The following is a 72,089-nucleotide window of genomic DNA, read 5'->3' as shown; positions in this document are numbered from 1 at the left end:
AAGGCTGACAATAATAATCCAGCCAGGATATTATGAGAGCCTGTACCAGTAAGATAGCCATTTGGGCGGAGAGGAAAGGGCGGATCTTGGCAATATTAAAAAGGTGAGACCGGCAGATCTTGGTGACTGATTGGAAGTATGGGGTGAATGAGAGAGCTGAGTCAAGGATGACACCAAGGTTGTAGGCTTGAGAGGGGAAGGATGGTCGTACCATCCACAGGAGATACGAGCCTGAAGGGAGGGGGAGAGGACAGGGGCAGAGATGTAGATCTGTGTGTCACCTGCATAGAGATGATAGTTGAAGCCGTGAGAGCGAATGAGTTCATCAAGGCAGTGATTGTAGATGGAGAACAGAAGAGGGCCAAGAACTGACCCTTGAGGAACTCCTACAGTTAAGGGATAGGAGGGGGAGGAGGAGCCTGCAAAGGAGACCGAGAATGACCGGCCAGAAAGTTAAGAGGAGAACCAGAAGAGGACGGAGTCTGTGAAGCCAAGATGAGATTAGGTGTGGAGGAGAAGGGGATGGTCAACAGTGGCAAAGGAAGCTGAGAGGTCAAGGAGGATTAGGATAGAGTAGGAGCCATTGGATTTGGCAAGAAGGAGGTCATGGGTGACCTTTGAGAGAGCAGTGTCAGTAGAGTGGAGGGGACGGAAGCCAGATTGGAGGGGGTCCAGGAGAGAATTGGAGTTAAGGAATTCTAGGCAGCGAGTGTAGACGACTCATTCTAGGAGCTTGGAAAGGAAGGGTAGTAGGGAGATAGGGAGATAACTGGAAGGGGAAGTGGGGTCGAGAGAGGGTTTTTTTAGGATGGGGGAGACATGGGCATCTTTGAAGGCAGAGGGGAAGAGGCCATTGGAGAGTGAGCAGTTAAAGATAGAAGTTAAGGAGGGGAGGAGGGAAGGGGGCTATGGTTTTTAAAGGTGAGCGTCAATGGGGTCCGAAGAACAGGTGGAGGGGGTGGCACTTGCGAGGAGGGAGGAGATCTCCTCTGAGGATACTGCAGGGAAAGATGGGAAAGTAGGGGAGAGGGTTCGGGGGGGAGGCAAAAGGGGGAGGGGTGACTTTGGGGAGCTCAGACCTGATTGTGTTAATTTTCGTGATGAAGTAGGTGGCCAGATCGTTGGGGGTGAGAGATGGGGGAGGGGGAGGAATAGGAGGCCTGAGGAGAGAATTAAAGGTCCAGAACAATTGGCGGGGGTGAAGGGCATGGGTGTCAATGAGGGAAGAAAAGAAGTTTTGCCTAGCGGAGGAGAGGGCAGAGTTAAGGCAGGAAAGGATAAATTTACAATGGATAAGGTTGGCTTGGTGCTTGGACCTTCGCCTGCAGTGCTCGGCAGCTTGCGCATAAGAGCGTAAGAGGTGGACAGAGGCAGTGACTCAGGGCCATGGGTTAGTGGAGTGAGAGCGGCGGAGGGAAAGGGGGGCAAGTGAGTTGAGATGAGTAGAGAGGGTGGAGTTAAGAGCGGTAACCTGATCATCGAGAGTGGGAAGAGAGGACAGGGAGGCAAGGTGGGGAAAGATGCTTTTGGAGAGATGGATGGGATCAAGAGAGCGGAGGTCTCTGTGGGGGAATAGTACAGATTTCCAGAGGGAGAAAATGTTAGAGAGGAGGCAGGTGAGAAGGTTATGGTCTGAGAGAGGGATTTCAGAGTTGGTGAGGGAGGAGATAGTGCAGCGGTAGGAGATGATGAGATCGAGAGTGTGACCAAGTTGGTGAGTGGGCGAGGTGTGGTGGAGCAGGAGGTTGGCAGAGTCGAGGAGCGATAGCAGGTGGGCGGCAGAGGATATCTGCCTGTTGAGTGCCTGCCACCCAAACTCATCTAATTGGTCTCCCTTGTTAGTGACACTTGGGGCAGAGGGCTTAATAAAATGGGTAAATTATTTAGTTTTATTTATGTCTGTCATCTCCTCTAGACTGTAAAGCTCACTGTGAGTAGATCACGTTTCTGCCAACTCTGTTGCATGGTACTTTCCCAAGCTCTTGATACTGTGCTTGGCACATAATAAATGCTTGATAAATACCGTTTATGATGATGATGATGTTGATTATAATAATGGTGATGAGGAAAGGTGTGGCGGATTGTGGGGAGGGTGGGGTGAGAAGCAGCATGGCTTAGTGGAAAGAGTCCGGTCTTGGGAGTTAGAGGTTGTGGGTTCTAATCCCGACTCCGCCTCTTGTCTGCTGTGTGACCTTGGGCAAGTCACTTAACTTCTCAGGGCCTCAGTTACCTCATCTGTAAAAATGGGGATTAAAAAATGTGAGCCCCACATGGGACAATCTGATTACCCTGTAATAATAATAATAATAATAATAATAATGTTGGTATTTGTTAAGCACTTACTATGTGCAGAGCACTGTTATAAGCACTGGAGTAGACACAGGGGAATCAGGTTGTCCCACGTGGGGCTCACAGTCTTAATCCCCATTTTACAGATGAGGTAACTGAGGCACAGAGAAGTTAAGTGACTTGCCCACAGTCACACAGCTGACAAGTGGCAGAGCCAGGGTTCGAACCCATGATCTCTGACTCCAAAGCCCGTGTTCTTTCCACTGAGCCATGCTGCTTCTCAAATGCCTCAGAGCCTCAGATGCTCTGAGGAGATGGGCCCTGTTTCTTGGCAGCTTTTCCCCACTTCCCCATGAATAACTTTGCAAATGTTGGAGTGGCTGGATGGTTTCCTGCAGCTTTCTTCCTTGAGGGGAGCAGATAGGAGAGAAGGTGTGGGAGGTCTCCATCTTGGGAAAATTGTCAAACAGGAGGAGCACCGTTCATAAAGTGGGATCAGCATCACAGTACCATACAGCAGCAGGACTAAGGGAAAAGGTGGAAAAACCCAGGCATGGTCGGTTTCGTTTTAGGAAAGCAAGGGTTTCTCTGACACATGGATCCTGTTCCTAGAGCCCAGTGGCTAAGAGACAGGTGAGTGTTCTGGGGATGAGGCAGTTTCCTAATACAAAGAGACAGTTCGTACAGTTGTGATGCTGAAATGCAGGCCAAGGACACCATCCCCTTATGATACATTGATATAGCTGTTGTCACTTGGGCTGATTGTGGTAACAGCAGTGATAGAGGACCAACAATGCAGCAGACGAGTATCTTCTATTTTTCTCTCCCCTTTTACCTCCATTTTCCTCATCTTCTTTCCCCTCTATTTCTTCACCATCCCATCTCAATCAATTAATAATATTTATTAAACATCTACTGGATACAGAGCACTGAACTGAGTGCTTGGGAAAATACAATGAAGAGACACAATCCCTGCCCTGAATGAACTGACAGTCTCCAAATCCCCTCTGCTTCTCCCTCTCTTCTTTCTACTTCTCCCTCCCCTTCTTCCAGTCCCCTTTACTTCCTAATTTTACATGCCCCAAGCTTCCTAAAACCTTAATTCATCTCTAGTTGTGGGACTGAGTTATGAAGGGTTTCTAGGCCATAGCCAGAGCAAAGAGAACCTGGGAGTGCCTCTGCTGCTGTACATGGGAAAGGAGAGGGGAGAAGCTTTTCTTTTTATGGCTGGGGAAATCCTAGCCATAAAGAATCAAGGACATAATTCTTTCTTAGTTAAAGCATTCTCTCCTGGCTTAATTCCTGGCCTTTTGAACCGACTTAAAGGATCTGTTGAATCTACTTCCTGATCTCAAAAGTTCATTTGTTTTCCTTCAAAAAGGAACATCTTTTTCATAGCATAATCTTCTATTAATGAAAATACACAGAAAGAGACCTTCAAAATCCCCAAACAAGTAACCTAAAAATTGAAGCATCAAGATCTTACATTTGTCACTACACTATATTTAATAACCCCAAGGACATGTACTTTTTCAAGAAAACAAATTATTATGGACAAGAAATGGTTTATGTAGACTAATTGATTAAAGCAAATGACTTTGCCTTTCTTAAAATAGCAAATTCCAATTCCTGTGAGAGGAGAAAGTTTCATACAACATTTTGTTATTTTCACATTTTGGGAAAGTTCTCAAATATATTAAAGTAGGTTTAGGAGAAGCAGCATGGCATAGTGGATAGAGCATGGGCCTGGGAGTCAGAAGGTCATGAGTTCTAATCCTGGCTCTTCCACTTGTCTGCTGTGTGGCCTTGGGTAAGTCACTTAACTTCTCTGTGCTTCAGTTGCCTCATCCGTAAAATAGGGATTAAGATTGTGAGCCCCAAGTGGGACAAGGACTCTGTCCAACCTGATTTGCTTGTATCCACTCCAGTGCTTAGTATAGTACTTGGCACATAGTAAGCGCTTAACAAATACCACAGTTATTATTATTATTATTATTATTATTAATGGAGCCATTGTGTTATTTCTTCACATTATCTTCCATTATGTTGAAAAACTTGAAAATTCACTGTCAGAAATAATAATAATGGGTAGTTTATCATTGAGACTTACGCAAAATCACTCTATTCTGCTTTTTTTTTTACCACTTTTGCTCTATACAGTAACATCTATACCTGAACACTGATCAAAATATGGGAGAAACGAGTCTGTTTCAGCAATACTGGAAAGCACTGGATAACTGGACCTGAGTTTAGGTTCAGATCTTCAGGTGAGATATCTCTCATTTAACAAAGTGAGATATCATTTTTCCCAGGTATTTATTAGGAGCAAAATGATAACTGAGGCGTCTCCTATATATGAACCTTAATTCCCATGCATTTCAGTCTATCATCTTTATGGTGCTCTATCCATATATAGGGAATAGGTTTGACATTGATACCATCTGCTACTTATTGAAGATTCCACAATATACTAAATGATCCAAGTAAAATATATATCCTCCTAATTCTGGAAGAACTGCCCCTGTTGAGAAGGATTTGAAAGGAGTGGGGTGAGACCCAGTGGGAACCCTTTGAGCTTAATCTCTGCTGAAATACTTCTGTTGTCATTTAGGAGAGATCAGCTACCTGTAAAAGTCCACTAGGTCTTAAACCACTCCAAGTTTTTGCCTCCCCAGGAATGGGCAAGATCGGGTCTCCCTGCCTAGGTAACCCCATTCCTGTAACCCTTTGGCTGCCATCAGTGCCCTTTGTCTGTCAAACAAGGTATCCTCTCTTCCAAGGGTGAGAGAAAGGACTCTCACTCTCCCTCCCTCAGCTTCCCAGGCAAATGTGTCTCCCTCACAGGAACTGCCCTAGCCAAAGTGGGATATATCCTTTGTATATCCTTTGTCCTCAAAGATACCACCGATGGTGAAACTCACCTATGAGTACATGTGTGACTGAAAAGGTCAATATGGCATCTGCAGTCCCAGCCTCATTGGTCACATATGAATACATTAATTAGATATCAAATAGAAAAGAAATTTTTTATCCAAAACAGCTTTTCCTTTCCCATAATCTTGTTATCCTTTCCCCAGTACCCTTTCTACTTTCCTGGAGTACCCTGGTGCACACGGGTTTTTTTTCTGGTTCTTTCCACTCTTATCTCAGTGTGTCACTTACAACCCCTCTGAATCCTTCCCTTAAGATAATTGTTTGCTAGAGTAGATCTGCTGCTGATCCAAATGATCATTTCCCCTCTTCTGGGATAAGAGCCTTGCTTTTCTGGGATCCTAGACTCTGGATCCCAGGATGGAGACTCTTCTCTCTCCTTGACCTGTGTCCCTCCAGGCTTGTATCCCAAAACCTTTGTCATGGCCTGAACTTTCAGGATCACATCTCAAAGCCTTTTGCTCCCAAATGACTGAGTGGCTTCTACCTATAAATAGCACTTGTTCTCCTTTTCCAATCCTCCTCCTCCTGAGAACCTAATCCACTTAGTTTTCCCTTAAGAAAGAGATCCTCGAGAGTGAGTTTCCTTCTCTTCTAGCAACTTCAGGTTTCTCCTTCCCACTTCCTCTGAATGAGGGGCTAAGTGACTGACCCATACACCACCATATAGGAGAATGCTTAAGATGCTGATAAAGGGCATACGTGTTAAAGTAGCCAACGTAAAGAGTTATCACATATCCCAAGTGAATTATAAGGGTGAATTTAAGGGTGAATTATGACCTGATTACTTTGAGGTGCCTTCTAGTAAGTTCTTTAAGGGCAGGGATCATGTCTACTTACTCGGTTGTACTCTTGTCTACTTAAATTTTTTATCATCTCCTTGACTCAATTATTTCAGCATTTGAAGTTCACACCATCTTCCTCTACTATTCCTAGTTGATACTGTTGATAGAGAAGCAGCATGGTGCAGTGGAAAGAGTTTGGGCTTTGGAGTCAGAGGTCATGGGTTCGAATTCTGCTCTGCCACTTGTCAGCTGTGTGACTGTGGGCAAGTCACTTCACTTCTCTGTGCCTCAGTTACCTCATCTGGAAAATGGGGATTAAGACTGTGTGCCCCACGTGGGACAACCTGATTCTCCTGTGTCTACCCCAGCGCTTAGAACAGTGCTCTGCACATAGTAAGTGCTTAACAAATACCAACATCATTATTACTCTGTTGTATTCTCCCAAGAGCTTAGTACGTGCTCCACAGATAATAAGAACCCAATAAGTACCATTCATTAATTGATTGAATTGTAAGTTTGAAGCATGACCTGATTACTTAGAGGTGTAAAATTGGCACCTTAGATAATCTGGATCCCAAACTTTTGTTTTCTTTAAAGGCAGTAAATGTGACAATGCAAGACCTATCTCCTAAGTAGTTTACAAACTAATCCTCCCAAAATGAGAATTCTGAAAGTAAAATTTCTACAAGTAATGCCAAATAGTATGTAGAAAGAAGAGGTTAGCTTGTGGGGGGCGGGGGTTGCCTCTATTCATAAAACAACATCAGAAGCATCCCTGGAGAATTCTGGGGCTACAGATAGCCTTAATTTCTTATACAAAAAGTCTCATCTCCCATTCTGCTAGGCATCCATAAGGCACATACTTTTAGTTTATGGCTTGCTGTACAATACTCACCCACAACACAAACTGGAATTTAACTGGATATGTTCACTTATTTTTTTCAAAATGCTCTTGACTAAATAGGAAAAGGAGAGGTAAATCGCTTGGTGATTCAAATTCCATTGCTAAACATCAAGAAAGCTGTCAAGAGATGACACCATTATTTTCAAGAATATAAATAGGATATGATCTTAATCCCTTGAAAGAGCTGAGCCAAATGACTGTCAAAGTAATAAAGTAAAATATGAACCGTGAATGCCCTCCAACGCTATATATCATTTGCATCATGTCTTTTGGTTTTTATTGAAAACAAAAATGCTATCCTCTGAGGAGCTTGTGAATTTAAATGATATGTTCAGAATGAAATCTTGCTTATCTCATGTGCTCTTGTTTTCACAAAAGGCCTTTACATGTAAAGTTCCAGAAAAGAGGGAGAGATTGGAGTTCCAGGGAATAATTTTCAGCAGCATCCACCCAGTGATAGTTAAGATGTCTGAGCTGGGACCAAGAGTTATGGAAAGAAGTAGGACAGAAAAGCAACTGGGAAAAAGAGTGCAGCCTCTAGAGAATCTGTTTTGTGACCAGCATCACTATTATTGTTATTACTATACTTTCACGAACAAAGCGGGCAGATGCATAAGAGTTTCTGTCCATAGAGTCACTATGGGTTGGAGTCAACTCAGCAGCATAAGACAAGACAAGATAAGAGTTAGGAAGAAACTTTCATGAAAGTGCAGGAATCTGTGTCAGGTAGCCATAAATGAGATTGGCACTACCACTCTTGTTGAGTCCTTTAGTTGATTCAAGAAGCTTAGTACCACCTTCTTATCTTCGAGTATGTGTGAGTGGGTACATGTGTTTACACGTAAGTTATAACGTACATTTGTAGATGTATATACATATGTTATACACACATATATATATATATATATATATATATATAAAATACTTGTGACCTTAGTTAAGTGCTTACCTCTGTATTAAACACTGAGGTAGATGCAACATAATCAGGTTGGATACAAACCATCCCTACCCTGAACTCAGGGATGTATTTCTGCTCTGTATTAACTATGCAAATCTACTGCTATCTGTAGGCTGTCAGATGACTTCAGATATCCTCATTCTCATTGTGAAACCACAGTACTCTATTAACTTTGAAAATCTGTTCAAAATTTCTGGGCCAGTCATCGTATGTGTATTTTCATGGTACAGTCATCACTGTACAGAAGCTCCTGGATGACTGTCTCAACTTTTAATTATTTAGTTAGCCAAATTGAAAATGATGCTCAGAGGATGAAAAATAGTTTAACATCAAATTTTTTGTTGCATCAATGTCGACAGTATTCACTCATTCAATCGTATTTATTGAGCGCTTACTGCATGCAGTGCACTGTACTAAGCGCTTCCCTTTAGTTCCTTCTCTCTGTAGACTGGAAGCTTCTTGTGGGGACAAGTTATATCTACCAATTCTGTTGTACTTTCCCAGGTGCTTAGTACAGTGCTCTGCACAGATTAAGCACTCAAAAAATACCATTAATTAATTGATGGATTCTGCAGAGCATTGTCTCACATGCTGATGGCTTACATTTTCAAGGACAACTGCATATAAGAGATTGAAGGAAATGACTTACTAGGTGATCTCACTTCACTTCATCCATGGTAGGAAATGGATTAGGTAGGACACTATCCACTCAGATAAAATCAAAAATGACCTTTTTAGGTCAAAGATTTGGTCATAAGACATCAGAGTCCAAGTTTACCAATGATGCCAAACTCTTTTGTAAAATAGATGAACAAGGTTCAGGATTAGAATCATTCTACATGTCTCTTACACCTTTTGCACTGCATTTATCGAGCACCCACTTGGGGCAGTGCATCGTAAATGGCATTTGTGAAATAGAGAATATAGAAGTGACATTCCTTGACCTTGTGTACCTTACTATCTAACAGGGGATAGTAACCTAAAGATGTTTACAACTAGAGTGGTCAAAATAAATGATTTAGAACATATATACATAAATGTTGATGAGGATGTACATAGGTTCATAAGTGTGAGAATTGAGTGAATGGGTGATATGGCACAGGGTGCTAGGAAATTCATAGATACAAGTTTGTTGAAGGAGGTGGGATTTTAGGAGGGATTTGAATGTGAGCAAAACCGTGGTCTCTGATTTGTCGAAGGAGGGAGTTCCAGGCTGGAGGAACAGCATGAGTAAGGGGACAGAGGTTGGAGAATAGAGACTTGGGTACAACTATAAGGGTAGCGTGGGAGGAAAAAAAACAGTGAGTTGGGGTGAAGGGATCAGAGAGGTAAGATCAGGCCAGACAGTCAAGAGCTTTCAAGCTGATTGTGAAGAATCATGCAGAAAACACAGGGTCGCAGTGGAGGGTTTTGAGTAGAGGAGAGATTTGGGACAAGTGATGCTTTAGGAAGATGATCCAGGCAGAATAGATTGAGAGGTGGGGAGAAGCTGGAGTGTAGGAGATGAGGGAAGAGACAAATGCAATAGTCTATCTCTGACCAGACCAGAACTTATAGGGTGATAGCAGTTTGGATGGAGGAGACCTTGATTTGGGTCTTGAATTCATTCAATAGTATTTATTGAGCGCTTACTATGTGCAGAGCACTGTACTAAGTGCTTGGAATGTACAAATCGGTAACAGATAGAGACAGTCCCTGCCCTTTGACGGGCTTACAGTCTAGTCGGGGGAGACAGACAGACAAGAACAATGGCAATAAATAGAATCAAGGGGAAGAATACCTCATTAAAACAATAGCAAATAAATAGAATCAGGGTGATGTACATCTCATTAACAAAATAAATAGGATAATGAAGATATATACAGTTGAGCGGACGAGTCCAGTGCTGAGGGGATGGGACAGGAGAGGGGGAGGAGCAGAGGGAAAGGGGGGAGAAGAGGGTTTAGCTGTGGAGAGGTGAAGGCGGGGGTAGAGGGAGCAGAGGGAAAAGGGGAGCTCAGTCTGGGGAGGCCTCTTGGAGGAGGTGAGCTTTAAGTAGGATTTTGAAGGGGGAAGAGAATTAGTTTGGCGGAGGTGAGGAGGGAGGGCATTCCAGGACCTCGGGATGACTTGGCCCAGGGGTCGACGGCGGGATAGGTGAGAACAGGGGACGGTGAGGAGGTGGGTGGCAGAGGAGCGGAGCGTTTGGGCTGGGCAGTAGAAAGAGAGAAGGGAGGAGAGGTAGCAAGGTGATGGAGAGCCTTGAAGTCTAGAGTGAGAGGTTTTTGTTTTGTGCGAAGGTTGATAGGCAACCACTGGAGGTTTTTAAGAAGGGGCGTGACATGCCCAGAGCGTTTCTGCAGGAAGATGAGCTGGGCAGCGGAGTGAAGAATAGACTGGAGCGGGGAGAGAGAGGAGGAAGGGAGATCAGAGAGAAGGCTGACACAGTAGTCTAGCCGGGATATTACGAGAGCCTGTAGCAGTAAGGTAGATGCCAATAAAGAGTCGAGGATGACATCAAAATTTTAGTTTTCTGCGACGGGGAAGATGCTGAGGTTATCAAATGAGATAGGAAAATTAGGGAGACCTTAGGGTTTAGGGGAAAAGATGAATAGTTCGATTTCAGACATACTGAGTTTGAGGTACTTGAGAAACTGACTGTCCACTATCGTCTCACCCGCCACTGACCCCTTGCTCATGCCCTCTCTGTAGCTCCCTCCCTCTACATATCCGATAAGCCAGCAATCTCCCCATCTTCAAAGCCCCACTGAAATATCTCCTCCAGAAAACCTTCCCAAACTAATCTCTCATTCCTCACTATAGCCTCTGCTATGCATTTAGTCCAACCACAAAACACTGAGGTATTTTGATGGTATTGATGCCTGTCTACTTGTTTTGTTGTCTATCTCCCCCTTCTAGACTGTTGCATTGTTGGGTAGGGATTGTCTCTAAGTGTTGCCGAACTGTACTATCCAAGCACTTAGTACAGTGCTCTGCACACAGTAAGCGCTCAATAATTACGATTAAATGGATGGATGAATGAGGTATCTATCCTTGTACTCAGTTGCTTCCCTTATCTGTAAATTATTTTGATGTCTGTCTCACCCATTAGAATGTAAGTTCCTTGAGGGCAAGGGTCATGTCTAGCAATTGTATGGTACTTTCCCAAGTACTTAGCACAGTGTTCTGCACAAAGTAAACACTTAATAGATGCCATTGATGAATGGATTGATTGATTCTAAGTGGAGATGTGGAACTGAAGGTCAAATGAGAGGTCAGGTTTAAAGAGAGATATTTGAGTCATCCCCATAGAGGAGTTAGGTGAAGCCATGGGAGTAGATGAGCTTCTTGAGAGTTTAAAGCGTGAAAAGTAGAGGATCCAAAACAGAGAGACAAGAGATGCCCTCAGTGAGAGGATAAAAGGAAGCAGAGGATGGAGTAAATGAAATTGAAAAGGAACAACTAAGAAGTAGGAAGAGAATCCGGATGGTATTGTCAGCAAAACTAAGGTTTCATAGTGTTCCAAGGAGGAGGAGGTGGTCTACTGTTGTTAATTGTAGCAAAGAGATAAAGGGGGATCATGATGGAGTGTGTTCTTCTTGGTATGACTATAAGGAAGTAATTGGTGACCAGGGTGAGTGCCATCTTGGTGGAATGAAGGTGTCGATAGCTAGACTGCAGAGGGTAAAGAAGAGAGTTGGTGGAGAAGAAGTTAACATAGGTGAAAACAACCTGAAAAGATCATGTTCATGGTCCACATAGTCACCTAAAGTGCTCCTGTAATTCCAGGAGCTATCTATTTGACTTTTTTGCACTGTGGCTAATCCAAAAGGAGACTGGCAGGATCCTGTCATTAGCAAGATTCTAGGATAGTCAGTCAGTCAATTGTATTTATTGAGCACTTACTATCAGAAGAGCACTGTACTAAGCACTTGGGAGAGTACAGTACAACAATAAACAGACATTACCTGCCCACAACAGCTTGCAGTCTAGAGGGGGTGGTCTACAGTCTAGAGGGGGATATTTTTGCAGTCACTGCTTTTCATTTCTTCTTGAAGGTGTTAATGATCTTTGCAGTTCTGTGGCATCTCTTTTTTTTAAATAAACAAAAGGTATATTTTAAGTGCTTACTATATGCCAAACAAGATAATAAGCACTGGGGTAGATACAAGATAATCAGGTTGGACACAGTCCCTGTCCCAAATGGGGATCACAATCTAAATTGCAGGGAGAAGGATTCAATCCCTATTTTACAGATGAGGTAACTGAGGCACAAAAAAGTTATGACTTGGCCAAGATCACAGAGCTGGGATTAGAACCCAATTCCTTTGAGTCTCATCCCCGTGTTATTTCCATTAGGTCATGTTGCTTCCCCCACCAGTCTATATTGTGAGGAAAAAGCAATGCTAACATTAAGTAGTGATCTTCCGGGATGGAAAATATCTGCTACTCTCCATCACTTTTAGAAGCTCTGACTGAAGTCCTGACTTTCAAAGGTTGTAATGGAGTCCATTTTTAGGGTTCTTTTTTTTTGAAAGGATGTTCACTAGTCTGATAGTCTGGAATAGTTTACATCTTGCACTGTAGTTTTTGTTAGCCTTGCTGATGTTATTTTAGTGCTTACTGTGTTCTGCATAGTCTGTTTCCCCATTTAATTATCTCAATTCATCTTCCTTATAGACTTCATGTTGGTGACTGGTTTACCACACTACCCTTTCAAGTCCAAATATTTTACAGAGCAGCATGTGTACCTCCTGTATTTTGTCAGTCTAGCCTGCTCTTCCCCAACCAGTGCACTGTTTCCCAAAGATTCTTTGTGGTCTTTATTTCTCTGTGCTAGACAGTGTTTCAAAATGGAAATAAAAAGAGGCTAGTTGGCCTCTTGGAAAATGTTTGCTATCAATGAAAGGCTATCTCTGACTGAATATTTTTTTGTAGATTGGAAAAAAACCTGGAAAAAAAGGAAGGTCTTTGAAGAATGTAATAATAAAGTCATAGAAGTCAGCATTTCTGACTGCTGTCATGTTCTAGTTCTCTGATCACACAAGCATCCAACCCTGGAAGCTTTCTCAAGTTTCAGATTTCCCATTGTTGATATGCAGATAGCACCCAGAAAAAAATATCCTTGAAATATATGGAGAAGGGAAATAAGTTCTAACATTATCCTCTTGATTTAGGTACCAAAAATTACCTGTCAGACTGCTATGTGAATTATTATTGATATGGTATGAATCCTATTTAAATAATGTTTCTCTCCTGATTTCCCTCTCGCAGGAACAAGTCTTGGAAATGAGGTGTTGATATTAAAAAAATTTTGGACAATGACATTGAAAATATCTGTCCTGAACTTGTGACTCCCATCTAAGTTCAAAGATGCAACTAGCAATTGTACTCCCATGATTTTTTTTTTACTTTTAGATGTATTTTTGCATTTTTTTTTACTGTTGATTAAAGTCAGATCTCATAAATCTGCTAGTTTCTGAACATCAGTGGCTTTCTGAATATCAGTCCTTGTATTTCAATTTAAATCGAAAGGGACCGAACTTATTACTTCTATTCTGAAAGGTCATTTTTCATCAAGATTGTATTAGAAAATAAATCATTTAAAACCATCCTTTGGAAGGTCCCTTGCATGAACGTCTTAGAAGAACCTAAAATAAGAGCTTGTCTGCAAGGCAAAGCCGATTTATTAATCCAAATTGGTCTAAAGCTGCCATCTTCTGGTAGTTCAGTGCTACTCTTAACAGGTTTTTTTGAAAAATAGCTCCACTTAATTAAGACAGTCTTTATGCAATACTTTCTCATATTTCAAGGAGGGATCCGTCAAGAGTTCACTGGGAAAATTCCAAATTTCTATTATTTCCCTTTCTATAAAAGAGACAAAAAATATCATTAACAGAATGTGATCTCTGCAACAGTATCTTTCCCGCATATCTCTACAAGTGTAGAACCTCAGTCCTAATATGGATGAGAATGAGAATGGGGTTCAAATATGTTTTATGTAATCCAAATATTTTGTAGTTGTTGAATTCTATCTGTAATAGATGAATGGCCCGAAAGAGGAATAATAATTTGGTGATGTAGTCTTTTTTTTGAAGAAGTTCCAGTGGAGTGGTAGAGATCAGGATTAGCCGTTGAAGAGCATTTTTCAGTCAATTACAGCAAAGGAGGTGTATACTAATCCCTGGATTGGTCAGAAAGAAATTAATGCTTGTGGGAAGGAAATGTGTCTACCAACTCCGTTGTATTGTACTCTCTCAAATGCTTAGTACAGTGCTCTGTGCACAGTAATCAATAAATACCATTGATTGATTCAGATGACTCAGGTACAAGAGAGCTCTTTGCCTGAATAATCCAGGTAATTGTGCAATGCATTATGTGACTGTCTATCCAGTTTTATGGATACTAATTTTGTTTAATAGTTCCAAAAAGAGAAACATGAATTTATCTTTGTCAAGCCCTGTTTAAATGTGATGTCTACCAAACTGATGTGTATAGTGAGTCTGATTCGCAGGTCACCCACTTCTGATAGCACAGACAGCCTCCCACTATTGCCAAGACGGGCTTCCTGTCCTCTCCCCAATCTGCTTTTGAGATGACCCCTACTGGAAGTACCTATGCTTTACTAGCAGAATCACTATGTGGGCTGTAGGATGACATACTCTCTTCTGCCCAAACTCTCCAGCTCCTATCAATCAATCGTATTTCTTGAGCACTTACTGTGTGTAGAGCACTGAACTAAGTGCTTGGAAGATCAATCCATCATTCACTTGGATTTACTGAGTGTTGTGTGCAGAGCACTGTACTATGTGCTTGAGAGAGTACAATATAACAGAATTGGTATACAGATTCCCTGCCCACAGTGAGTTTATAGTCTAGAGGGGGAGACAGACATTAATATAAATAAATTATACACATCTACATAAGTGCAGTGGGGTTGAGAGATGGGTGAATAAAGGATGCAAATCTAAGTGCAAGGGTGATGCAGAAGGGAGTGGGAGAAAAAGAAATGAGGGATTATTGGGGGAAGACCTCTTGGAGGAGATGTGCTTTTAAGCCAAGCACTTAGTACAGTGCTCTACACACAGTAAGCACTCAATAAATACAATTGAATGTATATGAGTGAGGCTTCAAAAGTGCCAGCATCAGCAATGGTAAGTAGCTGCAGTCCCTATAACCCAGTTCCACCTGCAAAAACCCACTGAACACATCAATCAGCTGTATTTGTAGAGCACTTACTGTGCTTGGGAGTGTAAATTCTGACAGATTTGATAGACACAGTTCCTGCCCACAGCGAAGTTATAGTCTATGACCATCAAGGCTGTGAGTCCAGAGTAAATCAGACTCTTTAATATCCGTCTCCTACTGCGGATTGCAAGCTCCTTGAGGGCAGTGATTGAAATCAATCAAAGGCATTTATTGAGTGCTTACTGGGTGCAGAGAACTGTACTAATCATTTTGGAGAGTACAATATAGCAGAGTTAGTAGACAACCAGCTCACAATAAGCATACAATCTAGAGGGAGAGAGTGAAGAACCACCCATATGCCCCTTTGCACCTTCAGTCTTCTTGTTGATGGTCTGCAGGACCCTAACTGCCAGTGATGCCTGAGTACCTCAAGTGTCAAGCCCTGCCATGGAACACAGGGTGGCCTATGGAATCTTCTTCAAATGGCACTCACACTCAGGGCAACTTGGAGTGCAGTCACCTAACCAACAAGGCTCATAGTGACACAACTCCACTTAGCCTAAAACAGGACTCCATGGAGTAGTGGATAGAGCAAGGGCCTGGGAGTCAGTAGGTCGTGGGTTCAAATTCCGACTCTGCTCCTTGTCTGCTGTGACCTTGGATAAGCCACTTCACTTCTCTATGCCTCAGTTACTTCATCTGTAAAAGGGGGATTGAAACTGTGAGCCCCATGTGGGACAGGAGCTTGTATCCACCCCAGCACTCAGTACAGTGCCTGGAACACAGTAGGCACTTAAATATGATAATTATTAATTAGCATTATTAACTCCTCATATTCACACCCAAACCCTGTTCTCCCCTTGACTTTCTCTTTACTGTAGATGGTTTCACAGTCCTTCCTGTCTCACAAGCCCGCAATCTTAGGTTTACCCCTGACTCCTTTCTTTCATTCAACCCACATATTCAATCCACCACTAAATCCTGTCAGTTTGACCTTTGCAACATCACTAAAATATGCCTTTTACTCTCCATCTAAAGTGCTACCACATTAATCCAAGCACTTATCCTATCCCACCTTGATTAGTGTATCAGCCTCCTTGCTGACCTCCCAGCCTCCTGCCTCTCCCCATTCCAGGCCATAGATCACTTTGCTGCCCGGATCATTTGTCTAAAAAATGATCAGGCCATGTTTCCCCACTCCTCAAGCACCTCCATCAAATAGAAACTCCTTACCATCAGCTTTAAAGCATTCATTCAATCATATTTATTGAGTGCTTACTGTGTGCAGAGAACTGTACTAAACACTTGGAAAATATAATTCAGCAATTCAGCAAAAGCACTCAACTACCTTGCCACATCCTATCCCACTTCACTACTCTCCTACCATGACCCAGCCCACACACTTCATTCCTCTAATGCCAACCTTCTCAATGTACCTTGATCTCATTTATCTCACTGCTGACCTCTCGCCCACATCCTGCCTCTGGTCTGGAATGCCCTCCCTCATCATAACTGACAGACAATCACTTTCCCCACCTTCAAAGCCGCACTGAAGACACATCTCCTCCAAGAGGCCTTTCCTGACTAACCTTCCTTTCCTTTGCTTTCGCTCACTTCTGCATCACCCTGATTTGTTCCCTTTATTCACCTCCCTCCCAGCCCCACAGCACTTATGTAGATATCTTTAACTTCATTTATTCATTTTAATGTCTGTCTGTCCCTCTAGACTGTAAGCTGCTTGCGGGCAGGGAATGTGCAAGTTTACTGTTATATTGTACTCTCCCAAGGGCTTACTACAGTGCTTTGTACACAGTAAGTGCTCAATAAATATGATTGAAAGAATGAATGTTGTTATATTGTTCTCTCCCAAGAGCTTAGAATGGTAAGAGCTCAGTAAATGATTGACTGACTGATACATGACAAGAATGGACAATGACGGGATTCCCAAACATCAGTTGCATGGCAGACTGAAAGAGGCAAACACAAGGAGGGCACTGTTGTAAAAACTGTGACATGAATAATAAACTAGAGGGAAACTCCCACACGACACAGACCTATTTGGTATGCAGCAACTAGGAGAGAACCTGCTGTTTTTATGCATAAACTCTGGGAAAAGTATAAGATACCAGTACTTCTGGTCAACTTTCCCAAGGTCTTAGTAGTACATTACACTTGGTGGGTGCTCAATAAATACCATTGCAACTTCTACTCTCAAAAACAACTATCAAGGCAAACAGCAAATGCATCAGTGCAGCAAGTCACTTCAGTGTGAATGTAATGTAAAATGGCGTATCTGTGGCACACAGGTTTTCTCGAGCATACCCGAACATGTGGATAAGAACTCATTGTCAGAAAAGTCATCTTTAAAAACAAATGACAGCTCTCTTTATGAATACGTGAATGTACATAAATCATTTCCACATACTAAGCACTTAGTACAGTGTTCTGCACATAGTATGATTATAATAATGAAAATGCTTGCAGCATTTGTTAGGCATTTACTATGTGCCAGGCACTGTACTAAGCACTGGGGCAGATATAAGAGAATTGAGTTGGAAACAATCCCTGTCCCACATAGGGCTCCCAGTCTCAATCCCCATTTTACAGATGAGGTAACTGAGGCACAGAGAAGCAAAGAGACTTGCCCAAGGTCACACAGAAGACAAGCGGCAGAGCTGGGATTAGAACCCAGGTCCTTCTGACTCCCAGGCCAATGTTCTATTCACTAGGCAACACTGCTTCTCAATGAATGCACTCAATAAATAGCATTGATGGATTGATTATCATCCCAACTAGAGGGAAGGTGAAGCCTGAAAAGTATCTTGACACTTTAAGGGGAAAAGAGATTAAACTGCCTGGATTATTTAATTTATTTAATCAAAATAAGATTTTCGCTTGGATGATCTAGAAAATTGAAACTGTATAAAACCTTAGAGAACATTTTGGAAATCTTCAAACTCAGTTTTTCCAATAAAACTAAAAATAACTTTGAAGAGCGTATAAGAGGGGAAAGGGTTTTCTTTGGCTAGATTAATCACACCCAACAATTTTTCAGAGATGCCTGCATCTGTTCATTTTTTAAATTCTATCTTTCCTCTTTCAATGAATAAATATGTGCTTATTTAGTGTTTAAATGATCAATTATTTGATATTAACATCAGGAATTCATATTTTGGGTTTCTGAGTGAGATAAAAGAATTACCTGAAATCTGCCAAATTAGACATCGAATCATGTACTTGAGTCATTGATTTCTCTTTTTCATTCTTACAAAGTTTGCCATTTTACAAACAGGAGAAGAAAATGGGGAATCATTAGTATTACTGGAGACAAAGCCTAAGGTGAATTAAGATGAGTGGAGTCATCAAACTGAAAATAGCTTTTCATATCATGACAGAGAGGAAGTTGTTCCCTGATTACCTGGTGTCTTTAATGGGTAGTTCAATTTTATTACTGCCTAGTATATGACTAGAGACATTCTGTAAAGAAACTTTTATTTAGATTTAAAATCAGTGGTGGCAGTAAATGGTATTTATTGTGTGTCCTCATGTGCAGAGGCAGAGTCATAATCACGTAATCTCAAGCCCGCAAGCTAAAGGACAGTCTGTAAGTATGCCTAGAGGTTGTCAACTCAATAACCTTTTGAATTCCAGAAATGTACTCCAAATCAAGAAAGATCTTGTGTCTTTGGATCACCTGAGAGCAAGGAGGCTAGCAGCGGCTTCACTACTGATTTGTGTAAATCGGACAATGAACATTGCATGTTAAAGTCCATAAATTAATAATTATGTTATTTGTAAATAATTATGGAGTTAAGCACTTATCATGTGCCAGGCACTATACTAAGTGCTGGAGTGAATACAAGCAAATCGGATTGGAGACAGGCCCTGTCCCATGTGGGGCTCACAGTCCCAATCCCATTTTACAGATGAGATAACTGAGGTACAGAGAAATTAAGTGACTTGTCCAAAGTCATACAGCAGATTAGTGGCAGTCAGAATTAGAACCCATAACCTCCTGAATCTCAGGCATGTGCTCTATCTACTATGCCAAACAACAAACTCATCAAACACTGAAGCCCAGAAATTGCTTTCATTATAATTTCCAGAGCCTCTGGGTAAAATCAAAGAGGTAGCAACCATGGCAAGTATGATATCTGTCACACCTCATTTTTTGAACTATACATAAGTAGGGTTAACAGCCACGGTGCCATCAAGAAATACATTTCTCTCCCTTTACCCCATTTTCTCACTCACTTCCACCTCCATCCTCTCACTCACACTGTTTTCTCCCACAAAATATCCAACAAACTATCACCCTCCTCACATTCAATGCCCTCCTAAAATCCTCTCTCCTCCAACAAGCCTTCTTCAATTAATTCCTAGCACCCCAAATTGAATAAATCCTTCAATCACCTTGAGCACTTCGATCTTTAGCCTCATCCTCATCACTTATTCGTATCTGTTTATTCAGTTGAACATTCAATTATTTATTTTGATTACTCTATTTGTAAATATTTTATCCCTATGTTTCTTGTTACAGTATAACTTCTTTGTGGGTAGAGACCGTGTCATTTGTTTTGTACTTCCCTAGTGCTTACTGTGCTCAATACATACCTTTACTATATTACTCTTACTACTATCTCTACCTATATTGCCCTCTCTCTCTCTCCCCAAATTCATTTGTGGTGTAGTTATCATAAAAATATATCACTAATATATATTAGAGAAGCAGTGTGGATTAGTGGAAAGAGTTCAGGCTTGGGAGTCAGAGGTTGTGGGTTCTAATCCCTGCTCTGCCACTTATCAGCTGTGTGACTTTGGGCAAGTCACTTCACTTCTCTGTGCCTCAGTTACCTCATCTGTAAAATGGGGATTAAGACTGCGAGCCCCATGAGGGACAACCTGATTACCTTGTATCTACCCCAGTGCTTAGAACATTGCTTGGCACATAGTAAGCACTTAACAAATACCATCATCATAATATATATGATGGTATGGTAGTATTTGGTAAGTGCTTACTATAAAAAGATATCACCAACATAGATTTTATTGAACACCTGCTGCTGAAGATAATTTTTCTAGGTGCTTGGGAATAAAATAAAAGTAACAGGCATGGTCGCTGACTTTAAATAGCTTATAATATATAGCACATACATTAGACTGGCATAATATTATGATTATATATTATTACAAAGTGAAGTTGTATTCCTTCCTAAGACATTCATTGCAGTGATTGCTAAGGAGATAGTCAAATTTCACTGGTCATAAGGGTACTGAGAAGCAGGATGGCATAGTAGATAGAGCACAGCCCTAGGAGTCAGAAGGTTATGGGTTCTAATCCTGGCTCCGCCATTTGTCTGCTCTGTGACCTTGGACAAGTCTCTTTACTTCTCTTCGCCTCAGTTACCTCATCTGTAAAATAGGGATGGGGACTGTGCCTGGCACATAGTAAGTGCTTAACAAATATCACAATTATGAATTATTATAGTGAAAACCATAGCAATCTAAATAGATAACTTTACTAATAAGCCTCAACAGAAATTTAAAGAAAATCATGCTAATCTATTCTAAACTCAACTTTAATAAACCAATTCTGGCCAAACTTTATAAAACAAAAAATAAAATAACTCTTGCATGTGGAGGCTACTTGATATTTCTTCAAATCTGACAGTACAATAAAGAGTCTGAGTCTCAGGAAAGAATCAGAGTGGTTTTGCTTCTTTCCCTTTCTCAGAGAACCTCATTAACTTCTGTTATTCACAGGTTTGAAGATGTTTGGCTGTAATATGAAGAAAATATTGAAGTCTATTTTACAGCATAAACTGCCTTCAAATTGCAATTACTTCTTTGAAAAGGAAACATTGTGATGTTGAGGATAGAGTATTGTCTTTTCTAGTCTTATGCTGGCAAGTCATCTCGACCCACAGCGACTCCATGAACACATCTCTCCCAAAACACCCCACCTCCATCTGCAATCGTTCTGGTAGAGTTTCCTCAGAAAACTATGCAAGTGGTTTACCATTGCCTTCTTCCCCGCAGTAAACTTGAGTCTCTGTCCTGAACTCACACCCAGGCCAACTGCTGCCCAGCGCAGGTGAGTTTTGACTTGTAGCAGATTTCCTTCACTCATTAGCCACTGTCCAAGCTAGGAAATGAATGAGTAAGGCTCTGCTTGACTCTCCCTCCTGTAGCCAAGTCTGGTAGAGTACTGGAAACTCTTCAGGTGTGATCCTGAGAGGGGAAAAGTATTGTAGTGAATCTCAAAATAACAAATGTTTTTTCTTCCAGTTTGACCTCTAATCTTGGTCAAGAAGCAGTCCCCGTTTTCCTACTTCCCATCTTCCTCACTCAACTAAACCTGGGGAGAATTAAAACAGTGAGTCAGGTTTTCCCAAGGACTGGCTTACCATTTTCAAAGTACTTGAGGTTAGTTGTAAGAAAAACTAAATATGAATGACAAATATATTTTTATTAGTAATATGCAGCACTTGCCAAGACATTATGATGTACAGTACTTGGAAAAGATACATGGACCCCATATGTTCTGTTTGTTCATAACTTTAGTATTTGGCCTGCCTGGACAGTTCTGAAATATGCCAGGCAATCACCCAAATGTAGTCATGTAATTAGAAACTTCTGGAAATTCATTCTAAATCAGAATTTCTCCAAGTCAGATCTGGAACCTTGAAAATTCTGCTCAGATTTCTGTGTTGTTTTAGGGCCCCCAGTTTTAAGGGAATGAGAAGGGATTGGGAGGAATCAGTGACTGAGGTGTATAAGAGGATGATAAGATCTGAAGGGATGTTTGAAGGTAAAATGATATTGGAAAAATGGAGTGAAAGCTTGGGGAAAAAGTAGTATTTGAAGATAATGAAGAATTACCCACAAGGAAGTGTGAGGCAAATGAGGTGAGAAACTTTGTTATATAAAATAAGGTGGAACTGATTCCCCACAGTTACACATAGTTATCAATCAATCTTATTTAGTGAGTGCTTACTGTGTTTCGAGCACTGTACTAAAAGTTATCTTATAACGCGAGGGCTGTGGCCTGGCAAAACCTTGTGTTAAGGAAAACACACTCCAGTACTCACCGTTTCTGAAACTGCACGCATGTGCACGAACTATTTCCCCCAACATTACAGCATGATGGATGGCCTAAAGGAGAGCACACAGGCCTTTAAACAGAGGATCTGGGTTCTAGCCCAGCTCTGACATCTGTCTGCTGTGGGACCCTGGGCAAGTCACTTCATTTCTCTGTGTCTCAGTTTTCTCATCTGTAAAATGGGGATTCCAAATCTATTGTCTGACCTTATAATTTCATTACTCCAGGGCTTACTACAAAGCTTTGCACGTAGTAAACACTTAATAAATAGCACAATAAGTATTAAATAGGCTCATGTTGCCATAAAACACTCCCTAATTCCCTAACAATGTTCTAGCCAAAAAACAAAGTGAAAATATGTTATGGCATATCTAAACCCTACAACACAGTGGTAGTAGCCACCACAGAGTCAAAAATTTTGAAACAGGTGTAAAAACATTAATCAATTAATGTTATTTATTGAGTGATTACTGTATGCAGAGCATTGTACTAAGCATCTGGAGAGTTTAGTAGAGTTAGTAGATACAATCACTCCTCTCAAGGATTTTATAATCCAATGTGGGATGGGTCAGGCTAACTAAAAAACAGATGAATAGCCATTCTTCTCAGACATGAAGAGAAAGATCAAGTGGTTTATTCCTCGAAGGAAGTTCATAACTATGTACTTAGCTGAAGCCAGAATTCCTTTATTTAGTCATGTCGAAATTTAGCTAAAATTTCCAATTAGTTCAGTCTAAAAGTTTTATTTATTTTTTTTAGTCTCAAAGTGTTTAGTATCAATTTTGTAGTTAATATGCTCGTGTAGAAGTAACCTAAGTTTCTGTTAGCACTGGCAGGATGAAATTTTAAAAATAGCCTATTATGCTATGGGAAAGAGGGAGGTAAAACACCACCAGAATTTCTTGAAAAGATTCTTATCTGTTAAAAAAAAAAGTCTGTGACCCATTCCACCCATTCCATGTTAAACTCATTGTCTTTAATCTTCCATATAGAAGTATGTGACACAAATCATTTGTGGCAATTTTGTTTAAAATGCCACAGATAAGTTATTTAGCATCATAGAAGCCATGATTTGAGAAATAGAAGGAAAATATACAAGAAAGAAATGGTAAAAGACAAAGATAGTTTGGGTTCAGGAACATCATTATGCTACTAGCTCCAAACCAGGAAATCATGCTTTTCTTAAATAAAGTTGGCCGTTGAAAGTTCCACTTCAGTCCCAGTGCTTCACAGGACACCCCGAGGTCTGTGCTTAACTAACAGTGGCAAGAGTTGGATCACCTGTATGCAATAAGGGTTAGCAGAGGTCCCAAACACCAACTCCACGTTTGAACCTGTCCCCAAAACATTTTCCTGATGGACAGAGAACACCTCGAGCTTTTCTAGTCCACTGTATCCCAATCTCATTCCTTCTCTCCCTTACCTGTGTAGTTTAAGGAATATCCCCAAAGTCCAGATGTCTAGAAGCAGTGGCTTTTGTGATTCCGATATATATTTGTGGTATAGCTTGTAAGGCAGGGAAGGGGTAAGTGGTGACACTAGTAGCAAGGCAAGTTTTGTGTTGTTTTGTTTCTTTTTAAAGCTGCATAGAATGGGTCTAATTACTGGCACCAGGAAAGTTTAGTTGGAGGTAAAGGGTATTTGGAGCTGCAGGGATGGAGGGAGGATTGGAGACACAGGGGCAAGGAGACCACGCCTAGGGAATGCAAGTTTCAAAGAATCACATGGAGGCTGGAGTAGACTTGACATTTGGCTACAATGGAGGGTCCTTGCTTGGCAATGGAAGAGATATTTACTGCTTCTCATCAGAGTGACTTGTCTCCACCCCTGGGAGGCCCAGGATGGCTCCCAAGAATTTGAATTAATTGTAAGAAAAACATATGAAAGTAAGAATTCCAAATTTTAAATCCTTCACATGTCTTGTAAATCAACATGAGAAATGAAAGAATGAAATGTAAACTATTAAGGCTAGGGCTACATAGCACAGAGTCAATCATTTGATTCAATCAATAGCATTTATTAAGTGCTTACTGTGTGCTGGGTAATGTACCAGGGGCTTGGAAAAGAACAATAAAATTAGGAGACCTAGTCCCTGCCCTCCAGGAGCATACGTTCTAATAGAAGTCAAGGGAAGAGTTGTCCGTGATGACTGTGATACTCAGCCAATTTGGGGAAAAAAAAATTCACTGTCTCATTTAAATCAAAGATGGCCCCAAATTACAATTTTGGCTTTTCTACATTCATTATTTGATTTATGGACTATCCAGAATATTTTATTTTTATCCTTCTTTGGCTCCCTGTACTTTCACCATTCATTATCCAAGAGCTCTTCAGAAGGTAGGCAAGGAAAATTAGAGGAATTGAAAGTAAATAAGCTTGCTTCTTATTACAAGCACTGGGAAAAGGAAAAGGTTTAATAGAGGTGGAGATGGCAAAATCAATTGGCCAAAGTGAGAATTTGAATTTTCCATGTCAATCATGTCCCTTCATGTGTAATTTACAATGGGTTGCCTGCAGTTTGGCTGCCCAGGCAGACAATTTACCTGCTACCCATTTTGTTCTATTCTCAGTAACCTGGATGTAAGACTGATCATCCAATATTATTTGTTTCAAAAATTAGATAAACTTCATAATCAGTAGCAAATTAATGGTAAAATATTTTTTCAAAGACTTTTCAAAAATATAAGGTCAAGCTGTATTTCTCTTGCAATTATTCCTTCACAAATTTTCCCTGGTTTGCTAGTGGGATTCTGTGAAAATACCTCCTGCTTTAATAGGAATTATTTAATTATTTCCATAGTACAAAACATAAATCGAATCCTCTCAACTTGAATTGCAAGTTGAGAATAGGAAAGTCTTGAAAGGAATGTGAGGATCCCAGCTCGAACTATGAATAATTCAAAGAATGTGCTTGTTGGCCTCAATAATTAGCTATTTTGAATCAGATAGCAAATGCAAAAACTATTTCGATAGTTGCCACATATTAAAGCTTAAATGATTATGAACATATGACATCTTGAAATGGGTTTGGGTTTTGGGTTTTTTTTTTTGCACTGGGGGTGATGACCCCTGTGCAAGTTGCTCTATTTATTTTGTCTAATTTATTGTTCTATTTCATTCCCAGCATTTTAGGGCTACTCAGTCAATGCAAGTTCATTGGGCCTTTTTCCTTTAAAGGGACTGAAATCCCTAAGCCCCTCAACTAAGGAGACAATTTCCAGCTATTGTATCAACCCAGCACCTTGTACAATGTTTGGCACAAACTAAGTGCTTCACAAATGCCTCAATTATCATTATTATTAGAACGGAAAGATGTTTCCCCTGTTTGAATGAGGCAGGGCAGGCAGTCAGAACAGCTTAAGACCAGCACCACTTGAAGACACTAGCCTGGTACCAGAGTGCCCAGGTCTCTGGATCTCCCAAAGGCAGGGCATCAGGGTTGTGGCCTCTTGGTATTTGTTGTTCACTATCTCAACTTGGCCGAGGGTCCCAAGACAGAATGCCTGTTGCTAATTGCTCCTGCCCTCCTTTCTCCTGTTGTCTCTTTCTCCCATCCCCCCAGCAGCAATGGGCTGCATGAAGCCAGTGCCTTTGTGCCATCTGTCACGGCTCTTAGTAGTTTGCAGCTGTGGTGCTGTACAAGCTGGAGAAACCACATACTGTGACATGTTTGGAAGGGGCTTCTCCATAGCCTGCTTGAGTTCTCTAGCGGGCTATAAGCACTGCCTGGAGTAGAATCTAGGCCTCCTAATCCCCAGACATAGAATCTATCCAATGTGCCTCTCATGATCATCCTTAACCTTCCACTCAAAGAGAGTGACTCTTTTTTGATTGCAGCAGTCCAGGTTGGTCTGGGATTCGTGATCTATTAGGAGATGATAATTCCAATCAAGCACTTGTTTATTTGTTCCTCTTCTGAGATTTCCTTTTCATTCTCTTGCCAAACCACTGAACTGGCTGACATTAACTAAAACAGCAAAGTGAATAAACTAGTGGAAACTTTATTTGTCTGTGCATGGATCGCTTACAACAGTAAACTCCTAAAGAGGATTCTTTGTTTTCTAGGTAAGTGGTCACCAGAAATCTCTTAATAACATCTGTGTGACCCTAACTTCCCCAGGCTGGAGAGTTATGGGAGGAGTGAGCATTGTCAAACACAGGTCTGCTGCTGAGGTTCAGTTGAAGAATTTAAACACTCTTCCTCCTGAATCAAGTCAAATGGATTTGGGATGCAGTAAAAGGCATTTTGGTCCAAATGACAAGCTGTGCTTCCTTATAATGCACACTAACTTAGTGACAGCTAATATCAATAATAAAAGGGATGCAAACTTGAAAATTGTAAGCATGTAGATTCAATGTGGCAGCCATTTTTTCCATAAAGAGTAATGAAATGATATTTAAAGGAAAATGAGCCTGCCTCCTACAAGCTTATTCTAGAACTAGATCTTTGCATGCCACTAGGAAACAAGGTGACCTCATCTAAAATGAAGGTTTTCAGTTCTCCATTGTCCTTCTAGCTGCTCAATGTTCTTGGACCACTGATTTAGCTCCAAACTTAATTTTGTGCCCAGTTTTATTCTTTCTCTGTCATTCAATTTTGGTTCAAATATTATGTTCTGAACTGGACACTTTTCACAAGAGTGATTGATAAGATGACAGACTATGTGATTTGGTGACCAGAACAGATAAGGACATTTCACAGTTCTGATCCCATGGAAAATTTTTGGCACAATGACCTCGTGAACAAGCTACTTTAACTCATTTTTTAGCTTTTCTGAATCTAATGCACCTTCCTATATGCTTTTCAACTTTTCTCTGAAAAACATTAAATTGCGGGGGGGGGGGGGGGGCAGGGGAGGAAGCCACTTGAATGTCATAAAGGACAAATAAGTATCTATTCCAGAAGGTCCAAGGTCTGTGTCTGAATACAGTCAAGTCAAAACCCTCCTCAGTAGTCTACCCCCAGTGTTTAAATCACCTTGAGAATCAGGTACTTCTTTACTTACAACAAAATATCTTCTACCTTGTTGGTAAAGATGCCACAATGGAAGAAATTCAAAGCTTTAATGTGGGCTGGATAAATTAGCTCTCTTGATTTTTACTAGTCTGTGAGTTCTGAAATTATCATAGAAGGAAATCCCATTTGTCTGGCATGATTTGCTCTTCACAAATCTGTGTTGGTTGTTCCCAGTGTCTGTTGTTTACTGGATGGTTACACATGAATTGATTGATTGCTTGAGAATCTTCCCAGGTATTAATGTTAAAGCCCACTGATCTATAGTTTCTCAAATCAGTCTTTTCCCCTTTTTAAAGATGAGCACAACTTCATCCCTTTACTAGTCCTCAGAGTATTTTCCTGTTAACCAATGAGTTATCAGAAATAATAGGTAGTAATTCTTATAAACATATAGATACTAATAAATGATGCTGAAGTGCTCACTCTACAGCTTAACGTATTGTAAGCCAGTTTCAAAGGTCATAAAAAATATAAAGGTTCTGCTAAGATCCTTATAATATGCTTCAGGATTAGAACTAAATGGGAGGTCAAACAGAGAGCCTTATTATCATAATCATCACTACCATCAATTAACATGTATCTAATAGATGATTTCTACTAGTTACTATGGAGATGGTAAAAAATAATTGTTTCCTTTGACCATAAAATAATTTATAATCAAGGGAGAGATGAAAAAAATGGCCGTTAAGTTTCTTGGCACAGGTCCCTGAACACAGACAACAGAGATCATACATATTGGAGAGGTTTTCCAGGAAATGTGAGGTTGTCCATAGACTCTCTTTTCCTGTTCTCATACATATTTATGAGAGTACAAACTGGGTATAGGTGGTGTTCGATGTTTTCTGACTGTTGAGGAAGCCCCTTCCCCAACAAGAACCTGAGAGCAGCCTAAAGTCACTGCAGTACCAGGATTCCTGGAAACTTGGTGGGAGGGAGTATTGACTTGCCTTCCTCTTTCTCTCCTATGCACCAATCCCTGGAGAGAGTAATTGTCTAGAGCCGCCAGGGAGGGGAAAACAACCTCTGGGAAGTGGAACATTTAGGAGCCGCTCAGAGAGAAAAAGGGGGATTCCAGGGAAGAGTCATCTGGGACTTCCAGAAAGAAAAGAAGATAGGAAAAAACTAGAGGAGTAAGATTAAATGATAAAGAGAGGGTAGAGAAGGTGAGAAAAGAGATACTGGAAGGACTCATAGGAGAAAAGGGAGACAGAGAATCAAAAAAAGAGAGGAAGAGAAGTAGAGGTTTTCCATACTTCTAGCTCCAGAAAATATTTTTTTGTGCATTTTAGAGCCAGAAGAGAAGAAATTGGATGATTATCTCATTTTGCAATTAGGAAAACTAATGGAATAATCTATTTAGCAGATGTAATTTAATGGAAATGGGAATAAAAATGAAAAATTCTGGCCTTTGGCCTTCTGTTAACCTCTTTAATTAGAAAAATATTATAATTGAATGTTCCCTCAAATGAAAAATATCTTTCCTGGTTTTTTTCTCTTCTCAGATCACAGTGCAGCCTATTTTCCTCTCTCTTTTCTATTCTAGATATATCTGTATAGTTATATAAATGTTTTTGGTTTATTTCTTTTACAATGTTTTCCTTGAGCCATAAACATTCTTATTCTATGTGTTCTTACTAAAGTCTCTTCAGTGAGTATGATCTAACACTTCTATTGGATTTGCACTAGCAAATAATTTTGAATTCTGCTCCTCACTATGTACACTGTCAGAAATTATCCAGAAATTTAGGGAATTAAAGCTAGGAAGAATTTAGGGGGGGATCTTAAATAGCAGAATCATTTCTGGTATTGAGAAATTAAAGAGAAGTAGTACATTAGCAATAATCACTGTTAATAAACCCTGGAGGAAGGGATACAGGATGACCGGGCCAGTTGTGCAGATTGCGGGGGGTGCTCCATATTGGGGAGGGGTTGTATGCCACAGTATGGACTGTCTACTGGAGGTATGCAACATATTATTTCTTCCACTGGGCCTGTGAGTGGATGTAAACTGAAATGACTCTGTCCTCGCTCCTCAGGAAGGATCGTGCCCCACTGGGGCATTTCCCTCGGTATCCCCTAGCCCCCACGGCTGCCATCCCTCCAGGGGACAGAGAGGAGCTTTGCATGAGTAGGGGAGCAGGTGTCAGGCTTGTGGCAGATTGTGCCATATTGCTGGTAGATGTCAATCATGGGGAGAGGGTGCCATGTTGCATTGTAGTTCAACCCTTTCTACTGTGAATTGGCAATAAAAATATTATTATTAATAATAATGATAATATTTGTGTCATCTGTTAAACACTTACTATGTGCCAAGCACTGTACTAAGTTCTGGGATAGGTACAAGATAATTTCAGACACCATGCCTGTCCCATGTAAGGCTCACAGTATAAGTAGGAAGGAGATCAAGCTAAAGAAACTAAGACACAGAGAAGTTAATTGACTTGCACAAGGTCTCAGACCAAGCAAGTGGTGGAGCTGGGACTGACTAAGGACAGAATATTTCCCGAGTTTAAAACTGATGACTTTCAAGCATGTGAGCAAAATACAATATTGCATTCATCCTCTTTCAGCTTGTGGGTTGCTTTTTCACATCTACACGTGACAGCCCTAGGCAAATATTTTTGGGTTTCATGCACACTATAGAACACACTCTAAGAAAAGCAGAAACTAACATTTATTGCTGCTCTTGCTCCTCACTTCTTAAAGAGAAAACCCTCATAGTCAAAAGCCTCCAGTCTATCCCCAACTGTAAAAATACCAGACAGTAGGATGTGCATCACCTTTATGCTCCTGCTAAAGGGCAGATCCCCTCTCTAGCAATGATGGGAAGAAGAGGGATGCCCTGCCTGTCAGCATCATAAAATGTATTTTGCCCCAGGGGACCCTGAAGGCCCAATGCTATGAAGTTCCATAGGTTACTGCTTCTTTTTCACTCTTTTACTCCAGCTTCTCTTTCCATAGGCTCCTGGACAAAGCTATCACCATCACTGCTACTCTCTCCACCCTGACAAAGTCAGATTTGGGGAGGGGAGGATTCCCACGAGCCTGTTTTGAGTAGCAGGACAGATGCCCAAAATGTATGGCCCTCCCCACCTAAAGTAGAACCATGCTAGTTCAGTTATTTTTTAAAAGGTTTGATCTTAAATAAAGCATAAAATCACTAGACAAATCACCCCACTCCTTAAAAAACTCCAGTGGTTGCCCATCCATCTCTGCATCAAACAAAAGCTCCTCATCATTGGATTAAAAGCACTCCATTACCTTGCCCCCCCTCCATATCATTTACTTAACTCTCCTTCTACAACCCAGCCCACACACTTTGCTCCTCTAGTGCTATCTTTCTCACTGTGTCTTGATCTTGCCTAACTTGCTGCCGAGAGCTAGCCCACATCCTGCCTCTAGTCTGGAACGCCCTCCCTCCTCAAATCCTACAGACAGTTACTCTGTCCCCTTCAAAGCGCATCTCCTCCAAGAGGGCTTCGCAGACTAAACCCCGCTTTCCCTCATCTCCCACTGCCTTGTGCATCACCTTGACTTGCTCCCTTTGCTCTTCCCCATCGCACTTATTGTACATATCTGTAATTTTATTTATTTGTATTGATATCTGTCTCCCTGCCTCTATACTGTAAGCTCATCTGGGCCGGGAATGTGACCGTTTATTGCTGTAGTCTTGCAAGTGCTTAATAAAGTGCTTTGCATACAGTAAGTGCTCAATAAATATGATTAAATGAATTAATAGAATGGTGATTAAAGAATTAATAGAATAATGTCTGCAAAGCACACACAGAAAGGTTGCTAATTATGTAATTGATTTGAAGAAGTCAAAAAAACAAATGAGAATTTTCAAGTCAGAAACACGGCCTTTCATTAATTATCTGGGTTTGGATATTTGTCACTTTATACATATAGACTAATTGTGGATTTCTTTACAAATGCATTCAGAATTTTTAGAAATGACTATATTTTTCAAACTCATAAAAAAAGTACTTGGTCAATTTTTTAAAAAGAAAGGGATTGTCTTTACATTGTAACCTTTCAGATAATCCTTGTGGCAGAGAAATTACATTTTAGGCAGGTACTGAAACTAAATCCCAATGTATTTTATTTCATCTGTGTGGTACTACATGGTATGGAGAACAGTTCTGTGGGTTTGTTTTTTTTTTTACTTTACTAAGGGCTATATTATTTGGCCAGTTAAGGCTCTTATACCCCTAAATGAGACTGTCTTGGACTTGGCTGATGTTCCTAATAAAATGTTCCAGCATCACATGAGCTTTGCAGGAGCTGGAAAAAGGAAGATTTGAAAAATTCTGCAGTTTTGAGAACAGCCTGGCTTTAGCTCTAGTCACATGAAGAATCTGGCAGTGTTTTAGTATTGTACCAAGAATACTCCCTTTCTCATTTTTTTCTAATTATCGTTATTTTAACACCAAGGATTATACTATCAAGTCACAGGAAAAGCACATGATAATGATTTCACTTTTGTCCAGTGATCCCATAAACTTCTTGATACCAGTTACAGTGCGAAAGAAATACGGAACACAGAGAAGCAGCACAGCTAGTGAAAAGAGCATTTGTCTTGAAGGAACAGAGGACCTGGGTTCTAATCGCTGATCTGCCACTTGCCTGCTGCATTACCTTGGGCAAGTTAGCTTCTTTGCCTGAGTTTCCTCATCTGTAAAATGGGGATTCAATACCTGTTCTCCCTCCTAGTCTCCGAGTCCCACGTGGGACAGGGACTGTGACTGCCCTGATTATCTTGTATCCATCCCAGCGTTTAATACAGTACTTGGCACACAGTAAGTGCTTAACAATTACCACAATTAACATTATTAGATTAACATTTCCCTGCATGGCTTGGATTTCTAAAGTTGTGTAACTTGAAATAAGCCATTTAGGTTTGCTTTGAAGAAAATGTAGTGCCCTTAAAAATAAAGGCTTCTAATGGTTTCCCCGTATTAAAGCAAATGGTCACTGGTAAACACTGGAGCATATGGTGACATTTCAAATGTCACCAGCATTTGGAATCATGTTGGCTTGCTCAAATAAAAAGCAGTCAACAATTTGCATGTAACATTAGGAACAGTGGTGATATTAGATTCATGGATTCTGGACTTATCTTAAAAATTATTTAGTGACTTCACTCTCATTGTAACATGTACCTGTCTGATCCCACAGATTGCAAGCGTCATGTGAGGTATGGACAGTGTACAATTTTCTGTTTACCCCAGGGCTCAGTAATAATAATAATGATGATGGTATTTGTTAAGCTCTTACTATGTGTAAAGCACTGTTCAAAGGAGTGGGGGGATACAAGGTGATCAGGCTTTCCCACGTGGGGCTCGCAGTCTTAATCCCCATTTTACAGATGAGGTAACTGAGGCACAGGGAAGTTAAGTGTCTTGCCCAGAGTCACACAGATGACAAGCAGCAGAAATGGTATTAGAACCCATGACCTCTGACTCCCAAGCCTGTGCTCTTTCCACTGAGCCACGCTGCTTCAGTACAAATTAAGTGCTAAATAAATACCATTGCTTCCATTCAATCTACCCCATACACGTTTTATATATAAGCATATAGTAAATATTATTTAATAGGTATTATATATTAATTTTATAATAACTACATATCGGGGCCACTGGCAGGCTTGCCATCTTTGAGTACTCTGAAAGGCAGAAGATAGTTTCAGCTAACCAGGATGACTGGAGCACAGAGGGTTAATGAATGAAGTGTGCCAGTATAAACCACTGGCCTGAGAATAAGGTAAAGCTGGTTCTAGGGGCAAGAAGAAGCAGGTAGGTAATCGCCACCCTTCCCCACAAACTCCCTTCCCCCGGCATCCTCTCATGATGCACCACAGCCACAACCCTCCTCCTGCAGGTGTTTAATAGAGAGGCAAATCCCAGGGAGGAGAATAGTCTCAGACCTTTCCCTTCCTGTCTTTCGTCCAGTTCTTCACCACAGTAGCCTCAAGTCCACCTCATTCAGGAGCAGAAACAAGGAGGAGGAAAAGGCTAATTAGTTCTGCCAAAATGCCACTTGGGCTGTAGCAATGATCTGTAATAACAAGAAACCCAGCACTGAGATATGTAGGACTGCATGAGGGCCAGTTAAGGGTGGCCCTCTGGGTCCATTTCCTCTTGTCTTCATCTCCATCCATGTCTGTGCCCATCCCCCTCTACCTCTCTCTCCCTGTGACTGGCCCTAACCTGCTTGTTCCTCCCACAGTCATCCTTTTATTATCACACCCACACAAACTTTTTGCTGGTCATATTCATAAGGGCATAAGCAAGGCCATCCACCCAATCCTGCATTCTGTATCAAGCTGGCAACATGATGCTTGGAGGAACACTAATCGTTAGCCTTCCTTGCTGTCCCACCTGATGTTTAGGGATCAATCAATGGTATTTATCGAGTGCTCTGTACAGTAAGTACTGTATGTATTAAGTATTTAGGAGAGGAAAATACAATAGAGTTGGTAGACACCTTCCATGCCCACAGGAGCTGGCAGTATAGAATGATGTACCACTTAATATCCTTAACATTTCCCTCTCTATTCTCTATATTTCATTTAGTTTTGAATCTACCACCTCATTGGGTGCCCCTTTGTCCTGATGTTGATTGTTCTGGCATAAGGTGAAGACAAGGCAGAATGTGCCCTGGCCTGGAGTTCTCTGGCTTACAAAGCTCATTCTTGAGCAACTCTATGCTGATAAAACAAAGAGTTGGTCCCCCATATTATCCTCCAGGTGATTCTCCCCTCTGTCTGGGGAAGAAGCTAGAATAGAAGAGAGTCAAGAAATAACTACGCTAGATTCTTTTTTTCCTTATTCCAGTTAGCATGATTTCAAACAAAAAGTTGCCGAGTAGATAAAGAAAAATGGTGGGCAAGTCTATAAACATCAGTGAATAAATGAAAAACTCTAAATTCTTTATGTAGTCAATGTCACCATGATGGTCAGAACACCAAGGGTTTTCGCCTGTAACTCCTTTCCAGGGTTATTTATGGTGTCATTACATCCTCCTCTTTGACATCAGCTGTGAACATCTCACCAGAGGCTCACCTCCCATGCATGTGTGTGTTATTCATACACACCCATATACATACACACACACCTCCATGTGTGTATGGGTGTATATATATATGTGTGTATATATATATGATATATATATACAATTAAAAATAAATTATAGAGGGAAGCAGTAATCTGTGTACATCCAGGGCATCCTCCTCCTCCCTACCATCATCAGAGTGGAGATCTGCCCCTCAACAGGAGCATAGTGGGGATGCACACTTATCAGCCCAGCATTTTGACAGTTGTGGATAGTGATTATGGTGCAAAACTCTCCTTCCAGCATGGTTTAATATCCTATGGGGACTTTCTTCTGGAAACTCTTTGGTTCTTCCAGACCAGCCTTAGAATGATTCAACTGGATTTTGGAAAAACATAACTGAGTTGTTCTTTTCTCTCATAATAATGTTTTTTTAAATTTGAGATGCCCAAAGCAGGACATGTTTTCTAAACTTCTACATGGCCTAGTGAAAGAACTTGATGGCTCAGAGGACTGGATTATTCCCTTTTTAACCTAGGAACCACTTTCAAAGCAGCCTCTGACTGTGGAGGAAAAATGCACTTTCTTCAGCCCCCAACCTAGAGGTGAAAAAACATCCATGCTTATGATTAGACACCCTGGAGAGTGATTGGCCTGGCCCCTCCCCAGCCACAGTTGAGTTCTTTTCCATATGGAAACTGGGAAAATTCCCCTTCAAGTTCAGACCTATGCCAGGGAAGTCAGGAATGAACAAAATGATCTGCCTTCCCTGGATCCTCATGGCTTTCCCCATACCTTTTAACTGGGATTTCTATGCCCAGAGAATCTGAACATGAAGGGGAATTTTCCCAGTTTCCCAGTTGGCTAGGGTTTGTTGGGGAGGTGGTGGTGTGGGAGGGGGATGACCTAACCCTGGAAACTGGCTACTGAGACAGGAGCCATGTGTAGAGCTGTTCTGCCTGGATTCACAAAGTGAGCATAACTGGTGTGGGTGAGACAGGCCAGATCCAGTTCTCTGCAGGTTGGGGGAGATGGGTAGTGGAATTGAGCCAATTCCATATAAGAAAAATTTATTCATTCAAATTGTAAAATAAATACACTGACATTTCCAAACTCTCATCTTGACAATACCTAAAACCTCTGTCCTTCGATGTCCTTCATTGATAAATCCACCACTGGGGGAGAAATAAACACTAAAGGTGGGGGAAGATCAAAACTTTAGAACAACAACAAAAAAAAAATCAAACCTTCTTACAATCTAGATTCTTCTCCATCCTCCCAGTACCTTTGTGTTGATTTATTCAGTCTGCTTATTTGCATTAGGAGCCTAGAATACTGTCTACAATTGACTTGACATTCAATAAATTCATGTTGGCATCCAATAAAGGTTAGATCAGGTGAACTTTCCAATGAATTTAATAAAGCTAAGAATGGTAATATAATAATAGATTCACTAAATCAAATGTGAAAGCAAACAAAGCTAACTACACGCTGACAGATGAATTTAGCTTAGAGAAAAGTCATCAAAGCATATTATTTTCTTTCTATGTTGATGAATGTGCCTTTAAAACAAAACTGAAAACAAAATAAACAAAAAAGCCCTGGAGATTCATATTATCTAATTACAGCCTACCAAACTTTGATCACCAACAAAGAGGATGGTCCTGACACTTGGGATGGGAAATCCCCTAATAATCATAATGAGTCCAATGCTCATCTAAGCAAGCCCACTGAATCTTTGGACAGGTGTGAGAGGCTGGGTGGAAGCAAGCCACGCTACTCAAGGCAGCAGTATAGAGGGGCTCAGCATTAGTAGAGCATACTCCATACCAGAGCCCCAATATCCAACAAGTAAGGGAGCAGGTAGCCCAGTAGAGAACTGAAGAGGAGTCCCAGATAGCAAAATCCAGAATGGAAGAGAATGACAGAATGAGGGGAAAACTAACGATTTGGCCACTGAGTTTACCATCACCCTCAATTTATCGATACTACCATTTAAAATAATGATGAAAGTGTTGTTATAAAAATATGCTCATTACTTTATGAACTAACTGAATTCCCACAACAAATTCATTTTTTCATAGTATTTGTTATTCATTTACTATGTGCCAGGCATTGTACTAAGCACTGGGGTAGATTCAAAGTAGTCAGGTTGGGCCCAGTCCTATTTTAGGGAGATCAGTGACAATAATTCTTTCAAAGCCTTTTGATCACTTTTTACTACAACTATTTTTAAAACACTGTACTCTTCAATAAGTTCCATCATTTGCTATTAAACTCAATATAAGAAAACATGGTGTCTCAGCTATGTGACCACATCAATTCTGATGATTTCATTTATGGAGCACCCTGATAATACAAAGGAGAGAGAGAGAGAGAGAGAGAATGGTAGAGCTAGAGATAGTAAACATGGCTGAAATGATCAATCCATACCAACATTTCCTGTGCATTTGTATTTCCATGTGCTCTGATGTGTTATTTCCATACAGCCCTGTCTCTGTTTTCAAACCTACTTGTTGACATCCTGATCTTTGTTAAGACTTGGCTCAAGGAGAGCAACTCCTCTCTAATCACTACCTTTCAGGATGGTGTGTCTGCTGTAATTGTCTTCTAAAACTCCATTGCTATGTAGCATTGCTTGACACTGCACTTCATTGGGTCTTTAAATCATTTATTCTGCCATCCAGTTGTGTATGTGGTAGCCCCTTTTCAATTTACCATACAACAACTGCTTTCCTATACGCCACAAATCCACTCTCCTCACATGACTCACCCAAGGAAGCTGAGCTGATGTGAGCATTACTTCAACACTGATAAGCTGACTGTGATCCAGGAGTTCATGACTGGGAATCACATCCTGCCATAAGTAGCACTAGTGAAACTGCTTGAGCAGCAGTTATATACAGTATTGTTTGTTGCAAAGTTCCTAATTTATAACAAATCTGAATTAAAGGAAATTTAAATTTAAAAATTGAACAGCACACCAATTTTTGAGAAGAAAAACTAAATTATGAGTTTTCAAAGTTAAAAACAGTTAAAAACTACTTTTCTAAATCATGGTGACTGGCATTTGAAGTGAATTGTGGATTTAAGTGGGTAGTCTTCAAATGCAGGGGATTTCCTAAACGTCTTTCACAATAGTATTTTGGATTTATGGAGCATACTAAAAATGAAGAGATGATTGTAAACCACCAATTTTAAGGGTAATTTTCTTCACTAACTGGATCTTCTGTAATATTAATTTAGATTTTATCTGCATAGCATAGATTTTCTGATTGAGAAACACATTTGAGTAAAACTAATGGAATGAAGGGCACTATAAACCATTATAATCAGTCATTTCCTGCCATATAATAAATTTTAAATTTAAAATGTATTTTTCAAACTTTGTGGGCATTTGTGAAGACACTTTAAGCTGAGTTCCTATATCCCAGAAACTTGCAACAGTAGGAAGCATGAAAATGATCTGGCCAAAGGCAACCACAGGTTGAAACATCAGGTTCAATGAATGTGAGCAGATTTATATGTCTTCTTTTCTATGCCTGTACACAGGCATTTTATGTTTGATCCCAAAGAGACACATCCAAAGGGAGAGACAAAGTCCAGACTTAATTGTCTGGCTCAGTGGAAAGAGTATGGGTTTGGGAGGCAGAGGTCATGGGTTCGAATCCAGATCTGCCACCTGTCAGCTGTGTGACTGTGGGCAAGTCACTTTACTTCTCTGTGCCTCAGTTCCCTCATCTGTAAAAAATGAGGATGAAGACTGTGAGACTCGTGGGACAACCTGATTATCCTGTATCTATCCCAATGCTTAGTACAGTGCTCTGCACATACTAAGAGCTTAACAAATACCAACATTATTATTATTGTCTCTATGTGCATTTCCAGTTCTCCTCCACAGATCATGAAAGCAGATTTCTCCCTTCTGCCCCTATCCTACTGAGAACCTAAAAGTTGCTAGATCATTCTCTGCTTGGCCCAAACCATAGCCAGGTTCAAGAACAAAACAGTGACTGGTGGGAGAAGGGGAAGGATGAATAATAATGAATGAATAATGATAGCATTTGTTTAGCACTTACTATGGGCCAAGCACTGTTCTAAGTGCTGGGGTAAATACAGGGTAATCATATTGTCCCACGTGGGGCTCACACTTTTAATCCCCATTTTACAGATGAAGTAACTGAAGCATAGAGAAGTGAAGTGACTTGCCCAAGGTCACACAGCAGACAAGTGGAGGAATCGGGATTAGAACCAATGTCCTCTGACTCCCAAACCCGTGCTCTTTCCATTAAGCCACACTGCTTCTCAGGAATGAAGAAGAGGTTTCTCTTCTTTCCCACCACATGTCCAAGAGACATAAACCTGCCTGCTCATGGGCAAAGATCGTCCTGCCAATAAAAATATTTACTATAAATTTTACTGATGAACTCAGTAGATCTATCTTATATAGGAACAGAAGAGAAGTTCTGTCCCACTCACAAGAGTACACCCATAAGCAACAGGGGATGAGGGAAAGGGAAGGCAAACAGTGTCTGCATTATGAGCAGGCCACTGAGGAAGGAGGCAACAGGGCCCCACAAGGAGGAGACCCAGGGTGGAGGCAAGGGAGAACCAACTAACACATGCTAATGCATATTTAAACTATGCATCCTTGCAACATGAAAAGGGGGTTGGGAAATCATCACCAAATTAAATGATATTTGTGAGTGATTATGATGAGTAAAGTGCTGCATTAGGAACTTAAGGAATACAGGCATATGATAATAATAATAATTATTATTATGGTATTTGTTAAGCGCTTACTATGTGCCAAGCACCGTTCTAAACTCTAGGATAGATACAAGGTAATCAGGTTGTCCCACGTGGAGCTCACAGTCTTAATCCCTATTTTCCAGATGAGGTAACTGAGGCACAGAGAAGTGAAGTGGCTTGCCCAAGGTCACACAGAAGACAAGTGGTGATGCCAGGATTAGAATCCACATCCTCTAACTCCCAAGCCCGTGCTTTTCCACTAAGCCACGCATGATACAACTGGGTTATACTCCATGAAAATGTAGTTGCATCATGAATAATTGCATCATGGAGTACATTCACGTTATGAATTAGCAGACATTATAGAACCTCAGGAAGAGTCATATGAAATTATTTTACATGCTTCTCACTGTAATGATAGAAGTCATTCAACTATTTGTTTAATCTCTTGAAAGAAATTCAAAGATTAGCATCATAATATTAAATAAGCTTCACTTGTTTTAAAATCTTACGGGGTGATGCACTAGGTCTTTGGAGTTCCATGAGGTACTCTTTGAACAAAACATGTGCAGAGCTTGCTCAAAGATCTATTCAATGCTCACTGCTTTTCTCAGTCCAGTTGCCGGGGGGTGGGTGGGAAGGACTGACTCTCCTATATGGTGCTGAGACAGAAAATTGGGGCCAGTTAGGAACATGTATAAATAGGATATCAAATAGTAATAATAATGGTATTTGTTAAGCACTTTCTATGTGCCAAGCACTATTCTGAGTGCTGGAGTAGATACAAAGTAATCAGGTTGTCCCACGTGGGGTTCACAGTCTTAATCCCCATTTTACAGATGAAGTAACTGAGGCACAGAGAAGTTAAGTGGCTTGCCCAAGGTCACACAGCTGACAAGTGGCAGAGGCAGGATTAGAACCCACATCCTCTGGCTCCTAAGTCCATGCTCTTTCCTCTAAGCCAAACTGCTTCTCTGGTTGTACAGGTTGTACAGGTATCCCACAAATGGTGGTATTGAGGAGGGAGGCATCTAAACACTGGTTGCATCCTCAGGTTATTGGATTGTGGGATGATTTGGAACATGGGATATGCTGGTCAATGGCAGTATAAAACCTGATCTTTGCAGTCTTTCAGTAGATATTTTAGACATCATTGCAAATGCTAGGTAGGAATAATATTATCAAGCAAATACCTCACCAGGCAGATTGTGTTGTATGTGAATCGTTGAAGTAATAGCTAAAAGAAAACCCACAGACTTTTAATTATATATTGTTTGAATCCAACTTTTTCAAATATATATTTAGACCCCAAATTATATTGCATACATATTTTTAATAACAAACAATAAATTTTGTATACCTAAGGATATACATTCTTGCTGATGGGGCTGATGGGGCATCACTGGGATGGTGGGAGAATTAATCAGGGAATTTCCTCAGAGAAGGGGCTTTCTAGAATGGCTTTAAAGAAAGGGAGAGGAATAGTTTGGAGGAACTAAAGAAATACATTGTTCCAGGTATTTAAATGGCACGAAAGAGAGGACCAGTAGGACTTATACTTGAGAAGAGCTTAGAGCATGAGTTAGAAAAGAGAGTAGCTGGATATGAGGTGTCATCAGCTGGAGAACCTTGAAAACAATGGTCACTCAACCAGTATATACAGTGCTGATTCTGCAACGGACATTGTATGCAATCAGTGGTATTTATTGGACACTTACTGTGTGCAGAGAACACTGTACTAAGCCTTTGGAAGAATACAAAATACTAGAGTTGGTAGTTGCAGTTCCTGGTCATGAGGAGCCTACAGTCTGCAGGGGAAGATGAAAATTAAAATAAATTACAGGCAGGGAAAATAGTAGAGTAAACAATATTTATATAAGATCTGTGGGGCTGGGGTATCAAAGTGCTTAAGGGGTTCACAGTCAAGTGGCTGTGCATTCAGCATCTGGGAGAATGTAATAGACTAAAATAGAGACAACCTCTGTCCTCAAAAATCTTATAGTCTAGCAGAGGAGCTTGATTGATTGATTGTATTAGAGTGTGGATTAGATACATAAACTTTATGGTGTGACAGTGTGCCTTCCACATAGAGACATCCTTAAAACAACAGGCGATTTGAGGCTATAGAGTAGGTGGAATATCATGGATGGAGCTAGGTATTTGTGTGTTAATTCATTTAGAGGGGGTAGTTAAAGACCTATGTGTTGGAGATGTGCCTCAAGAGAATGAGTGTATGATAAGAAGATCCCGGAGCATAACTTTAAAGATACTCACAGTTACAGGGCGAAGTAAGAAAATAGGTCAAATGAAAGACACTGAGACCGAGCCATCAAAGAAGTAGTAAAAGAACCAGGAGAGTATTTGTGTATTTTAAAACAATATTAAAGAGAGTTTTCAGGAGATGATAGTTAACATGTTCAGAGTGACAGTCGGGAGTGGAGGAAGGTGAGACTGGCTTCGAAATGGGTCCAAGAGGAATAATAATAATGATAATAATAATAATAATAATAATAATGTTGGCATTTGTTAAATGCTTACTATGTGCAGAGCACTGTTTTAAGCGCTGGGGTGGATACAGGGTAATCAGGTTGTCTCACGTGAGGCTCACAGTCTTAATCCCCATTTTACAGATGAGTTAACTGAGGCACAGAGAAGTTAAGTGACTTGCCCACAGTCACACAGCTGACAAGTGGCAGAGCAGTGATTCGAACCCGTGACCTCTGACTCCCAAGCCCGTGCTCTTTCCACTGAGCCATGCTGCTTCTATATAGACAATATCAACTAGGAACAGTAGAGGAAGATGGTGTGAACTTCAAATGCTGAAATAATTGAGTCAAGGAGATGATAAAAAATGGCCCTGAAGGACTTCCGAGGGGAAAGGAATAGGCTGACCCCTAGTCCTTGGGGAGAATGAAAGAAGGAATCAATCATCAGTATGAATATGATTTAAGGAATGTTTTCTTGAAATGAAGCTTGTTTTAAATATCTTGATAGGGAGAACAGTGATTTTACAGTGCTTAGCACACAGTAAGTGCTTAACAAGCACCACAATTATAATTATCAATCAGTGGTATTTATTGAGTGATTACTGTATGAAGAGCACTGTACTTTGTGCTTGAGAGAGTACAATGCAACAGAGTTGGTCGACATATTCCCTACCTGAAGTTTTACAAAGGAAGAATCTGAGGGGATACACACTTGCCGAAGGTCACACACAGCAGGCAAGTGGTGAAGCTGGGATTAGAACTTGATCTCCTGATTCCCAGTCTCATGCTCTTTCCATTAGGCTACATCATGCTGATCAATAGGCTTAGAAGTGGGATCACTACCTCTGCGAGAAGCTACTTTAATCATCATCCAATCAAAACATATTCTGGGAATTAATGTGAATGGGTATATGGCTTCTTTTAACCATCATCTCACACAGGAAATAAACCCCAGTAGCAGTGTTGGCTCTGGATTTAAGAACCATTTCAGTATGCATTATCGCATAATAATAAAATCCATTATTAGCCCTTTCTCCTTTTTTATCCTCTTTCTTCAACACATTTTCACATGATATTTAAGAGAAGGTCACTAGTCTTTTTTCCCCCTTCATCTTTAGAGATATTGTCTATTTTCAAAAGTGAAAATTCCCCAACAAAACACCCCTTAGTTGTTCTGATGGTATGTATTCCATTTGCATGCTTCTGACCTTTCCTAAAAAAAAAAATCACAAGGAAATCATCATCAAGTAAATCATGTGCTCTTCAAGTACTTAACACCCAGAGAAACTCACCCAAGTGAGAGGGGATTAGTAAAGGGTGGTGGAGAGGGGAGATCAGGCCAACTGAAACGTCTAGCATGCGCAAGATTAATACCAGACAAAACTGCAAAACAAGAGTGCAGCCATTCTATGAGGAAGGAGTCAACTGAAAAGCACCTAGAGACCAAGCAGAAGCTCAACAAAGAAACGTCTAGAGAATGAAAGGTACTGAAATGAAAGTTTGGTTCAGAGGGTGGAATGCACTAAGGTCACTTGAAGTCTGTGACTTGAAATCATGCGATCTAATTACACTGAAATCTGATTTGGGCATTTCATTCTTACATTTGCAAGGATGAAGGCAGTTCTAATCATGGGTTCCTTAGCTCAAAAATGACATAAATGTGCATGGTAGCATTTTCATTGTTGAGAATACTAACCAAGATGACCAAAATCCTAAAAAAGATTAGAGAGGGAATGATTATGCTGCAGGAGCCATCAAATCAAATTAAGAAAGTCAAAGTGTTAGAATGATATTATTAAACACTGCATTAACCTTCATTCTCAGAAAAGAAATGGAGGAGAGTGTTTTGACTGGGGGCTGGAAAGAGAGGATGACGGTCAGGAGTATTCAGGACTTAGTACGATGCTTGGCATACAGTAAACACTTAAAATATGATTATCATTTTTATTACATTATTATTACTGTTAGGCATTATATAACTCTTTCTTCCTCTCTCGTTTTCCAGTTGAATTTTCTTAATCTGTTTAAGCTTGACCAAAGACAGAAACTACCTAAGAAGTTGCTGGCTGCAAACTTCCAGGACAGCTTCCTGCAGAATTACCTAGTGTATTTTCTTCACCAGGAGAGCTATGAGCAACCATTTCTTCTTGCTACATCTTCTCCTACCACTGCTGTTTTTCCACCAGGCATATGGTCAATTTCCCCACGAATGTGCAACACTTGAAGCACTGAGAAGTAGGGAATGTTGTCCAGACCTTTTCCCTGGAGCTGATCCTGGAACTGACAAATGTGGGTCTTTGTCTGGAAGGGGCAGGTGTGAAGCAGTGAATGCTGATTCACGGCCCCACAGCCCCCAATACCCACATGATGGCAGAGATGACCGTGAACGCTGGCCCACTCGCTTCTTCAACAGGACCTGCCGCTGCAATGGTAACTTCTCTGGTTACAACTGTGGGGTGTGTCGACATGGGTGGAGAGGAGACAACTGTGACCAAAGGATCCTCACAGGTAAATAGAAATGGTTAACAGGCGAGCAGCATTCCATTAGACCCCCATACACAACTGTCAAAGCTGTGGATCTTTGAGGAAACAACCCCTTTTCCTATCTTACAAGGTAGCATAGACTAAGCCTCAATATCCTTCACAGGATCAGAAATGACTACCAAAGGAAACTCATCATTTTCATTTTTTTCTTTTAATTTATTTCATGGTATTTGTTAAGTGCTTATTATGTTTCAGGAACTGTTCTAAGTGCTTGGGTAGATACGAGGTAATCAGTTGGACTGTGTCCAATTCCCACAAGGGGCTCACAGACTTAATCATCATTTTACAGGTGAGGTAACTCAGGCACAGAGAAGTTAAGTGACTTGCCCGAGGTCATTCAGCAGATAAGTGGTGAAGCTGGGACTAGAACCCAGGTCCTTCTGACTCCCAGGCCCATGTTCTATCCACTGGGGCAGCTGCTTCTCATTATTATTATCCACCCTGTCAGAAATCTCTCTTCGGGGACTGAAATGGTTCAGGTTTGGTACAGTGCTCTAAATGCAGTAAGCACTCAATAAATACTATTGATTCATTGATTGATTCATGACCCAGTGGACTCTACTTCCAGTAGGGGAATGTCTCGTTAACAGCATCAGTATCAGTGGTGAAGCAGTGGGATCCGGTAGAAAAAGCATGGGTCTGGGAGTCAGAGGACTTGAGTTCTTATCCCACCCCCACCACTTGCCTGCTGTTGACCTTGGGCAAGTCACTTAACTTTTCTGTACTGGAATTTTGTCAACTGTAAAATGGGAGTTAAATACCTGTTCTCACTCCTACTTAGATTGTGAGCTCCATGTGGGACAGGGACTGTGTTCAACTTGATTATCTTTTATCTTCCCCAGATTAGAATAGTATAGTTGTTTGACACATATTAAGCACTTGGTTCTAATCCTGACTCTGTCTCTTTCCTGCTTTATGACCTCAGGCAAGTAGCGGGGATTGACCTCTCTGGGTCTCAGCCTTCTCTCCAGTCAAATGGGGGATCCAAAAACTGTAATATTGAATGACTACTGTTTATGAAACAACACATTAGGAACTGGAGGAAATATAAAAGGTGTAAAAGATTCATTCATTCCATCGTATTTATTGAGCGCTTACTATATGTGGAGCACTGTACTAAGCCCTTGGAATGTACAATTCAGCAACAGAGACAATCCCTGCCCGATAACAGGCTCACGCCCTGCTCATGGGGCCTTTCGGTATAATGGGTGAAACCATAAGCATGGCTTGATAATTTACCCTAGTTGAAAATGAAAAAGTAGATCAAAATTATAAACATACATGAATAAATAGCAATAAGCTATATTGAATGCTAGAGAGGCAGATTGGTTGGCACTACCAGGAATAAGAGGGATTAACCAGAGTCTTGTGACTCTAGATATTACACCAACTGGACAGTAAGATTAAAATCCAGTGAGTTTTCAAATCCCACCTCAGTGTCTTTCTGCTAAATTCTGAACCTTTTTATGTGAGGCTTGACAAAACTAATCAAAATACTGGAATATCATCTCAGTTCCTTGGTGTTTTGTTTAATTTTGCTTTGTTCCGTTCTCTGTGCATGCATCTTGCCTGTCTGTATAAGCAAGATTTAAGGCTGCTTGGTACTGATGATGTCTAGATGTGGTAAAGTCAACATGCAACAAACACTGAATCTTTTTCAATGTAAAGTCAAACAAGTAATAACATCTCTTCCTGTGTGCTTCAGCAACTCTTTCTTGAACCCTGATTCTCATCTTATTCTCCCCATAAACATGGCAATTCTGAAAAGCCCTTTCCAACTTTAAATCATTACTGTATCTTCATATTAGTTTATAATTAGTTTGCATTTTTTCTAGCTGAAAAAGAAAACACACAAACACAAAGCAAGTTCTGGTCCTCCAAATAAAGCATATGAATGAGGCAACTTTCCAAAGGCAAACTCTTGTGCCTGAATTTCACAGGTTTTTTGGCTGAATACCCAAGTTATCTGGAAACTGATCTGATCTTTGTCAAAAATGTTACATATTTTTCTTTTCTCTTTGAGATTGTTTACCTTAAAATAAGCTCCTTTCCCATAGCCCAATAAAATTGATTTTCATTGTTTGTGTTCTCTAATGGTATGGGAAAAGGAATGGATTTATTCTTTTGATGATTGATTTTTGTATCCTTAAAGTTAGAAGAAACCTTCTGGATCTCAGTGTGGCAGAAAGGGATCGATTTGTCCGCTCTCTCAACATGGCAAAGAATACCGTCCATCCTCAGTTTGTCATAGCCACCAGGAGGTCAGAGGAAATATTGGGACCAGACGGCAACACCCCACAATTTGAGAATATTTCCATTTACAACTATTTTGTGTGGGCCCACTATTACTCCATCAGAAAGACTTTCCTGGGGACAGGACAGCCAAGTTTTGCAGGTGTGGATTTCTCTCACGAAGGGCCAGCATTTCTCACCTGGCACAGGTATCATCTGATGCAATTGGAAAGAGACATGCAGGTAAGTGTGGATGGCAGGCAGGCAGTTGATTGAGCTGTTTTTGTTGCTTTAAATCCTTATTCAAAAGTAACAGAGCTGGTGAGCTAACAAAGACCTCAGTGAATGGGAATATTCCAGTCCAGGCCCTATCACTGCTTGCGTGGGCAACCCAGAACAAACCACACCACTTAGCCTCACAGAGCTAAAGTTTTCTCATCTCTATAAAAGGGTGAGGTGTGGAGGAAGAAATTGGTTTTGTATATTTTTATGTAATATGGGGAGTAATTTGTCATTATTAATGATAACAATAATAATGGTGTTTAAATGCTTCCTATCAATCAGTTATTCACTGAGTCCTTACTGGGTGTTCAGCACTGTACTAAGTGTTTGAGAAATTACAACAGAATAAGTAGACATGCTTCCTACTATGTGCCAAGCTCTATGCTAAATGCTAGGGTAGATACACTGCAATCAAATCAGGCACAATCCTCTATCACATGATAATCTCAGTCTAAAGGGGAGGAAGAACAGGCATTTAGACATTTATGGCAGTTTTGGGGCCCTTGACAAGCATTACTATTTGTTAATTGCATCAGTATTTCTTTTGTTAACCTTGTATGAAGAAATGAAGATGATGATAACATCTCATTTGAAGAACTTTCATCCTCTCTCAAAGATATAGATTATCTCCATATTTTAAATAAATTAAGGCACTCTTCCACCTTCTTCTGCATTCATATGTTTTCCTTGATACACCATTAGTAAAAAGACACCTTTTATATAGTTTCAATCATTATTATTCTATTTTCAGCTAAAGCTAACTCACATATACGCATACACCCTTCCCCTTTTCCTGTTTAAGATGCCATATAGATCTTGTGATATTTTAAAATAAAGAACACTCTTCCTATGTACACCTATCTGGTGGTTTCCAATACATCAAGTGTTTTCTCAAATATTTTTGAGGTTAGCTTCTATTTCCTTTTTATTCTATTTATTGTGGATGAAATTAATACCATCAGAGTATATATTCTGTATATAAATTACCAGAAAATACATCTGCTTTAAATACTTCTAGATATGAATATAGCAATTCTTTAAAAAATACTATCAAACTATAATTAATTTCCAAGTTGAAAACTAATTTGACTATAAGCATTTTCTATGTACTATTTTTCATGTTTTTTGTATATCATTAGAATTATTTCAAACAACAAAAAGAGGTCTAAATAGGAAAATTTAAATCTTTAAAGCGTAGAACTAAGTGTAGTCCCATGGAATTTTCTTTGTGGAGTTCCAGAGTGCTAAATTAATTGAACTTATTCTTAGAGCTTCATATGTTACAATTATGATCGTTAGATGATTAATGCATTGGGGGTAGATAAATTTGTCATCTGTAATTGGTTGCAGATCTTCCGATACCCCCAAGTTGTTTTCTCCTGGGCACACCATAATGAAAGAGCAGGTGGAAACTATCTAAGAGCTTCAAATTTGCCTTGGTAAACTCCAACATTCATGAGTTGCATTTTATAAAAGAAATAGCACAATGCTTCTGACAAATTAAAACCTTAATGGCATGTGCTGTAGAATGCCACATGAATATGCTGTTGTTTCAGGAGGCTAATTAACACACCCTAAACTGATGATTTGTAATTAGCTGGCAGATTTTCACTTATCTTAAAAACAAATAATAGTTTCAAAATCAGAAATCTAAGCCCCAGGGAACAAATATCAGGAAAAAAAAGTTTCTAGATTTGTGGTCTTCCATAATACCTCAATTTGAGGTGGGTTCTTCCCAGAATGGAATTTACAGGGACAGATATTATTGAAGTATAAAATGTAGAGAGTAAAATAAAAAATGAGAAATGAAAACATTTTTAAAAATTTCTTAATATATGTCTTCCAGTATCTCAAAAAATAAAACAAATGACTATGGTATATAATAATAATAATGATGGCATTTAAGCTCTTACTATGTGCTTGTTATATCCCGGCTAGACTACTGTGTCAGCCTTCTCTCTGATTTCCCTTCCTCCTCTCTCGCCCTGCTCCAGTCTATTCTTCACTCCGCTGCCCGGCTCATCTTCCTGCAGAAACGATCTGGGCCTGTCACTCCCCTTCTTAAACACCTCCAGTGGTTGCCTATCAACCTCCGCTCCAAACAGAAACTCCTCACTCTAGGCTTCAAGCCTCTACGTCACCTTGCCCCTTCCTACCTCTCCTCCCTTCTCTCTTTCTACTGCCCACCCCGCACACTCCGCTCCTCTGCCGCCCACCTCCTCACCGTCCCTCGGTCTCGCCTATCCCACCGTCGACCCCCGGCCCACGTCCTCCCGCGGTCCTGGAACGCCCTCCCTCCTCACCTCCGCCAAACTGATTCTCTTCCCCTCTTCAAAACCCTACTTAAAACTCACCTCCTCCAAGAGGCCTTCCCAGACTGAGCTCCCCTTCTCCCTCTACTCCTTCTACCGCCTCCCCCTTCACCTCTCCGCAGCTTAACCCTCTTTTCCCCTCATTTCCCTCTGCTCCTCCCCCTCTACCTTCCCATCCCCTCAGCACTATATTCGTCTGCTCAACTGTATATATTTTCATTACCCTATTTATTTTGTTAATGAAATGTACATCGTCTTGATTCTATTTAGTTGCCATTGTTTTTACGAGATGTTCTTCCCCTTGACTCTATTTATTGCCACTGTTCTTGTCTGTCTCCCCCGATTAGACCGTAAGCCCATCAAATGGCAGGGACTGTCTCTGTCTGTTGCCGACTTGTTCATTCCAAGTGCTTAGTACAGTGCTCTGCACATAGTAAGCGCTTAATAAATACTATTGAATGAATGAATGAATGAATGCCAGGCAGGCACTGTACTAAGCACTGGGGGGGATACAAGTAAATCTAATTGGACACACTCCCTCTCCCATGTGGGGCTCACAGTATCAATCCCCATTTAACAGATGAGGTAACTGAAGCCCAGAGAAGTGAAGTGACTTGCCCAAGGTCACACAGCAGACAGGTGGTGGAGCCAGGATTGGATCTTTCCTCTCCACCCAAACGGCTACCTTACTATTACGGGCTCTCGTTATATCCCGGCTAGACTACTGTGTCAGCCTTCTCTCTGACCTCCCTTCCTCCTCTCTCGCCCCGCTCCGGTCTATTCTTCACTCCGCTGCCCGGCTCATCTTCCTGCAGAAACGATCTGGGCATGTCACTCCCCTTCTTAAACAACTCCAGTGGTTGCCTATCGACCTCCGCTCCAAACAAAAACTCCTCACTCTAGGCTTCAAGGCTCTCCATCACCTTGCCCCTTCCTACCTCTCCTCCCTTCTCTCTTTCTACCGCCCACCCCGCACGCTCCGCTCCTCCGCCGCCCACCTCCTCACCGTCCCTCGGTCTCGCCTATCCCGCCGTCGACCCCTGGGTCACGTACTCCCGCGGTCCTGGAATGCCCTCCCTCCTCACCTCCGCCAAACTGATTCTCTTTCCCTCTTCAAAACCCTACTTAAAAATCACCTCCTCCAAGAGGCATTCCCAGACTGAGCTCCTCTTCCCCCTCTACTCCCTCTGCCATCCCCCCTTTACCTCTCCGCAGCTAAAGCCTCATTTCCCCCTTTTCCCTCTGCTCCTCCACCTCTCCCTTCCCATCCCCACAGCACTGTACTCGTCCGCTCAACTGTATATATTTTCGTTACCCTATTTATTTTGTTAATGAATTGTACATCGCCTTGATTCTATTTAGTTGCCATTGTTTTTACGAGATGTTCTTCCCCTTGACTCTATTTATTGCCATTGTTCTCGTCTGTCCGTCTCCCCTGATTAGACTGTAAGCCCGTCAAACGGCAGGGACTGTCTCTATCTGTTGCCGACTTGTTCATCCCAAGCGCTTAGTACAGTGCTCTGCACATAGTAAGCGCTCAATAAATACTATTGAATGAATGAATGAATGAACCCATGACCTTCTGACTCCCAGGCCCACGCTCTATCCACTACTCCATATAACAGCCGTAAGAATGTGTCAAGTTCTGATGCTGAAAGAAATAAAGATGACCTTAAAAGAAATCAGGCAGGCCACTTGAAGGAAATTCAATTTATACGGTGTTTGGGGTTCGTAGATGATTGGACAGTTATTGTAGACCTAAATGTGTGGTCTTATAAAAGCAGTGTGTGGCTTAGTGGAAAGAGCCCGGGCTTGGGAGTCATAGGATCTGGGTTCTAATCCCACCTCTGCCACTTGTCTGCTGTGTGATCTTGGACAAGCCACTTAACTTCTCTGTGCCTCAGTGACCTCATATGTAAAATGGGGATTAAAAGTGTGAACCCCACGTGGGACAACCTGATTACCCTGTATCTAACCCAGCGCTTAGAACAGTGCTTAATACATAGTAAACACTTAACAAATACCATAATTACTAAGGCAAGCAATAGAGTAGGGTGGAAATGTCTAAGTGCAGAGAAAGTCTTAGAGACACTGGCTTAGTATGAATATAATACAAATCTACACAAACATAATGATTTACTTGTTGCAGGAAATGCTTCAGGACCCCTCTTTTGCACTGCCTTATTGGAATTTTGCTACTGGAGGAAATTCATGTGATATCTGCACAGATGATTTGCTGGGATCAAGGAGCAACTTCGACTCTTCTCTTATAAGCCAGAACTCTGTCTTTTCTAGTTGGCGTGTTTTATGTGAAAACCTGGAAGACTATGATACCATGGGAACCCTTTGTAACAGTAAGTCCATTGTCCTCAAGAAATCAGAATTCCTTGTTGGGAAAGGCAATAATATAGTCTCTGGAAAGTCCTTAATTATAATCATAATTATGGTATTTTTAAGCATTTACGATGTGTCAAGCACTGTTCTAAGCAGTGAAAAACACGTTATAGAAACACTCAAAATAATTGTGGCATCTGCTAAGTGCTTACTACATTCAAATAACCACACTTCATGCTGAGCTATAACCAAGATAATCAGTTTGGATGCAGTCCCTGTTCCATGTGGAACTCACAGACTAAGGGGAAGGGAGAACTGGTATTGGAGGAACTGAGACCCAGAGAAGTGAAGTGACTTGCCCAAGGCCACACAGCAGGCAAGTGGGGGAGAGTCAGATCCTCTGACTCCTAAGCCCATGCTGCTTGTCTATCGGACATCCTAGTTTTCACCCATCTAAGATGGCAAAATAACCGCTCATACCTATGAAACATTTGATCTTTATTTCAGTAGTGGCAGCAAGAATTTCCTCACCTTGTTTTATATGTTTAATAAACTAATCTCACGAGCACTGGTCAGACCTTTATGAGAATACTTTTTCAAGGACAAGACTATACAAATCAGGAACCTGGAGTGAAAGCCATAAAATCAATTACAAAATTGGAAACTGAACCTAGGAAGAAAGGCTAAGAAATTAGGATTATTCTATTTAGAGAATAAAATATGGATACTATCTTCAAACCTGTATAGGTAACTCCACGGGAGGTGATGACCAGCTGTTTTCTACCTCTTCAGAGCACAAAACAAAATGAAAATTACTTAAATTACAAGAAGGGGGATTGACATTAGAAAAAAGTGAAAATTTCCCAATAGTGAGAATTGCTGGATGGATTATTGTGGGATGGAATGGAGTAAAAAGAACTCAACAGTATTATGAACTCCATTTACTGAGCACCTATTGGGTTCAGAGCACTGTACTAAGTGCTTGGGAAGCAAGTAAAAAACGTAAGGGGGAGAGATCTTATTTCTGCCCTCAAGAAGTTTACAATCTAATAGAAGAGGCAGTAAGTATAAATTGGTGAATGTATTGTAGTTAAGAGTGAGAGAATAAATAACTAGAAAATAAATGGATGAATGATAATAATGTGTGGTATTTGTTAAGCACTTACTATGTGCCAACACTGTATTAAGCACTGGAGTAGATACAAGACAATCTGGTCCCATGTGAGGCTCACAGTTTAAGTAGGAGGAAAAACAGGTATTAAATCCCCATTTTGCAGATAAGAGAAGTTAAGTGACTTGCCCAGGGTCACACAGCAGTATGTGGTGGAGCTGGGATTAAAACCCAAGTCCTCTGACTCCTAGGCGCATGCTCTTTCCACTAGTCCAGCGGGGGGGGGGGGGGGGGGGGGGCGGGGGGATGGAGGAGAGGAGATAAAAAGGGTGGGGAGAAGGACACTAATTGGGAAATGACCCGGGCAGGAAGTTACTCTTTAGAAGTGTTTGTCATTTTCCTAAATTCACTTTGTTTCCTGGGATGGTTTAAAGCAGCTGACAGTAGGGGAGAACAGTGGATAGCTTCTCAAGGTCCCCTCATACTCCTTTGATTTATGAAATCTGTGTACTTTTGTGTTCACATAGCAGTGGATGTACCAGATGCCTTTTACCATAATTTTAGGACTCTGAGAGAATAAATAGCAAAATTACTGTGGATGAGTGGAGGTAAAGACAGATTTTAAAAGGAAGGGAGCAAAAATCCCTTCCTTATCATTGTTCATCCATCTCCTCCTTAATGTATTCTGGTTCAACTAGTCACTCACTCTTTGGAGTCACATTTTTGGGAACTTCCATTCCCAAATAATATTTAAATACCATTAAATATCTTTTCAAATCAGTTCTGGAAAGAAGCTACTTAATAAAATTCTAGACTCCCCAATTGAGAAGTATTTGGATGGATAATTTAAAACAATTTGGTGCCAGAGAAGCTTTGTTTTGTATAAGATGTCAGTCATTTTCCAATAAGCTCCTTTCCTGAGACTTGAAGCACAGATACTTTTCTCTTCATGACACATCCTGTGTGCTAGTCTCTTTCTGAATGCTGGATTTTGGATTAGGGCTTCTAAACAACTCCAAATTTATACTGGAAACGTTTGTAAAAATGAGCAAGGCCCGAAGTTAAATATCAAGCCTTCGTGCCTGGAATTTTGTTTATGTAAATCAACTGCCAAATCACTTTTCTTTTCAAGTGTTCATGGTTTAGGCTTGCTAGTTAATAAATGCCTGGAAGAGATGATTTATCATATGTATGGGTGCAAGTGTCCCCATTTCCTCTGAACCAGCTTTAAATATTGCTCAGCACATTTCGCAAGAGTGAAATTGTCTTTGATAGCCTAAATTTCCTATCCTCACATTTGAATGCTCTTCTCCCTCAGAGACATCTGTCAGTCACTAGTTATTCGGTTCATTTTTGTCACTATGAGTCGGAGACGATGCGACAGCGTGAGTTTTCTTATCTTTTTTTCCTTGTTCAACTCTCAGGCACAGAAGGGGGTCCAATTCGTAGAAATCCTGCTGGAAATGTAGCCAGGCCAATGGTGCAACGACTCCCTGAGCCTCAGGATGTTGCTCAGTGTTTGGAAGTTGGTTTATTTGACACACCTCCTTTTTTTTCCAATTCTACAGATAGCTTCCGAAACACAGTGGAAGGTAAATAAGCAAAACTGGTGTAAAGAAACTGCAGGAAATTCTCCTCTCACTTAATTCACCTCCAGAATTAGATCTTTGAATGACTAGCTAACACCTTATATAACTACGGTCCTTTAAGGTTAGGAATTTTCACTGGTCACATGTGATTAATTATGAATTTTTACTTTAGTAAGAACTGGATTAAAGTCCTCAGTTTGTGGAACCTTTTCCTTCCTGTCTAGGGTAGGCATGAGAGATGATATTATATTTCAAAATGGATCCAAAGCACAGGTATTTTCTGTAACATTCTCACAAGAGCTCCAATTAAATATCTGTAAATCCTCAATTCCTATTCAGCTTCTTCCCTTTCTCCTTTAAGAGAGGCTATGGAATAATTTATTTAATATTATTCTATTGATTTAATGAAATGTCTATTCTAAATGTCTAAACATGTTTATTTAAGAGATGGATGGATTGATAGATATCTAAATCCAATTTTCAATATGTTTAATGATTAATGACATCATGCCACAAACTAACATGTACAGAATTGCTCCAGAAGCAACCATGTTCTTGCTGATAGCAAATGAAAGTAAAAAGACGTGAGCGTCGGCAAGCTAGAATCCAATCATCTACCGGGACTTCACCTTTCCATTTAATCTTCAAGGAAGATTGAGCAAATGATCAAAACATCTGGGATTCATTTTAATAGCAACTCATATTTTGCTTGTCTATCAGAAGCTTCAATATACAAGTAGCCTATTGAAAGAGATCATTCCTTTAACAATCTTTCCACATAGTTCTTTGCTGCCCCACTTGAGTAAAAAAACTGAATAACCGTAATGGAATTGCCACAATTTAGAGAACTCTAAAATGTTGATTTGTAACCAGCTACCATAATGTGAGATCCCAATATGTCTAGGCCCAAAGGAAATATCATCCTAGAAAGGGTCAAGACTAAAAAAATAGAATTTTCATCCAAATGTATTAGCATTGACCCTGAGATTTACAGATAGCTAGAAACCAGTTCAGAGATTGAGAGGGTATATGTCTCTGAGAAATTACAGCTTGCTGAGACCATAAGGTAGGATTCCCAAAATAAACAAGTTAACAGCCATTCTGCAGGAAAAAGGTAGCCGTTTAGAAGCATAGCTGTTCCAAAAGGAGACCAGATAACCTAGATGGTAGCCTCACAATTGGGTGAAAGTTTTCTAATAGATTCTGATGGAATTTGATAGAATTCTTGCAATATCCTTAAAGTTTCAGGAGATAGCTAAAAATGTAGCCTATTATCCTTACCTAATCAAAGAAATGGGGAATATTGTTCATTAAAAATATGCATTCTTATATTAAAATGCATCAGAAACCTACTGTTTAAAGTGAACCGGACTTTCAACAAGCTCTTTATGAAGTTTATTAGTAGGAGGGGACAGGGTAGGATTTTGACCTGCGACCTGAGAGGGGAAAAAAAGGTTTAAATAAAAGGGACAATTTTAACTGGATGCAAAATGTAGTTAGGATTCTGACAACAAACCTTTCACTAATTAGAGAAATATTTCATGTGAAAGGCAAGTAATTATTTGACCTCTTCAGTCAGGAGATGAAAGAGGGGTCTCCTGATTATTTTTGTTGCACTCTGCATTGTCTTTAACATGCATTTTTACATGATTGAATAGAGGGATCTCATTTGAAGTGCCAAACTTCCAAATCTACAAAAACATCTTTCAGGATCTTAGCAGAAAAATGTTAACAATGTATAGTTTCATCACCTCTTAGGAAAATTGTTTTCAGCTTCAATTTCCTCTACTGATCAATAACTATTGCAATGGTTTTAAAATTGTCCATTTTTACTCTTCTAGGATACAGTGATCCTTCAGGGCGTTATGATCCTGCAGTACGGAGTCTTCATAATCTGGCTCATTTGTTTTTGAACGGAACAGGGGGGCAGACCCATTTATCTCCAAATGATCCTATTTTTGTCCTCTTACACACTTTCACTGATGCAGTTTTTGACGAATGGCTGAGGAGATATAATTCTGGTGAGATAATTTCATTTCCTTTTGCAAGATCAGCAAAGTGAAGTGCTCACATGGAACTGATATTACTTACACTCAGAATTTGACATACATAAAGTGTCCATCAGGATTAGGATGAAATTGCCATAATTTCCAGTCATAGCTGCTATTCAAAAGTTCCTAGAAAATTTCATACATAAAATACTTTCAGAAGAACTATAACCTGGCATTTTTTTATTTATATGCCTAAAAGTGAATGTCATGCCAAAATGCTTAAAATTGACCTTGGAATTTTCTTCTCTCAGTCCAGTAGAAAAAAAACACTTTAGTGTATGACTGCCTTAATCTGTATCATTGAAGAATGTCTTTTGACATCTAATAATGCACTTCACTGGAATCCCTCTGCCCCGACCCTCCTGCTCTGAAAAAACAGAGTAAATTAATGCCATAAATGCCATTACCTACTTACAAAACATTAGGTGTCTCACAGATGGAAATTATACTGAACATCTATGTTAGTGTACCTATTACTTCACATAAATGTTTCTTTTAATTCATTTTAATAACCTAGCAGAGATTTGAGATGCCCCCACCTCTCTTGCTTCTATTTTCTCCCTTTTTTGCTGTACATTTCAGTTGTAAGTGATCTGGGTCAATAGAGTGGGTAAGAAGGTATAGAGACCAAATCTATCAAATCAATCAAATATCATTCTGGGTACTACTAATAATACCATTTTTCTGCATAGTCTTTGTAGGCATACATGTGGATTATATAGCAAAGGGACATAAATAAAAGTGTGACCCTCTTACCTCATATGTATTTAATATACGATGAAAATAACGGTGATACGCCTTATACGGGGGCCCTCAAAAATCACTGGAAAGGCAGAAATAAAATGTACAAAGAGCCAGAGAGAAAATAACAATGTTTTTCAAAGCACATGTTCAGTAGGTTTCAACAGATATTCCATTTTCCCCCTAGATGGAGTGTGATAGGAAATGATTTAGAAGAATTGAGGTTATTGAGACTTTGGTGGCGTAGAAGCACCTCAAATAATAAGAAATCAATACTCCAAGTTCAACCATCAGACTTCAGAATGAAAGATTTTGGGAAAAAGTCATAGGTCACTCAGGCCTTCAATAGCAAATACTGCTGATAATGCATACTAAAACACTCATTTGGCTGAAAGAGCCAGATAATTAAGGCCACAGAACATTCATCTGAATGATCCAGATCATATTCTAATTTAGATCTGCCTTAAATGGAGTTCTTTGACCTTTATTTTATTTTCATTTTTTTGAATTTCACTTTATGTAGTAGTTGGGCCCTGCCTGTACAACTGGAAATCTTCCAGAAAGAGCTAGAGATGGCAGGGGGAGTCAAGGAAAGTGAGGAGGGGAAAGGAGAATTGTGACTTTCTGAAAAAATTTGTGAACTCAAAACTACTTATTTTTCTGCAGAAACACCTCTCCAGGGAAAATTTGCAAGAAAAATCCCCAGGAAGCAACTTTAACACCCCTCCCACCCTCAACCCCCTGAGAAAAATAATACCACCACCAAAGCCCCCAGAAAATCACAATCCTAAGGTTTTCTGCCACAGATGAGGTGAACAGGCCACAATGGTCTCAAGTAGAGTCAAATGTTGCAACCTGGACTATCACAACCTGGCATTATCTCTGCACATAGTAAGCACTCAATAAATACTAATGAATGAATGAATTAGAATGATCAAACATTGTCTAAAGTGAACAAGGAAGCAGATTATCTCCAACTTCCCTTTGGGAATTGCCTTAGGGCCTAAAGCCAAATATTACCTCATTGTCTTATGCAAGAAACCACACTATTCCCAGGCATCCCTAAGGGTGTATGGAACCCAGAGTATGTCATCTGGTGAAAGCCAGTGCAGGTACAGAGAGGTGAGGAGGTTGTTTAAGGAGCAGAACAACTTCGTAAAGGCCATTCCTATCTGGATTGAGCCTGTGGAATTATTGATTCCTCACCCAGAGCACCTCTGCCATTCACCAGATTTGGCATACGTGACCTTACCAAATGAAGCATTGCCAAATGCATTGGATGCCATAATTCTCTAATGAGTCTACTGAGCTAAAAAGAAATACCCCCAGAGTGAATATTGTACTTCTCGCTCACTGAATACAAACCTGATTAATTATTCCTCTCACCAGGCCTTCTCAGTGAGTGTTTCCAGCATTAGTCCAGAATTTTAAGCACATGAAAAACAGTCTTAGCTAGGCCTAAATGAAGCAAAGCTCTCCAAAGCTATGCCATACAGGTGTACCCCAGGATACGTCCATCATATGGTCTTGGAAATGTGACTGTATTGTGAAGGGTCATATCATGGGGTACATTTTCCCAAAGACTTACATGCAATTATTTAGGTGACATTCCAGAACCAGCCCTGACATGATGTCTGAGCCCTTCAGGTAAGTAAAAATTACACTAGAGATCCCTCCCCATCGCACTTTCATTGTCCCTTTCTTTCCATTCTCACCATTTCTAGGGATTTTCCTGACCATTTTGCACCCATGGTATTTATTGAGCACTTACTAGGTGCAGAGCACTGTAGTAAACACTGTACAATATAACAGAGATGGTAGATACACATTACCTGCCCACAGTGAGCTTTCAGTCTATGTGCCAGGCACTGGGCTAAGCATTGGGATAGATACAAGTTAATCAGGTTGCACAGAGACCCTGTCCCACAAAGACCTCACAGTTATAAACCCTATTTTACTGATGAGGTGACTGACCCACAGAGAGTTAAGTGACTTGCCCAAGGTCACACAAGAGACAAATGGCAGACCTGGGAATAGAATCCAGGTCCTCTGACTCCCAAGTCGGTGTTTCTTCCACGAGGCCACGCTGCTTCGTTCCTATCTCCTTCACTACCCCAATATTTGTGTTTGTTTCTAAAGCAGTAGAGTGTGAAGCTTTTCACTGAAACCATGCATCACCTTCACTGGTAGCAGGAGAGGGGCAGGAAACTGAATGCCTAAGACTTGGCCCTGCCTCACTAACTTAAGGGGAGTAGATATGACGCCATTAGACTTGGCTGCCTCACTGGTCTCTGTCTGGTTCGGATCTAATGCCCTGTAACCTGGCCCTGGGCTCCATAGACTCTGTAGCTATCATTCCCAGGAGGAGGGGCAACAAGATTGTTACCAGGGTCCTGTATGCCTAAGTCCTCTCTCCTAAATGCACCAGGCTCCATTCTCTCAGCAGTTGCCCTTCCAATTCCCCAATTCTGCCCTCAGAACATGCTCCAGGCCCCTAGGGTAGAAGCTACATATCCCAGCACCCTTCCTTTTCCCTCCACTTCCTGCCTTTCTCCCTCACAGCTTCTGACTCTTGTGATGGTGCTGACCACTCTGGAAAAGATACCCCAGAGACAGAAGCTGTGAGGAAGGCGAGAGCCTGCCGGACAGTGAGAGGGAAGCCAGCCAGGTCAAAGATTTCCCTACCCTCATGACAATGCAGCTTGAGCAGAGCACCATGCATCACTGGATTTAAAAATATGGGGTGGGGAGAGAACAGAGAGAATATTGGCAAGGGAAGAAACCTCCTCAAAATAGTGTAGAGCATGAAATGGAAGGATGCGAAGGAAGGAGGGAATGGGGAGTAAATTGATTTTCTGGTTGCTACTGGATGTCGTGTGGGGGACAGGGCTTTCAAATCCTGGAACACCTATAGTACCTACTAGTGGATGATATATCTCTGGATCTTATACATGGTGTACTGCTTTTCCTAAACTGTTCTCTACTCCCTCTGGAGGCTGGCAGGAGCGGGATACAGTGTTCGACCTAAGGCAGGGTGGGAAACTACTAAGCAAGAGGTTTCTCTCTGTGATGGTTACAAGGTGATTAGGTGATGTTTTGACAGCTAATCAGGATTTTTTTATTTCTGAAAAGTTACAGCACCCTTGCCTCTGGATAAAAAATGGTGGACACAAGGATGAAAAGAGATGGAAGTAGATATTGATGCCTACAGTCATATGTATGGGATATTCCCAGACAGATTTTTTGTTTGTTTGTTTTACTGTGTCTAGACCAGAATCAAGAGTATTTATTGAATGTCTCCTCTGTGCAGAACACTGTATTAATCCCTTGGGAGAATACAATAGATTTGGAAGGCATGGTTAATGCCCTAAAGGATCTTATAGTCTAGCAAGGGAGACAGATGCAAAATAATTTTTATTTCCCCCATTTTAGTTCACCTTCCCAAGTCATGTTGCTGTTGCTCTTCTTTATCTACCCTTAGCACTTATGCATAGTCTTGATTTGCTAAGTAACACTAACAAGCAGTCAGTCAGTCAGGTTGAGGACATTTTGGAGGCTGAGGGGACTAACACAGGTTGGACACTGCCCCTATTCCACATAGAGCTCACCAACTAGGTTTAATTCCCATTTTACAGATTGAAGTAACTGAGGGCTAAAGAAGTGAAGTGACTTGCCCAAGGTTACAGAGCAGCCAGGTGGTTTGACTCTGGCTCCAAGAGGCTTATTATAGCCAAGTGAGTATAGAATTGAAGCAATTCTCCAGGTCATTCAGGAAAAGGAATTCGACCTGAAATACATAGTAGTAATATAGTAGGACTAATAGTAGCAGTAGAAGTTAACTCTTCTATGAAATAAGGTCACATAGAACACCGAAGCAAAAAAAAAAAAAGAAAACTGTCAAATTCTACCTTCATTTTGTTACGCTAGACGTGATGCCCATGATGTTGGTGGGCTCTTTCCCCAGTCTGCTTTACCTTTTGTCAACTTAGCCCTTAGTTTTTCTGTTCATTTAATTACATGATAGTAGAGCACAGTTAAGGCTAGATTAAAGGTGCTGGGGTCTGAAGCGAGGCTGTACTAGAAGAAACGGGGAAGAGATTTTTGAGACCAGAACTTCCTTTACTTTCACTGAGATGCTCTAATAGAGCAGTGCAGCTCTGGATCAGAGCCAAGTGGAAAGTAAATTGAACTTTGGTAAACCATTCACCCTGATGCAACTCATGTGACCCAAACAAAGACAGGGAAACAGCTGTCCATCAGAGCATCCAAAAGAAGAAGGGCTAGGGGTAGATTCTCAATTTTAACCCAGCCTTTAACTAAACTAAGAACAGACTGTATTAATTTACCATTCACAGTTAAATTGAAAAGATGAATATTAATTTTTTTCCTTTAATTCCATATAGGGTTAATAGCAACTATAGACCCTTTCTCAAATTTGCATTTGAAACTCTTTATATTTAAACTTGCTTCTGCACTTTTCAACAAATGAACTTCATTTATATAAAAAAGAAAATGTTAATGTTGTCCTATTTTCAAACTGTTCCTATCAGAGTAACGTATTGATACTATATTCTAAGTATTTGAACTATAATTGTTTTATGCCATTCTCAGTTTTCCATTAATGAAACACTTTCTTTTCTCATGCCAAAGTAAAAATCATAAATTACTCATATTTTGATGTCCTCAATTACTATTTTTAGACAGGTACTTTATGGGGAAAAAATACCATTTACAGAAGCATGACTCTCTCAATAAAAATTACCTTTGTCACTTTTTAGATATATCAACATTCCCATTAGAGAATGCTCCTATTGGACATAATAGACACTACAATATGGTGCCATTCTGGCCTCCGGTTACCAATGATGAAATGTTTGTCACTGCACCAGAAAACCTGGGGTACTCATATGAAGTTGAGTGGCCAAGTGAGTATTCAAGATTCAAACTTTTTTCAATCTTTACAAGGCAAATTGATGGATTTCAGCAACCTTCAAGTCACTGTGTGATGATCATTACTTCCATTTTCAATCAATAAATGATATTCATTGAGCACTTAGTGTGAGCAGAGCACTGTACTGAGCACTTTCCTATCTGATTTTGAAGTATTCAGTTTTGTCAGACATTATTATAGCCACGGTTTGGCACTGGAAGATATCGTTTGCTTTTCCAAGAGATTTTTAGGAATTTTAACTTAAGTAATGTAATTTTCAACTCTTCCTCTCTTTAATGATTAACTTTTACTGTTCCTACTTTTGTTGCTATAGGTCGGACTCTCAGTGTTTCAGAGATCATAACAATAGCAGTTGTGGCGGCCCTAATTCTGGTTGCCCTCATTTTTGGTGTTACAACTTGGATTGTTCGTGCCAGGAGAAACAAAGATGAATTACAGCAACCCCTTCTAGCCGAACAGTATCAACGCTATGCTGAAGAATACGAAAAACTCCCTAACCCAAACCAATCTATGGTGTGAAGCCAAACGGACCCACATTCTATAGCTCTTCACAGTGGGTGGATACACAATACCAAATGATCAGAATAATTCAGACATGTAGTTGATTTGGGATCCATTTTTTTTTATTTTTGAGGACAAAGGAGTACCTTTTTAAGTTGGAAATAGCTGGATAACTATAATCAAAATGTATTTTAGCACTGAATTGTCCACAAAATTTGCAAGTGTAGGCACAGTCAATCTCACAAATTTACACATTGAAACAATAGATCTGATATGTGTTCATTTTTCTTCTCTACCATTAGTACTTCCTATTACAATATGAGTATCTTTGAAAAAACTATTCTCTGTTTTCACAATAAATATACTTTCATTTCCACTATATCAGGTCAGTCTCTTACCCTTAATCATAAAAGGGTGATATTGTAGGGGAATAATTTTGCCATGACACTGTCAATACCAATTTATACTGAGTGTTGCAAACAATTCTCTTTCTCCATTTCATCACTTTCCCTCTCAAAAGGCATGAAGAAAGAAAATTTGCATGGTGGGGATGAATGGAGCGGGTACACAAAGGCAGTCAGGCTTATCCCTTCTCTTGTGCCAGGTATGCACATATCCTGTTTAGGGGAACAAAGTCAATTGTGTTTATCCCAAATGTGATTTTTAAATGAAGAAATATAGTGTAAAGCTTCAGCAAGATTATATAGAACAGCTCTTTCCATGTTAAGAACTTTCACAAAAAGCATTCTAAAAAGAAAAAAAAACCTCTATCCATTTTAAATGCAATTAGCTACAAAGAATTAATGTGTATTTTAGAACACAGGTATAACCTGTCCCCATCAGTTGTACCCCTACATAATATGATGACTTTGCTCAGTGACTTTAAATGCAAAAAAAAACCCAACAAAAAACAACCCACTGTTGCTCTATCTTTCTTTTTTAAAATACGTAGGGACCCTGGCCTTTCGTATAATGGGGAAAACATCTATGAAAATAGTTCCAGACGTGATTCATATATAATGCTCTGTAAATGAGTCAAAGGTCATTTAACCTGTCAGACAAAATGGTATTCATTAAAAATCAATTCAATCCTTTAATCTCCCTGACCCCTGCATTAAATATATGAACTTAGCTTTCAGTTCTGCTAAAATCAATTTTTCATGTAATGTTTTCCTTTAACAATTTTCATAGTCCCTGACCACCATATTAACTAAAAAAAGTGGCAATACCTTTTCCCCAAGATTGCAGCTTTGAAAACATTTGAATGTTTATTTTTAACATTAAATGTTTTCAATTCAAATGAGATATATTAAGCTTTTTTTCCCCCCAATCAATTGTGTTTACTGAATTCTTACTGTAGACAAAGCTCTGTACTAAGTGCTTGGGAGAGAACAGTAAAATAGAGTTGGTAGAGATGATTCTTGTCCAAAGGACCTTGCAGTCTATCTAGATACTAAAATGGACATATCTTATAAGTTGGAAGGATATCGATTGCATTTATTAAGTGCCTACTGGGAAAGAGTACTCAAGCATTTGAGAGAATACAAAAATAGAAGTGAAAGGCCCAGTCTCTATCCTTGAGAAGCTCACAACTTACTGGAAAAAGAATAAATTAAGGGTATTTACTGAGTGCAGAGCACTATACTAAGCTCTTAGGAGAGTACAACACAACAGAGTTTGGTAGACATGTTCCCTGTCCATAAAGAGTTTATAGACTAAAGGAAAGAAGGCATGATAGATGATTAGTATTAATCGGGATGAAGGCAAGGATGTTCAGATAATTTATTCACCTCATATCTTGAGAAGATAAAATCCAATATCTAAAGCAAAACTGTCTTAAGGCTTTTCCTTGAAATTTTCAGCATACCAAATACTGGTATACAATTTCTAACTCCAAAGAGAGACATAAACAGAAAATGTAGTGAGAAAAGATAAATCAAGAGGAAACTGAATTGAAACCAAGTTATCTGAAGTCCATTAGGTCTAATTAGGATAAAGACTGGATCTATGAAACTATGGTAAGAGACATCACACACTGCAATTTTTATTAGGATAACTAAATGTCTAAAACAAATACCACAAAAATGATGTTAGAAGGGTATTGAAATTGAAAAGCCAAATTATTAGGCTTCCGTTGTCCACAATACCATGTTGCTAATCAGTTTGCTACTGAACACCCATATCATCCCACTGACAACTAGGGCATGTCATAGCTAATTATCTATCATCATGCCCTGTTGCATAGGTAACACCTTGCCTGCTGCTACTGGGACCTATGGGCTGTCTGTTGATTCATTTGCATTGCCTTATAAGTGTCTCTGTGTACAGATCACACATCATGATGCTCGGGGACAATTGGCAGTCCCCACTTGAATGGTGGAACATTTCTAAAGCCCCGCCTCATTACTTAGTGAGTAACGTTGGGAAAGTACACTGGTTCACATACCCTGGCAACATAAATAGTCATCTGCTGTCTCATCTGCTTTCCTATGTCTGGGGTGTAGAACCAGATTGGCAAAGGAACTTTGCTACTTCTTATGCAAATGTCATTGGGAGTTCCTAGTTTTGGCACCGTTTCCTTTTACATACCCAATTTATGGCTCCACCGTCTGCCGCATCGTGTGCTGAGATAGCTTTTTGAGAAAATCTCAAATTAGCTCTTTCATATCAATTGATCCTTATTCTTTCTTCCTGTCTACATTAAGATCACAAGTCTTCCCAATGGATCACTTATGAAATCATAGTGTGAGGATATTCAGCCAAAGCACTAAAGCAATCAGTAATTTACAGAACCTTTGAGTGAATCTGGGGCAACTAATCACCATGGCCAGATCCCCTTAAACAATTCACACTTACTGTTTGCCTAATCATTTTTGAAAGAAATATGCATGAAGAAGGTAAAAGCTGTGGAAAGGAAGAGTGCAAAACATATTGAATCTAAATTCTATACAGATGATGATTTAAGAATTTTCTTTTCCAGTCTAAATAACAAGCCTGAATAAATATCTAGGTTTTGCCCAGATCCTTTCTCTCTGACCCCTTTTCATTCCTCGTTTCTGGTAGATTTCTTTATCATTTTCTGACCTTTCTTTGGACACTCTCCTCCTCTCCTCTAGGCCCCTCAACTCCAATAGTTTGTCTCCTATTCTCTGCTCTTTCTATCCCTTTCAGTGTCTCGTCTCATTTCCCTTTTTGATTCGTCCTTCTTCGGTTGTTCTGTGTGCTTCTCTATCTTTCCCTACTTCTATAACCCTTTGTTCATCTCCTGTCCTGTTCTTTTTACTGCCTCATAGCCTGCCTTGGTGTCTGTGAGGCTGGATTCATAAGGATGGGTTGTGGTATCTCCCTGGTGATCCCCGCTGCATTGGTGAGAATCTGCCTTACCCAATTCACAGTCCTCTGCAGAAGGCATAAAATGTCTCTGGTGTCGTCAGTTATGGTGGTGGAGGGAGATCAGCTGGGAGGCTGAGTGGGTCCTTCCAGACCACAGCAGGGAGTCCTGTGCCAGCCACAGTGGTGGACGCTGGCAGGGCAAACCACATCCTTGAGGTCCCCATTCCTGCTTCATGGAGCGGCAGGGAAACGGAGGCATGACTGATCCCTGGCCATAGAAGGGAACACATACGACAGCCACCCCTGCACCCCCGACATACACCTTAGAAGCATGTTCCGGCCGAAGCATGTACTTATCCTGGCACAGGCACAGGGGAAACTGCCTCCTCTGTAACATTTTAAAAGCCTTCTCTGTCAACAAGCCAAGCATTTTCCTTATTAGACTCATACTCACCTTTATTTTCTAAATGTTTCATGGATACGTGATTTCATTTATTCCTAGGAAACAAAGAAACAAAGCAATTTGTGTTCCAACCATGAAATCTCTATGGGGTTGTAAAAGCCTCTGAAAAGAAAGGCCATCGGCATCTTTATCCTCTAGATGTCAGTGTGGTACTAGAATTGTAAGCTGAAGAGTCTGGCACCGACTGAAAGGAAAAAGAAAACAAAAAACCCTCAAAACAAAACAGGATTCCTGGAAAAGAAGGGGATAAGAAAAATGGACTGTGCTCATACCACTCATTAAAAACAACCGACACATTGTCGACCACTGAGCTACAACTGTACCTATGAAAGCTTATCAGCCAGTTGCAGAAAGAAGGTTTAAACTGGAATAAATAAAACTTAGAAATATGGGGGGAAAGAGGGAAAGGTGAAAGAATTACTTAAGCACTAATTAGTAGGAAAATTTCCATATTTAAATGATTAGTGTCCTAAAAATAAACTTAAAGTGAAAAGGCAAAAGGTAGTGTGGATTACTGAGGAATTTATGAACATGCCAAATCCCAACAATCTCACTGAAGATTCAGAAGTTAAAATCGTATAAAAGGTCGAAAACAAAATACAGCATTAGGTAGGAAAAGAAAATAGAAAAAGATTTTTTTTTTAGAAGTATGGTTCTCAACTTATAGCATTTACCATTACGTTATAAGAAAACCCAAGGGTAAAATAGGCTGAGGCAGGAGCTGCAACAAATCACCTTTTGGGAACTGACCACGTGCACACTTGTCATTTGCCAAATACCATAATGCTATAAATGTTCATCAGCCTTTAAGAATGTCTTGGAATATAATACAGACCCAGGGAATTCTGTGATACCCCTTGCAGTGTCATGCAGATGAGGATGCTCAATAAATATCTGTAGGATTCAATCAGTGGTATTTACTGAGCTGTGTAGGGACTGTACTAAGTGCTTGGGAGAGTGCAATGCAGCAGAGTTAGTAGACATGTTCCCTGACCACAAGGAGCTTAACAGTCTAGAAGATTGAGTTGGAAAAACTCTAATCAATTCTGCTTTTGCCTATCTGTGTTAGAAAAGTGCTTGATTACAGAAGAGGGGCTTATCTCAGGTATTTTGCATCCTTAATGTCAAAGTAATTAGTCTCTATGTTGTTCTCTAGGAGAAAGCAACAAGGATATTTTCATTTTTCTTTCAACTGAACAAAGTAAGAAATGATAGCTTGCAGTATCTCTAGGGCAGTCAGGTTTCATATGCTTGAAGAGTTTGCTTCGTTTGCCCATGTTTAGAAGCTGGCTTAGATATTACCACTAGAGAAAAAGTGAAGTTAATACCAACCTCAAGGACTTCATTAAACTGTCATGAAAAGTTTGTCCACAATCTCCATTCTGTAGATGAAAATAAACATTGAAATGAAGCCATAAAATAAAGAGGAAATTCTGAATTGCTGCTCCCTATTTGATTTTCCTTCATGGATTCTTTGTTCCTACATTCCTCTCCCCAAACCTGTTTCTTCTGGCCCCTCGGTTTTATAATTCCAATCAATCAATCAATAGTATTTATTGACAGCTTACTGTGTGCAGAGCACCAGGCTGAGCACTTAGGACATACAGTACATCAGAGTAGGTAGACCGGCTCCCTGCCTACAAGGACCTGGTTTTCCTTGTTCCTGACTTTTCTGCCTTTTCACCATGCACGTATGTAGATTTCCATGCTAATATTTTCTCATTTTATATACTCGTTCATGAAAATGAGATGATGTCACTCCCAATATCTGTGGAGGAAAGGCATAGAAAGACTCGTTTCCTCTTCTCATCGAAACTTAGTTCTATGTATGTATTTCAGTTTACACAGATACCTGCCAAGACATCTTTCAATAACCACCAGATGGCAATATTTCAGAGCCTTCTTGTTAATTTGCCAAATATGCAGCAGAATACATAATAATATTGGTATTTATTAAGCGCTTACTATGTGCAGAGCACCATTCTAAGCGCTGGGGTAGATACAGGGTAATCAGGTTGTCCCACGTGGGACTCACAGTCTTCATCCCCATTTTACAGATGAGGTAACTGAGGCACAGAGAAGTTACGTGACTTGCCCACAGTCACACAGCTGACAGGTGGTGGAGCCGGGATTCGAACCCATGACCTCTGACTCCCAAACCCATGCTCTTTCTACTGAGCCACGCTGTACATATGTACACAAATACATGAACATGGCTCTCCTTTAGATTTCAATCATGTTGATATTTTATGCCTGTGTGACTGATAAGACAGATCTAGACCAACAAACCCTTCAGCAGAGGGTGCACATAAAAATCGTCCTGTTTTTTATGGTATTTGTTCAGTGTTTACTATGTGCCAGGCAGTATACTAAGCACAAGGTAGATACAGCTAATCAGGTTGGATACAGTCCATGTCCCCACATTGGGCTCACAGTCTTATTTCTATTTTACAGATGAGATAACTGAGGCACATAGAAGTTTAGTGAATTGCACACAGCAGAAAAATTGCAGAGCCAGAATTAGAGCCAAGGTCATGCTGACTCCCAGGCCCGTGCTCTTTTCACTAGGACACACTGCCTCTCAAAGCTTTGCTCTGCTTTACGTTTTGCTAAATATAGGTCCTGGTAGCACTTTTCTTTGTATCTCATGGTATAATCTCTCAAAGACTCTGCTTTAAGAAGAGATACCTCATTTCTAATGGCTACGCAACAAGCTGGACTGACTTTTGCTGCTATTTCCTAACTGTCTACTTCACTGCCACATCATCTCAGATTTCACTTCACTGTGCATTTAAAACATTTCTTCTGTATTCCTTACTAATACTAATTCCACTTCAGTTCACCATTCAGCACCTCTTTGGGTATTCTGCTGTCATCTATTATCCTCCTCTCCCCCTCCTAGAGATATTGGATGGAGCAATAAATACTTTGATATTGGTAGACTGACTGTGATCCAGAACCACACTGCCTGTGGTCCTGTCTCGTCATCTGATGTTAAGTAAGGAATGTAGATGGTCAGAATTCATTCATTCAGTAGCATTTATTGAGTGCTTACTATGTGCAGAGCACTGTACTAAGTGCTTGGAATGTACAATTCGGCAACAGAAAGAGATAATCCCTGCCCAATGACAGGCTCACAGTCTACTGCTTTAGAAACTGGAGGTGACCATGTTCTACAAGAAAGTTAGAAATCATAACTTTTCCATACACTTTCAGTTTGGTCTGGAGTTTGATGCTATTTGGGTGCTACACAATAATAATAATAATAATAATAATGGCATTTGTTAAGCACTTCGTATGTGCAAAGCAATGTTGTATGCACTGGGGAAGATACAAGGTGATCCGGTTGTCCCAAGCGGAACTCACAGTCTTAATCATTTTCTCATAGGATGTGCTGGTCATCTTGATCTTTGTTTTCTAGCTCTTGGTCAACATTTTATCATCAGACAATGGGCTCCCTAGGAAGCAGAATTCAGTGGCAGCATTCAACTTCTGTGGCTAATAGAGATCCTTGGATGTTTACAGGGCAGATATTAGATTTAATCTAGGTGTTTTGCAGACTAATTGTCAGCTACTGCATCTCACTGATTCTTTGAAGTGGTTCATAATCACCTCAATGTCTTCTTGGGTTTAACTTTGGAACACAGTCATTAACATATAAAAGCTCTAAATCAATGATTCAATGGCTTTCAATGATGCTTTTATTGGCCTGTTGAGTTTCCTAGAAGATTGGAATCCTATTCTCATGCTAGCTTTGCCGATTCCTTATGATAGCCAAAAGCACGGCTGAGTAGAATAGATTGAACAAGACTGAGCCAAATATACAACCCTGCTATACTATTTTTATGGTGGGAAAAGGTTCAGATAATTCCTATTCAATAATGTCATGCCCACCATATCATCAGAGAGGAATTTTAGTAAATTGAAACACTTCTTCCGCAGCTAAGTGGCAAGGGCATATATCCACTAATTGTGTCAAATATTTTGTAAGGTCTACAATCAGGATTTGTGTCTCTAGACCAATACATAGCCTGCTAATAAATGATAGGCTGTGATAAAGGTTTATTTGTTGAGCCAGTTTCAGGCATCTCTTAAAAGTGGACAATTGGAGCTTTCTTTTTAAAACATCTCCAAATTTGAGCAATAAGACATATGGCTGCTGCTTCACCCCACATTTTACACACAGCCTCCTTCAAGCACTTAGTACAGTGCTCCACACCCAGTAAACACTCAATATAAATGATTGATTGATACTGATAAAAAAAGGTTTATTTTAGCAAATACTCCGTGTATCCCAACCAAGCAGGCGATTAGGACTTTCCTCCAAAAATATCTCAAAATCTGTACTACGAAGCGTGTTGTTGCAGTTTCATTTCAAAAGAGATGCAGCTAAATGTTCATAATGCCCTTTATGCTAGTAGCCACATAGATAAGGAATTAAAAGCATCTAAAAATATAGCCATGAAAGGGTTGAATAGACAGGAGAATTATAATTAGATTGCAAACTCTTCGAAGGCAGGGATCACGAATCTAACTTCTATTTTATGATCCAAGAAGCTAAATACATTGTTCTGCACACAATAGGTTCTCAATAATAATTGTTAATAAGGACGGTATTTAAGTTTGAGTGCTTAAATACTATTACAAGGATTACTACTCATTGTAATAAGCACAGAGACAAGATAATCAGATCAGACACAGTCCCTATCCTGCAAGGGGCTCACAATCTAAGGGGGCGAGACAACAGATATTGAACCCCATTTGACAGGAAACTGAGGCACAGAGAAGTTAAGTGACTTGTCCAAGATCACACAGTTGGCAACTGGCAGAGCTGGGGTTAGAACTCAGGTTTTCTGACTCCAGGGTCAGTTCTCTTTCCATTATACCATGCCATTACCAATAAATACACTCTCCCACTTTTGGCCCTAGAGTTCCCAAATACTGCTAGGGCTTTCTGGGGCCATAAGGAACACACTGTGTATACAGAAAGTACTAAGTTTAAAAGCAGCATGGCTGAGTAGAAAGAACACAGGCTTGGGAGTCAGAGGTCATGGGTTCTGATCCCAACTCCATTATGTCAGCTGTGTAACTTTGGGCAAATCACTTAACTTCTCTGTGCCTCAGTTACCTCATCTGTAAAATGGGGATGAATTCTGTGAGTTCCACATGGGACAACCTGAATACCTTGTATCTACCCCAGTAGTTGGAACAGTGCACGGCACATAGTAAGCACTTAACAAATGCCATCATTATTTTCTCCCCCGATTAGACTGTGAGCTGGTCATTGGGCAGGGATTGTCTCTATCTGTTGCCAAATTGTACATTCCAAGTGCTTAGTACAGTGCTCTGCACATAGTAGGTACTCAATAAATACTACTGAATGAATGAATTAGGGGGCGAGGCAAATAGAATTCTCCCTACGATACAAGCTCCATATGGGGCAGAGACCATGTCCAATCTGCTTATCTTAGATCTACCTCAGTGCTTAATAAAGTGCTTGGCCCAAGCACTTAACAGATACCATAATTATTATTAATAAAAGCACTTTATTTCCAGGGCTCATTACCAGGGTCCAGGGTGGGAATAGACCTTTCCAATTAAGTGTAGTTCCTCATCTATGTCTCTAGTAATAAACATGAAAAACATTGTAGAGAATTAGAAGATTAAAGACCTGTCTTACCTGTAAGAAGGAAGTCATTAGATTCCCCTCTCAGAAATGTAGGAATACCTCTGGAGATTTTTAAAGAGCGGGTAGGCAACTGCAATTTGTAGGAAGATTCAGGTTCAGAATCATGACAAACTCTACAGTATATTCTAATTATTAAGACAAACATTGCTAAGATGATTATCATGAATAATATTAATAATGGTAATTGAATAATATCAACACCCTCAAGTCACACATAGGTACACCCACATCATTTCCTCCTCTCCTTGCTATCTCATCAAATGTCTCTCTTTAAACTAACTACCAAAGAAAGGAATGAGGAAATGATGTGTGTGTGCATGTGTGAATTTGCTATTTACAGCTTTTATTCAAACCACTTGAATTCCCTCCCATTGATGTACACCACTAAGTTATGCATCTACCAAAACATCTATCGAAGATTAGTTCCAATTTCTGGATTATTTTTTCCCTTGTAGGCAAGGTTATGAGAGTAATTCTCAAGAATGCAAAATTTTGAATCAGCTATTGAATGT

The 72,089-nt window shown here is 40.3% G+C and overlaps 1 protein-coding gene and 1 long non-coding RNA gene across 2 annotated transcripts; one reads left to right on the top strand and one right to left on the bottom strand.

Moving 5' to 3' along the window:
- The first annotated feature begins 43,573 nt into the window (after nucleotides 1-43,573).
- On the top strand, nucleotides 43,574-62,473 carry TYRP1 (tyrosinase related protein 1). Its single transcript, XM_001507059.4, has 7 exons — nucleotides 43,574-43,952; nucleotides 46,141-46,463; nucleotides 50,964-51,168; nucleotides 53,684-53,851; nucleotides 55,690-55,869; nucleotides 61,419-61,565; nucleotides 61,905-62,473. Exons 1-7 carry the CDS (start codon nucleotides 43,574-43,576, stop codon nucleotides 62,108-62,110), a joined length of 1,608 nt encoding a protein of 535 aa, XP_001507109.1. The 3' UTR covers nucleotides 62,111-62,473.
- Nucleotides 62,474-67,219: 4,746 nt separating this feature from the next.
- LOC103164773 lies at nucleotides 67,220-71,648 on the bottom strand. Its single transcript, XR_484336.3, has 2 exons — nucleotides 71,569-71,648; nucleotides 67,220-67,270 (listed from the first exon to the last, which is right to left on the bottom strand). It is a non-coding gene; the product is annotated as an uncharacterized LOC103164773 (long non-coding RNA).
- Nucleotides 71,649-72,089: the final 441 nt, after the last annotated feature.

The sequence above is a fragment of the Ornithorhynchus anatinus genome, chromosome X5, assembly GCF_004115215.2.
Source record: "Ornithorhynchus anatinus isolate Pmale09 chromosome X5, mOrnAna1.pri.v4, whole genome shotgun sequence".
NCBI lineage: Eukaryota > Metazoa > Chordata > Mammalia > Monotremata > Ornithorhynchidae > Ornithorhynchus > Ornithorhynchus anatinus.
The sequence above is the reverse complement of the archived record's forward strand: the minus strand, read 5'-3'. Positions and strand labels throughout refer to the sequence as shown.

Coding starts and splice junctions, on each gene's coding strand:
- TYRP1 (XM_001507059.4), top strand. CDS start 43,574: ATGAGCAACCATTTCTTCTTGCTACATCTTCTCCTACCACTGCTGTTT. Junction 43,953..46,140: donor TGACCAAAGGATCCTCACAG/GTAAATAGAAAT, acceptor GTATCCTTAAAG/TTAGAAGAAACCTTCTGGAT. Junction 61,566..61,904: donor ATATGAAGTTGAGTGGCCAA/GTGAGTATTCAA, acceptor TTGTTGCTATAG/GTCGGACTCTCAGTGTTTCA.